The sequence below is a fragment of the Amblyomma mixtum genome, chromosome 4 (genome assembly GCF_055824585.1).
Source record: "Amblyomma mixtum isolate Tamu chromosome 4, ASM5582458v1, whole genome shotgun sequence".
Taxonomy (NCBI): Eukaryota; Metazoa; Arthropoda; class Arachnida; order Ixodida; family Ixodidae; genus Amblyomma; species Amblyomma mixtum.
Window position 1 is genome coordinate 12,579,918 of NC_143015.1, and position 72,089 is coordinate 12,652,006.

General features: G+C 46.6%; 1 protein-coding gene and 1 long non-coding RNA gene across 2 annotated transcripts; one reads left to right on the plus strand and one right to left on the minus strand.

The window, feature by feature from the left end:
• Window positions 1–3,223: 3,223 nt before the first annotated feature.
• On the minus strand, window positions 3,224–52,017 carry LOC149345724 (uncharacterized). Its single transcript, XM_089541187.1, has 3 exons — window positions 51,913–52,017; window positions 11,204–11,320; window positions 3,224–3,439 (listed from the first exon to the last, which is right to left on the minus strand). The coding sequence occupies exons 1-3, from the start codon at window positions 52,015–52,017 to the stop codon at window positions 3,224–3,226; spliced, it is 438 nt and encodes a 145-aa protein (XP_089397313.1).
• Window positions 31,718–32,638, plus strand: LOC149345725 (uncharacterized). Its single transcript, XR_016292026.1, has 3 exons — window positions 31,718–31,938; window positions 32,283–32,401; window positions 32,513–32,638. It is a non-coding gene; the product is annotated as an uncharacterized LOC149345725 (long non-coding RNA).
• Window positions 52,018–72,089: the final 20,072 nt, after the last annotated feature.

Below are 72,089 nucleotides of genomic sequence, written 5' to 3' on the forward strand. Positions count from 1 at the left end.
GTAAATTGCAGCGAGTGCGCTGCGCTTTGCAGTCGCGATAAAGACTGCCAAGCTCGAAGTTTTCAAATGAGAGGAGTTTTATTTGCCAGTTGCAAAGAAAATAAAAGTGGCGGTTTATGGCTTGGCTGTGCGGCGATGACAGCCGTGGCATGCGGTTGTCCTGACTCCATTTCATTTCGGTTTCTTACCAATTATAAAATGTGCTCGAATATGTCACCTTGTGCGACGATACAGCTATGGCATCTTGTAACCAAATCAGCCGTTGCATTTCGTATGACAGCCTCAGGCATGTTTAAACAGACTTCCGTTATTTTGTCTTTAAGGTCTTGCGGTGTGGAAGTTGGTGTGCTGTACACCTTGTCCTTGATATGACCCCACAAAAAGTAGTCCAGAGGTGTCATATCAGGAGACCTGGCTGGCCAGTTCACGGGACCTAGTCGTCCTATCCATTTCTGCGGGAACGCTGCGTCGAGCCAGGTCCGAGCCTTGGCGCTGCTGTGCGCGGGGGCGCCATCGTGTTGAAACCACACATTTGTGGCCCTGGCGAGCGGTAGATCCGAAAGGAAGTCGTCAACGGGTCCTCTGAGGATATCATTGGTGTAGCGATCTGCTGTCAGCGTCTGGTCGAAAAACACAGGCCCGATCAAACTACCGTCGAAAAGTCCACACCAAACACTAAATGACCACTGGTGCTGGTGCTGCGTCTGTAAAACCCAGTAGGGATTTGAATCGCTCCAGTAATGAGCATTGTGCAGGTTCACCTGTGAATTGCGCGAAAAACTAGCTTCGTCACTCCATATCACTTTGTTCAAAAAATCCGGGTCGTCCTGCATCTTTATCAGAATCCAATTAGCAAAATCGGTCCTGTTTTGGAAGTCCCGTGGCAACATATTTTGATGAAGCTGTACGTGGTACGGATGCAGGCGGTGTTTGCGCAGTATTCGCCAAACTGATGACCTGGAGACTCCGGTATCCTCGCTCACGCTGCGCACGCTTGCTTGGGGTTCCAGAGCGAACAGCGATAAAATATGCGTCTCGAAGTCCTCGTCAAAAACAGGTGCTCTGTGTCGTGTGGACGTAAAACTGCCCATCCGTCGCAGCGTCTCGAAGGCACGCAGGATCGTTACTGAACTTGGCCGCCTGCTTGGGTGCCATTGTTGCATAAGGTCTGCAGCGCGCCTTCTGTTCCCATGACATGCACCTAGAGCCAGAACCATGTCTGCTTTCTCTTCATTTGTAAACGGCATGTCTGCAGTGCTAGTAATCACTACACCAAAGATTCAGTCTCGCATGAGAGTGGCATAAGAAGAGCACACGACAAACTGTGCTTCACCGCTGCTTCCAGCTTTCAAAATCCTCATTAGGAAACTGCAACACACAGCCGCCAACACCTCGCGGCGAAACATTATTCCCTGTATTTCTCTTTTGCTTCTGAGTGACAAAGCAGACTCGCCATCTCAGTATCTTATCAGATTGGGACTAAGTCGTCGTCGCCGGGTGCCAACTAGCTGACGCGGACGAAAAACCCCCGCCAAGATATCGGCCTGCCGCTGCAACGGGGCCGTCGAATAAAGGCCGGAGCTGATTTCGTTCACTGAAAGCACGGTTGAGAGCAGCACGATCGCGACGCGCAAATGTGCTCGTCACGTGATTTTTTTTGTATTTCGCGGGCTTTCTTTCGAGCTCGGAAAAAGAGGTACACGTAAGGTTTTCTTTATGGCGAATAATGGAATGCGGGTTTCTGAAAGTGCTCTCCAACTTTGCGAATCACATTTAGTGTCTAAAGTCAATATTAAAAAATTTAAAAAAAATATCTTAATTACTAGTTAAGTAATTGCGATACAAAAAATTTCCCGTGGTGCGCCAAATGCCTATCACCAATATGCAGGTAGTTTCACTCTCCTGACTCCAATATTTCATTTTTAAACCCTTGGTTCAAGTTAGCTGGGACACCCGGTATATATATATATATGTTGCGAAAGCGTGAAGTACTAGACTGCTTATAAGAATATATAGCGAAGTATACGCTTCGTTAAAGGAAACATATTTTGCTCTCGCGGCCAGGAGAAGGAACAAGTTTTCGCATTTATCTAGGAAAGTTGTTGCATGGCCACGCACCTGTCGAGCACCTCCCAGCTGGACACGCCTGTCAATAAGCAAGCCTGTGGTGCTTAACAAAGCAGAGGCCGCATCTGGACGTTGTATTTTCTGACTGAGTACCTGTTGCTCGCACTATTTTTTTTGTGTGTGTGTGTGTGGGTCGCACTGCCTCTAATAATTTTGTATGCGTATTTTTCTGCTATGTGCTTTGTGTTTCCCACTTACCTGTTCTGTGCCCACCCCTATAAAAGGGGATGCATTAACAATGTAAAATCACTCCTGAAGAAGATCGGTCGTCCGATCGAAACGTCGAGTTGAATAAATATGTTTCCTTTAACGAAGCATATACTTCTCTCTCTCTCTCTCCATATATATATATATATATATATATATATATATATATATATATATATATATATATATATATATATATATATATATATATATAGAATAAATATGTAATCCCAGGAGTCGGATGACAGTTCAACACACAGTTATAAATAAATCCCAGTCTAGGGCAGCTTTTTGTGGCAGTGTCCCAATCTAAAATAACCAGCATAAAATTTGAGAATACGGCTGCGCATGAGCTCTTAGTAGTTCTTTCCCCTCTACGGCAACCAAATGACATAATCTTTCTCGTTTGCCAACTCTGGTCGGAGATACAGGTCACTACTTAGAATTATGAAGTCAAGCCAGCTAAGCGTAGCCCATTCAGGCGAGAATCACCCGAAGCACGAAAACTCTCATTTATTGATAAGCGTTTGCGTTAAGGTCTGCCTACATTGGTTTCTGGTTTTTCGAGATTTAAGAGTCAACCTTGAGGTAAAAGCAAGGAACACTTAAAACTGCGTATTAGTTAGTAGGCACAGGGGTGACTTTGAAATGTGGTTTTAAATAAATGAGCTTTCAACAAAGAATTCCCAGAATGACAACGTTGCTAGCATTTCTTAAATCAAGCAGAGAATTCACTGCGCCACTAATGATGTCCTTACACTGAGCACCACCATTGGAACACACAAATGGCTGGTGTAGGTATTAGCCATGCATTCTATGCTTGGAGTTTTATTCAAGTAATCTTTGTATTCGTCACGTTTGTGTCGCCGAGGGGTGCCCGCGCTGGCAGCTATGCGATGCTGTCGCAGTCCGCCAGATTGCTTTGGTTGTCAAAGTGAGCCCGAAAGAAGTCTCGAATTCTTCGAAGCAGTCTCACACGGCTGTAGTTTGCCCTGTATTCCACTGTGGGACATGCCAATGAGGCTGTCTGGTCGATATCCGCATCAATGTCGTAGGCCGCGATCCCAAAAGGCAGGTTCACGTGGGCTTTGTGTGTGGCGCACAACTGCATGAAAAGAAGGATAAATGACTGGCCGGATAGATCAAAGCAACATTGAAGCCAGGCTGTTCATATATTTTTGAAGAAGGGTTTATCAGCAAATCTCGCCTCTGTTGCTTTAAACAAACTGGACAAGCCTCTCAAGTAGGCTTGTCACAGGGCTTGGTACACAACTGGCTTGGTTCAAACGGTAAAAACTAAAGAATTGACCATGCATTATTAGTGATTATCCAGGTTATTTTATTCATCATGTCTACTATTGTAGGTAATTTAAGAAATACCGTACACTGAACAAACAGTCACATTCACATGCTAACAGTCCTCATAACGCACTTACCTTTTCTGATAAAGATCCACATATTTTAATATAATAAGCAACCCAGTAACCTCTTCAAATGTGTGAGCCAATTAGGTCACCTGTGTTTGCCTAAGTGTCTGTTTCAACCCTTTCTGCTGCATCACGCATTATTAGTTCGAAATGCCTTTAGCGGCCTTCTGCTTAGGGTATTGAACGGTAAGGTGACAACTAAATACAAAAACCAAATGCCTGCTTGCTGTGAGACCACTGAATTAGTGCTTATAACAGACATTAAATGTGTTTATTTGCGCCCACATCACAGTGCTACGATTTTTATAGTTCGCAGGTTATATAAACTATCACACATGTCATTCTAGGAGATATACGCCTGAGTCTTAGCCGACTTAACTGAGCACCTCAACTAATCTGGACAGAAAGAGTTTAGGTACAGGGTAAACAATGTAAACCTAAATGCTGCTCTAGAGGACTCAGTGAAAAAGCCACAATGTAAAACGCAACGATTAAGGTAGCACCGAGAGCAAAAAGAAGTACAACATAGGAAGAGCCTAGACGGAAACAAGTCTTCTTATCGAAGCGTTTTAAAGGCAGACTTCGGCTTTCTCCTCAACCCTTGTTCAAATTGTTTTGTGTTGTCAAGAATCCCATTCTCCTTCCTTCTTTCGATCATAGTAAAGACGTCATACAAAGACGCCAATGTGAGCGCGATGAGTGAGCATGCATTCCTGCCCCAACACGCATGTCTTCGTGGATAGTGGCAATATCTCGCAATATTTCACAGAGATACAAAAAACTACAACATCGAGGGCTCCGCAAGGGTATCTACAAATTTCAGTAGAGCAAAATAGTCTTTCTGGTCGGATTATTTTTCTTAATCATTATTGTTGTTTTACCTTTGGAATCTGAGGCCAATTTGAAAATAGCTTGCGTCTTACCGTATAGACTTGTGCAAAGGCAGCACACAAGTAATGGCCGCAGTCCTAAGTTAAAAAAATATATATATTTAAAAGTTACCCGCGCAAAAGCCGCACCAAGAATTTCAGGAAGTTGGGCAGTGCCATCTGCTGTGCGGTGCATGAAATCCGGAATGTTTTACGCTTGCTGCCGCCAGGTGGGGCGCAAAAATCAAGCGCTGCGCACGTCGGGAAGAAAAGCCAAGAATAGCCAAAGCCACTTCCAGCCACAGCCGTCTGTTCACGCTTCTCGCTTTACTACCATCACTAGGGCCCCTAGTATTTCTAGGGACCTTACCATCACCTCGCTCGCCCGGGGCCTATCACGTGCACTCTCGAAATCGGAACCCATGGCTGCCCTGATTTGGCCTGCGCTCAAGAGCAGAAGTTTCTTTTTTCTCGACGGGGAAGTACGTAAGCTACACACTCACTTAAGGTTGAAAGTGATTGAGTACGCAAAAGAAAAAGGAAAAAGAGCTTCGGGACGAAAGTTCGGTGTTGATGAGAAATGTGTACGACGATGGTTCTAATATGGACCTGGCCGTCATACCTGCAGGTACGACCGGCATGCTTCAGCCGCTGGACGTCTCCGTCAACCGCCCTTTAAAGTGCGGATTTCGCCGTGCATACAGCGAGTGGATGGCAACGGCCATCCACCAGTAGACTCCAACTGTCCGACTGAAAAAGACATCCCTTGTGGCCGTGTGCCACTGAACACTCGAAGCGAGGGCCGCGGTTTCATTCGAGACCGTGGAAGAAAGCTTCAAGGTGACAGGCATAATCAACAAGCTGGACGGCACGGAGAATGACTTCATACGGAGCAAGCACGAGCCTGAGGTCCCAACGAGTTCGGAGGAGGAGGACGAGGAATGACGTTTTGACTCGGACGAGCCCGAAATCCCGACGAGTTTTGGCGAAGGAAGACGGGAAGTGTTTTGGCAAAATTAAAGACAGGTACCACGGGAAATCATTATTTTGTGGTCTTTGTCAGCGTGTAATGACCGCAACCCCGATTTGCATCCCAGATCACGGAAAAAAAACGTGCGGCCATTACGTGAGTCTATACTGTAAGTGACCGCATTGCGATGAGAGAAAAGATAGTTTCACTGGGACCGAAGGTTATATAACCTATAGAATTATCGCCACCACCAGGCGTTTTCGCTTGCAATCTGATGTGTGGCAATGCATTTTTTAAGGCGGATGCTTGCGGCTAAGCTATACCATCATTCACATTTGGCTCTGCGCTCGTTTCCTTCTGATGTCACAAATTTCAATCAAGGGCCGGAAAAAGGTGTCACATTTTCCAATTGCCTTTTCTCAGCATTATAGACGTCCTCGTGCGTGACAAACATAAAGCGACCAGAGGCAGAGAGACGTAGGATCCAAGTTATTCAGGACAAAATATGATGCAGTTGGTCACAGTGTGTCTGCATGGTTATAGGCGCACACACTTATTCAGAAAGCGTTGTATAGCAAATATTGTAAATTAAAAAAAAAATGCGGTAATAAACGCGACTCATCATCATCAACAGCAGCAGCAGATTGCAGGACAAAGACTTCTTTCATATATCTACGGTTATACGCAGGTATACCTGTATTTTCAAGGCTTCCGAAAACAACATGGTATATGTGATTGCTATGGGTTAAAGGAGACTGCTGCCTCCTGCTATACTGTCTCTTTCAGCGTCCATCTCGTAGAAGAACTTGCTTTGGGGCTAGTTGGTTCATGATTGAAGTTCAGAATGGCGCAAAAGACACACGCAGAGGAAAAAAGGGGGATGACAGAAAGAGCGCCCTTTCTGTCATCCCCTTTTTCCCGTGTGTGTGTCTTTTGCACCATTTTGAACTTCAGTCCGTCTTGTCTTTTCCTTAACGAAAGCATTTTCCTCACATAATACGGATACTGTGACAACAAAGCTGCAGTAATCTGCAGAAATGGCTAAACACGAGATGGGCGCTGTCTGGAAGCAATAAATAGGTTGGTTGATGGGGTTTAACGTCCCAAAGCGACTAAGGCTATGAGAGACGCCGTAGTGGAGGGCTCCGGAAATTTCGACCACCTGGGGTTCTTTAACGTGCACTGACATCGCACAGTACACGGACCTCGAATTTCTCCTCCAAAGAAATTCAACCGCCGCGGCCGGGATCGAACCCGCGTCTTTCGGGCCAGCAGCCGAGCACCATAGCCACTGAGCCACCGCGGCGGCTAAGCAATAAATATTCAAATCGCCTTCCAGAAAAAATGGAGCCAATATCTATACTGGAATGAAGAAGATGGCTCATCACCGCCACCAACGACGACGAAGCGCTAGCGCCGCCCGTGAAAGGCTCGTGCTGGCTAACTGCCGCTTGTGTGCCGGGATCTCGCCTCGCTGCTTCCTAGACGACTTGCGTCCGGGTCTTCGTTGCCAGCGCTTCAACGTGCCAATAAACCACTCTACATTTGGTGGAGGTTGCTGCGTTCACCGTTCCCCATCACCGTGGACCTTCGCAGTCGCACCATCCCGATGTACGAGACCAGTCAACACGCGCAGATTCTTGCCCGGCTCAACCAATTTCGCTCATCGTTTGACCACCAGTCCTCTTCTTTAGGCCGTGCGACCACTGTCGAGCACCACATTGAAACCGGTACCCATACTACTCTCCGCCAGCGCCCCTACCGTGTGTCACTTCCCGAGCGCCGCCTCATCGCTCAGCAAGTGGACAACATGCTTCAACGCGGCATTATTCAGCCATCTTCCTTCAGACAACTTCCTTCACTGTCGAAACGAAGGAAGATCGCCAGGCTAAAATTTCTTCGTTTTGCGCAATAATCACTTCAACTTAAACACAAGCCTCTATTTGCAACAGCGTTCGTCTCGCCCTGTAAGAAGCTCCCACAGTTACCAGGTTACACCCATGATGGCCCGTATTAACTGTTTTAAATACTCCTTTTTCCCCAGAACAATAACAGAATGGAATTCCCTGCCTCAGGCCTTTCTGCAAATAGACAATCTCCCCAAATTTGAAAATTGCTTGTACCGTCACTTACCTGAATAGGCATCCCTGTAATTTTGTTTTTCTTTTCATACGTTTTGTTTCCCTACTGCTATTTTATCGTAGTAAACCAAAATATTTACCCACTAGCGTTTGTACTTCAGGCCTGTATCTGCAGTGCAGGACAGCTGTGTTGCGAAGATTGTCGTTTTCAATTTGACTGTTTTGAATTGTGCACTGTTCATACTTGTGGCTGTGTGACTTAAGTTACATATGTATCTGTTTCCACCCTGTAGCGGCCTACGGCTGACAGTATCAATAAATAAATAAATAAATAAATAAATAAATAAATAAATAAATAAATAAATAAATAAATAAATAAATAAATAAATAAATAAATAAATAAATAAATAAATAAATAAATAAATAAATAAATAAATAAATAAATAAATAAATAAATAAATCTGCCAGTCCTTGTTCATCCCCAGTTGTCCTGGTGAAGAAAAAGGATTGCTCGATACGATTTTGCGTGGATTATCGCCGGCTCAACAAAATTACGAGCAAAGACGTCTACCCGCTACCCCGTATTGACGACGCCCTTGACTGCTTGCAAGGCGCGGTATTCTTCTCCTCTTTGGATCTCCGTTCCGGCTGTTGGCAAGTCCCGATGTCTGAGTCCGACCGTCCTAAAACGGCATTCGTTACCACTGACGGCCTATATGAATTCACCGTAATGCCATTCGGTCTCTGTAACGCTCCCGCCACGTTCGAACGAATGATGGACAACATATTGCGCGGCCTCAAGTGGAACATTTGTCTCTGCTACTTGGATGATGATGTTGTGTTTTCGCCCGATTTTCCGACGCATCTCCAGCGCTTGCGCCAGATATTGAGCTGCCTCACCAGTGCCGGCCTTCAACTTAACCTCAAGAAATGTCACTTTGGCGCCCGGCAACTGACAATACTCGGCCACCTCATAACCAAAGATGGCGTCCTACCTGATCCTGACAAACTCCGAGCTGGGGCTGATTTCCCTAAACCAACCTCTACGATACAGGTGCGCCGACTTGTGGGCCTCTGCTCCTATTTTCGGCGCTTTGTCCCTAATTTCGCCTTTATCGTCGCGCCCCTTACGAAACTCCTCAATGGTCCGGCCGACCTGTCTACGTGGGACTTTGCCTGCGATGAAGCTTTTGCTGCGCTCCGTCGCCTTCTTACTTCACCCCCTATTCTTCGGCACTATGACCCCAGTGATCCTACTGAGGTGCACACCGACGCAGCCGGAATTGGCCTCGGTGCTGTCCTGGCCCAGCGCAAGCCCGGTTTTTGTGAATAGGCAGTTGCGTACGCCAGCCGTGCTCTCACCAAAGCAGAGTCGAACTACACAGTGACTGAAAAGGAGTGTCTGGCCGTAGTGCCGGCTCTCACGAAATTCCGCCCTTACTTATATGGCCGCCCGTTCACCGCCGTTACTGATCACCACGCCTTGTGTCGGTTGGCCTCCCTCAAAGATCCCTCCGGACGCCTTGGCCGCTGGGAACTTCGTCTTCAGGAATTCGATGTTACCGTAGTCTACCGGTCGGGCCGCAAGCACTCCGACTTTGACGCCTTGTCACGCTCGCCGCTGCCCTCTCCTGCGCCCTCTTCCCTCGTATCTGATTCCCTACTCGCAGCGTTCACTACTATCGACATGCCCAATCAACAACGCCAGGATCCATGGATTTCTTCCTCGCTCGATGCCCTTCGTGCACACTCTACGTCCTCCTTCCCTCGGGCCCTTCGTCACCAAGCTTCCCATTTCGCCATCCGCGACGATCTCCTGTACCGCCGCAACTATCGTCCGGACGGCCGAAAGTGGCTCCTCGTGATTCCCCGCCATCTTCGGTCTGAGATCTGTGCGCACTCCCACGCCGACCCTCAAAGCGCTCACGCTGGATCGCTAAAAACCTATCAGCGGCTACGCCAGAGGTACTACTGGCGGGGCATGTACAACTTTGTTTGTCGCTACCTTCCCTCCTGCACAGCCTGTCAGCAGCGGAAGTCGTCACCTCGACCATCGACTGCCCCGTTACAGCCATTACCGTGCCCGGCTCGCCCTTTCGATCGTGTGGGCATCGACCTATATGGGCCGCTCCCTTTCACGACCGCCGGGAATCGATGGATTATAGTCGCCGTGGACCACCTCACTTGGTATGCTGAGACCGCTGCCCTACCTGCGGCTACTGCTCCCGACGTCGCCTTTTTCCTTCTTCATCACTTCGTCCTGCGTCACTGCGCTCCGCGAGAACTTCTCAGTGACCGCGGCCGTGTTTTCTTGTCTAGAGTTGTTCGCGAGCTTCTCGATGCGTGCCACTCAGTCCACCGTACCACTACCGCTTACCACCCCCAAACCAACGGCCTCACCGAACGATTCAACCGTCCTCTGGGGTCATGATCGCCATGTACATTAGCTCCGACAGCTCTAATTGGGATCAAGTCCTTCCGTTCGTGACCTATGCGTATAACACCGCATCTCAAGCAACCACCGGCTTTTCCCCATTCTTTCTTTTATTTGTTTGCTGGACACAATCCTTCCCTACAACCCCGACAGCTCAGAATTTACTTCCCTTTCTGAAATTACCCGCTATGCTGAGCAGTGCCGCCAGTTGGCTCGCTCCTTCACCGCCGAACGTCAAGGGCACCGGTACATGAGTCGGACCAAGACACGCCCGCTACACACTTCTACACTGGATCATTGGTCTGGCTCTCTGTTCCGGCTGCGTCCAAATTTTCGGCCAAGCACATTGGTCCTTACCGCATCTTAGAGCGTACGTCACCAGTGAACTATATCATCGAGCCGGTGACGCCTTCTTTGGACCATCGCCGCCGTGGTCGCGACGTCGTTCATGTCAGCCGCTTGAAGCCTTATTACAGCCATCTCGTCGTCTCCTCGCCTTGAGTCGCCAGGATGGCTCCCTCTTTCCGCCGTGGCAGTTGGAATGAAGAAGATGGCTCATCACCGCCACCAACGACGACGAAGCGCTAGCGCTGCCCGTGAAAGGCTCGTGCTGGCGAACTGCCGCTTGTGTGCCGGGATCTCGGCTCACTGGTTCCTAGACCACTTGCGCCCGGGTCTTCGTTGCCAGCGCTTCAACGTGCCAATAAACCACTCTACAATACCTTTATATAAGGCCAAAGATAATGTCTTGTTGCTTCGAAACCAGTATATGAGGCTTCGAGGTGGTGATCAGAAACAGCGGCGCGTCATTGTCTGTTTTGCATTGCGAACACTATGGGAGAGAGGTACAACACGCTCCGTGGTGCACGCCGATTCGAAATGAAGGTGAAAGTTTGTAACGCGAAAGAAAGTCGCGGTTTGGCCAGGTGGAAATGTGGGGAGACGGTTCAACTAACAATAAATGTCATTCACTCAAATGCCGAAATTCCCTCAGTCATATATCTCTTAGGGGTAGATATGTCGCCGAATGTGACCAAGGAAGCAGGCTAGACACAGAGCAAGGAGACGTAAAGTTCAGGAGAACTTACCTTAGCTTTGAGGGCTTCCTCAGTGTCAAACGTTAGAACATGAGTCGCGTTGCTGAATGAACCAGATTTAATATCACTGCGGTACTGGTATTGACCGGCGGTGTAATTTTCGCAGACCTGTTGAGGATACCGGAGGAAAACGAAGTCATCCTGACAAGTATAAGCACGTTCCTGAACGATGTCGTGCAACATCATCTGAGCGTAGTATATAAACTCGCCCAGTCGCTAAACTCTGTTGTCATTGATATCTGAATAACACATTTAACTTATGCTCAGGGCACTAAACCCACACTCAAGCTACAAAGTTGGCGAGCCTTATTGGCAAATATTCCGAACTCTAAGCGTCCTGCCTGTCACTTGTTTTCGCTTTTCGGATAAAGAAGTTTATTGCATGGTTTCTTTCAGACATCACGCAGTAAACCGCGGCCGCAGACAGTAAGCAGCGCCTGCCGGCCGAGTCAGGAAGCACCGCGACAAGGGAATGCCCACGAGTTTCGGCCGCTCATTGTTGCCGCCGAGCGAGTGTGGCCAAGGAAGGAGAACGGAATTTTTTCTATAAAACAGGATGCAAAAGTCTTGATGTAGGATTTTAGGGAAGCGGTGTGCTTAACATCTCATGCATGCCGAAAATTTACTCAATAGTGAATTTAGGCTAGTAGTAATAGTAAAGCATCGGCACGAACATTACACACTTCCAACCCTTATGCTTCAGAGTAGTGCGGCACAATTGGTAAAACGAGGAATAAGAAGAAACAAATAGACAGTCGCGGACGAAGCTGCTTATATTTTATGGGTGCAAAATCTTGTCCCGATAGCCTTTGTCTGGAAGTTTTCACATGCTCAAATGCTCTATTCACGTTGTGCCTTACGGCACCGCACTACTCAATCACATTTCCTTCCTTGGATCATTTCTGGGCGCCAGAAAACGTTTTGATGGCAGAAGTTATGCCCGCATAGTGCTAGTTGCATCTGTTAGGGACACAATGATCATATATTCAGTCCCCAGTATCTTGATATTAACATAAATGATGTTTACTTTACGTCAAAAAGATGGAGGGGGCCGTTTGTAAAAGCTGCAAAACAGCTTGGCAAGAGTCCGTGTCCCCTCCACAAGGCGATACAAAGGCACACGTGAAACACACACACTGCAAATGTATTGTTTGTGGCTGGACAAAGCGGTGACAAAAAAAGCGATTGATATTCATGCCAAAGAAAGTGGTGTAGCTCGCAAACCGCAGTAGAACGTAAATCAAGTCCATTATCGTTTAGCTAGTAAAATAAAATAGGCAGGATCTGGGACAGTTTTTGCGTGCAATAACTGGCACGAGGAGTGACCACCTTCCTTTGTTCAGGGTGACGCGTATTATAGGAAGAATTTTTTTATTTGCAGTTTGGATAGGTTTTTGAAAAAGAAAAGGTTTTACTTTAATTGACGCTTAAATGCGACACTTAGCCTATAACGGTATAATTTCCAGACACGTATCATAAACATTAACTAAACATTAACTCGCGTAGTTTAGTTAATAAGACAGACTTGCTTGAAATAGCGCTATTACACCATGATCCGCACGTTGCAGTGATTACTGAGACATGGCTTCACAGTGATGTAAATGATGAGGACGTTTTCCCTCCTTCTTACACTGTATTTCGAAAAGACAGGGAATCTAGGGGTGGTGGAGTGGCTATCCTAATAAGAAACAAATTGAAGGTGTTTTGCAAGATGACGTACATGATATCGAATGCCTATGCGTGAAACTCTCCTGTTGGGGACAAAACTTTGTTTTATATGCTCTTTATAGACCCCCTAGTTCTGGAACCGACTTCTTACTAAACTAGAAAATCATCTCTTACAGTACCAAAACAGCAAACTTTTATTGATCGGCGACTTCAACTTGCCAGGTGTTGATTGAGAACTTCTTGAGTGTCTCGGTGCTTCCACAAAGCAAGCCAATATATTGTTTAAAGTAATGCTTACCCACAACCTGACGCAAATAGTTCTGGAACCAACCCGTAAAGTCGGTTCCACGAATTCGTTGTTAGATTTACTCTTCGTACCTCGCGACATTGTGAATTTCACTGTTTCTGTGGAACAAGGCCTGTCTGACCACCACTTGGTTAGTGCTTCATTTCCCCTAGCACGGCAAACAAAAAAGAAACCCTTATCTTCACGTTACTTTAAAGATTATTCGCGTGCCAATGACGCGTCTGTCATTGAACATCTGGAAACTTGCCTTGTTGATTTCGATGACGCCGATGTCTGCGTACTCTGGGACAGTTTTAAAAAAATCTGTTCGTATTGCATCAATACTTTTGTACCAAACAGGCACGAAAAAGAAAGAAATGAGACACCATGGATGACACGCTATATAATTCAAATGAGGCGAAGGGTAAAACGACGCAAAAAGAAACGCGCAGATCCTGATGTGCTCAAGGAATTACTGGACAACCTAGCACGTGCGTTACGTGATTCAAAAGATTATTTCTTCAACACATCCCTTCAAAATTTTATAAAAACAGAGCCAAGTAAGTTTTGGAATTATATTAGTGAAAAAAAGAAAGCAGTCACACAAATTTTGGTGGACAACACTACGGTATACGATGCCAACATAGGGACACACTTCCGTCTCGAGTAAAGGTCCTCATTTATCAAGCATTCTTTCTCCCATCACTGACTTACTGTCTCACAGTTTGGGGAACGACGACCCAGCACAACATATCCAAACTAATAACAGTACAAAAGCGGGCAATTAGATTCATAGCAAACGTATCGAGGCAGACCCACACACATCCATACTTCATTAAATTTGGCATTCTAAAGTTCACTTCTTTGTTTCCTTTCAGATTGCTATCAATGTACAAAACTGCGGTTTTTACTAACAATGAAACCATTCTCTCACTTCTAAAAATGTCTCGCTATTCAACCGTCTACGATACCCGCTCTCATTTTCCTTGGTCACTGCCTCTTTGTCGGACCAAATACGGTATGCAATCTTTATCTTTTATTCTGTCGAAATACCTAAACATTTTAGAAAATAACAACATATCGCTAAAATGCATCACGGTAAAGAGCCTAAAAACCATTTTGTATCTTTTTGAAGACATTTAATTACAACTTGTTCCGAACTGTGATTAAAGCTGTAACACGTGTGAATTCTGCTGTTGTACACCTGGTTGATGTGATGCTTTTGGTTTTTTGAGTATTTATGACGCTTTTTGTTGTGATTGTGATACTAATGTTTAAGTGCCACTGTAGATATTATATTCATGTTGATACTTTATTTATTGTTTTCGAGTGCCTCACCTGTAGCTGTCTTGTAAACTAACAACTGAGGCAATATGTTGCCTCAGCAGTGTGGGCGCAGGGTGCCTCTCAAGCTGCATTCAAGCAGCTTTTTCCCTGCGTCCTCTCTCTCCCAGTAATACTTGTACTTGTACCACTGTAATACTTGTAATACTGTAATACTGTAAGTAATACTTGTACCACTGAGAGCGAGAAATAAACTTCAACTTCAACTTCAACTTCAAAGGCTTATTGCTCAGCATTTTAATAGTTATTTTCAAAGTGTATTTTCTGCCCCGAGCACATGTACCGACAATAGCCGAGTGTATTATCCCGCCGAAGTGAATTTTATTACTTACCCTGGTGTCTTTTCCATGTTGCTGAACCTAAAAACCAAAACATCATGTGGCCCTGACAACATTCCAAACGCATTTCTGCGACGCTATGCCGAAACTCTGGCTAAATTTCTTGTCATAATTTTTCGCGCTTCAGTGTCAATAGGTAAAATACCCGATGACTGGAGAACAGCCCGGATTGTTCCCGTTTATAAAAAAGGAGACCGTCTTCTCTTGCAGAACTACCGTCCCATATCATTGACGTCCCCTTGCTGTAAGCTATTAGAACATATAATTGCACACTGTATGAATGAATTTTTAGAAAAAAATCGTGTACTAACAAGCTTCCAGCACGGGTTCAAAAAAGGATTCTCGACGGTAACACAGCTAATTACAGTAATAAATTCATTTGCTTCCTGTATAGATAATAAAGGCCAAATCGATGCAATATTTCTGGATTTTAGCAAGGCATTTGATAAAGTTCCTCATGATAAACTAATTTTTAAAATGAAAGAAATTGGCATTCCTGATATTTTAGTGACATGGATTACTGCATACTTAAAAGACCGCAAGCAGTTTGTTGAAGTGGGTGGACGACGTTCGGGCTCTCTTCCAGTTTCATCCGGTGTTCCCCAAGGAAGTGTTTGGGCCCTCTGCTTTTTCTTTTGTATGTGAATGATATTGTTCCAGTTGTTAACCCAACAATGCATATTCGATTGTTCGCTGATGATTGCGTTCTATACCGAGAAGTTACAAATAAGGAAGATCAATGTGACCTGGACAGAGCTTTGAACAATGTTTTCGAATGGTGCGACCGATGGGGCATGATTTTGAATGCTGATAAATGTGTTTATATGCCGATAACCCGAAAAACCGTACGTCATAGCCACACATATAAATTAGGCTCTCTCCCTCTTAAACAAGTATCCAACTACAAATACCTAGGAGTAACCATAAGTAGCAACCCATCGTGGAACTTGCACATAAACAATATCTGCTCAGCTGCATTTCGAAAACTGTGTTGCTTAAGGCATAAACTAAAAAATGCTCCTTCTAACATTAAGCTACTTTGTTATTCTTCAATAATTACACCTAAACTGGAATATGCATGCATAGTGTGGGACCCGTATACTAAATTTAACGTAAAAAATCTGGAAAGAATACAGAGAAGAGCCGTCACGTTTATTTTTAATAAATATGAAAGGACTGACTCCCTAACCACTTTAATGGAGATTAATAAAATTGAACTACTTGAACATCGGCGAAGAAAGCTTAGGTTAGAATTTATTTCTCGCTAATTACATGACAAACTTGGTTTGGATCCCTCATCATACTTAACGCCGGCACCAACCAGACAAACTCGTCAACACCATCCCACTTCTCTAACCCCTATATTCGCTAGAACAGACACTTACAAGTTTTCGTTCTTTCCACGGACAATAACAGATTGGAATCAGATAGTTAAATCATTGTCTCATGAGTTTTAACCAATTATTGCTGTATTGTGTTGTTCTTTTTTTTTGAACTGTTGCGTTTTTTGCCGTTTGATTGACTTGTTCGCCCACCCTGCTTGGACTCAGTGTCCGCAGTATTTTGTAAATAAATAAATAAAATATCTGCTTGCAGGAACATGTCATTAGTATGAGCATGATGTGGGACACCAAAAGTAAGCCTTGGTATTTTTTTTTGGAGGAAGAACACCTTTTCTAGGTTTCTTGCAGTGGTAGAACCCCACACCAAAAAGAAATAACAGAGGTGGGAGAAAAAAAGAGAATCATAGAGAAGTTTTTTTACGCCGCATGGCAGTATTGTTCTCCATCTTGACTGCACCTCTGCAACACTTGACAGTTTAGGGCAAACGGAATCGACATAGATATCACATAGCAAGTTTTGCGAAAAAGTAACCCCAACAACTTTAGTACTGGTTACTATTTCAATTTTTCTGCCCCTCTACATAAGATCTGCGCTTACATCAACGCGTTTTGATTTCAGTTTGAAAAGTATGGCTTTAGATTTATTAGTATTTACTCCTAACTGGTTCGCACCAGACCATTGCCGAATGATTTCAAGAGCAGTGTTTGCTATATTATTAAGGCACACACAGTACGAGGCTGAAAAAAATATGCTAGCATCAACCGTGTATAGTATGTATTTGACTTCAGTGCACGTATTTACAAGAACATTTATATATATAATGAAAAGAAAAGGTCAGAGACTGCTTCCTTGGGAGACTCTTTTTCCATTCGGGTTTAGATCGGAGCAGTGATCACTAATTTAAACATACGGTCAACTGCTCCTCTGGTATGACTTACATTCAAGCAATGACCACGTACTGCATACATTTGTAGTTTCTCAAGTAAAGTTTTATGGCTAATACAGTCAAATGCTTTTGTGAAGTAGACAAACAGGCCGAGTACGAGCATCTTTCTTCAAAACTGTAATAAAATAAACTCTTTTTGTTCCAGTAATGCTAGTTCAGTAGACCTGCACGTTCTGAAACCAAATTGAGCTCCAGTAAGCACATGTGGCTGTTGGCTTCTGTCAAAAACTTCAAAGGTATTCATTAATTTTTTTTTCTAAAGCATTGGAAAACAAGGGTAGCACTGAAATAGGACGATAGTTCCTGATATCTTTCACAACCCCTTCTTTGAATAGTACTGTTACCGTAGGTACTTGCATTCTTTCTGGAAAAGTAGCACATTAAAAACAAAGGTTGAAAATATTGCGTAATAACGGGAGAAATGATGTCAAAGTACATTTAAGAGTTCGAAACAACATGTAAACAACACGTTTAAAGCCGCCTACGCCGTCACAGGCAGTACTGCAGCAGTGTTTTGTGAAACTGCGTTCTTTATCTTTTGTCAGTGATTTCCTCCGCCATTGTCAAGGCTATCGGTAAGCGACGACCAATTACAGAGGGACGACCCCGAATAAAAGTTACAAAATACGCCTGCAAGTCAGTATAGAATGAAAATTTTATGACTAAATTGCAGTAGAAAATAGACTAGAAACTAGGCTGGGCCTTAGTTCAAATATTAAGGGAGAGAAGGTTTGTGTGCCCACTTTGCCTACTTCCTCTTTGTTCTCTCTGGTTCTTATTTGCCTTCTTCTTTTTAAGTGTTTTCCCTCGTTTCCTTTCGTTTTCTTTCCTCTCTTTATTTTTTCCCCTTCTCTCTCTCGGCTCGGCATCAGACGACTTTTTCTCAGCTTCCTCTTCTCTTCCTTCTGTTTTCTACCTTCTCTTTCTTTTGTTCTCTGTCTTGGCTGTGCTATGCTGCTTCCTCTTCACATCATGAAGCATGTCACATACCCACGCGGGGGATTGGTCAAGGTACGGTGGTGTATGCCAATGAAGTAGTTGTGAGAGAAAAGAAAAAACAAAAAGTAGAATAGTAGAATGACTGCAACTAGAAAAAATGTATTAATTGTTGAAAATTTTATTTAAATTCAACAAATTAGAAGCACCAGAACTAAAATGAAATACACTTTTTGGACATGTGGTGTAATTTTATATGCGGTTAACAGGGTAACAGACCAGTTGCAATAATGTAATCATGAAGCTAGCCGCAAACAGTGCTTAACGACAACCCCGTGGCGCTCGTACCAAGCGAGAGAAAAAATCGTAGAGACAAACGGAGTCCTAACCCCGAAAGAAGGACCGTCAAATACTCCGAATCCAGTGATTGTACAAGGGTATCGAATTGCCGCCCCATATCCTTAAGTTCAGTTAGTTCGAAGCTATTGAAACGCATAATTTGTAGAGAACTAGTTCAATATTTGGAGGAAAACGGCTTATTGTCAGATGCCCAGCATGGGTTTCGGCGCGGCCTCTCCAAATTCGCACAGTTTATTACCTGCCATTACTTTTTTGTTGCAATTAATGACAGAGGCCAAATCGATGCAGTGTTCTTTGACTTTGCCAAGGCTTTTGGTAAGGTGCCACACAATAAACTCATACAAAAGCTTTATAACTTTGGAATAAACTGAATACTTATTGACTTTATAAAAGCCTATCTTGACAACCGTGCACAGTATGTTAACGTTAATAATAGTTCTTCAGGTAGCCTTCCAGTGACATCAGGTGTACCCCAGGGGTCTGTCCTTGGCCCGGTCTTGTTTCTTATTTATAACAATGATATTGTCACGAATATTACACAGCACACAGAGACACAAGAACTGCTCCAGTCTGCCGAGCGGTCACCAGCCAGAAGACGAACCACTTCTTCTTCCTCGTCACAAGCGAGATGGCGAAACACTTCTTCTTCGTCCACTTCTGAGCTGTATCATTGCAGCGAGATGGCGAAGCACTTCTTCTTCGTCCACTTCTGAGCTGTATCATTGCTCCCTCCCCTGCAGCATCGCCTCGATGCGGGCCACTTTCACAGAGGGGAAAAATGGGTTAGACACAGAAAGTGAGACACAGCTATCACGACACACAACCGGCGGCACTCAGCGTCAAGTACAATCAGCAGGACGGTCGTGGTACGGCTTCATACGAACGACGTGCACAACATCCGGATGCGGTGGTCTGCGCGAAGGGCGGTCTGGGGTTGCCGGTGTAACTTCGTACGTCACGTCGCTAATGCGGCGGAGAACTCGGTAAGGTCCGAAGTATCGGCGCAGTAATTTTTCGGACAACCCACGGCGACGAACTGGTGTCCAAACCCACACATGATCGCCTGGTTCGTACGTAACAAATCGCCGTCCGAGATTGTAGCGGTCAGCGTCGGCGTGCTGTTGACGGTGTATTCGCTGCCTGGCCAGTTGACGTGCTTCTTCAGCCCGCTGAACGAAAGTGGCGACGTCAAGATCTGGCTCTAGGTCACACTGAGGGTCGACGGGCAACATGGCATCCAAAGAAGTAACAACTGAACGACCGAAGACAAGCTGGAAGGGCGTAAGCCGCGTTGTCTCTTGCAGGGCCGCATTGTAAGCGAACGTTACGTATGGGAGAATTTGGTCCCATGTTTTATGCTCCACATCCACATACATGGAGAGCATGTCGGCCAGGGTTCTGTTAAGGCGCTCTACCAAACCATTTGTCTGTGGGTGGTACGCTGTTGTACGCCTATGGCTGGTGTGGGTCAGATCTAGGACTGCCTGAGTCAAGCGGGCTGTGAAAGCAGCTCCACGGTCAGTAATGATAACCGCAGGAGCGCCATGACGCAGCACGATGTTGTGTACAAAAAACGTAGCTACTTCGACAGCAGTTCCGTTTGCAAGCGCCGTTGTCTCAGCGTACCGCGTCAAATAATCCGTCGCGACAGCAATCCAACGTTTTCCAGTGGATGATTTCGGAAAAGGGCCGAGTAGGTCCATTCCCACTTGTTGGAAAGGCGTCTTCGGAGGCGCTATGGGATGAAGAAATCCTGCGGGTTTGAAGGGAGGAGACTTACGGCGCTGGCAGTCGCGACACGTTTTGACGTATGTCCGCACTGATAAAAGTAATCTTGGCCAGTAGTACCTCTGCCGAATCCTCGCTAAGGTACGACTGACCCCCAGGTGGCCGGCAGATGGTTCGTCGTGGCAAGCGCTCAAGATATCAGGTCGCAACTCGGACGGGACTACGAGCAGAAATGTTGCAGTGTTGCTCTCAAAGTTGCGCTTGTAGAGGACGCCGTTCTGCAGAGTGAAGGATTTGAGTCCACGAAGAAAAATACGAGGAATGCGGGGACCGTCGCAGCCTTCCAGGTACGCGATGAGCGGCGCTAACTCTGGGTCTTCCCTTTGAAGCTGTGCCATATCGGTTGCGCTAACAGCACCAAGGAAAGAGAAGTCTTCAGTGATTTCCGGGGAAGCAAGGTCCACTGGCGCGCGTGATAAACAATCCGCATCTTGGTGCTTCCGCCCCGACTTGTACACGACCGTTACGTCGTACTCCTGCAAACGGAGGCTCCATCTCGCCAACCGCCCAGATGGATCTTTGAGGCTGGCCAGCCAGCATAACGAGTGGTGATCACTGACAACGCGAAATGGTCTTCCGTATAGGTATGGGCGGAACTTACTGATGGCCCAGACTACCGCAAGACATTCTTTCTCAGTCGTTGAATAGTTGCATTCCGAGCGCGAAAGTGTACGGCTTGCGTATGCGATGACTCGTTCGGCGCCATCCTGCCACTGTACCAGGACCGCCCCAAGGCCTACGTTGCTAGCATCAGTGTATATGTCAGTTGCTGCGGCGTCATCGAAATGGGCGAGTATCGGTGGACGTTGCAGGCGGTGGCGGAGCTCCACGAAAGCATCCTCTTGGTCGCTTCCCCACAAGAAGCGTGTGTCGTCTCTGGTCAGCGCTGTTAAGGGTTCAGCTATTTTGGAAAAATCTTGGACGAATCGTCGATAGTAAGAGCACAGTCCCAAAAAACGTCGAAGGGTCTTTTTGTCAGTGGGACGCGGGAAACTGGAGACAGCAGCGGTCTTGTCGGGATCTGGGAGAACACCGCGCGCGCTGACAACATGGCCGAGGAAACGAAGCTCCTCAAAACCGAAATAGCATTTCTCGGGCTTGATCGTAAGTTGCGCACATTGGAGCGCCCGGAGGCGTGTTCGCCAAATGCACCCGGTACAGCCAGCGATGACAGCGCCGCCCACCGGCAGGTAGCAGCCACATTAAGGCTGGATATAAATATTCATTCAGAACGACGGGGTGACATCGCCGCGATGGCGCAGTGGAGTAGAGGCTCGTGTTGCGTATGGAAGGTCGGCCGTTCGACTCCGCTCTCTGTACTGTAATTTTATTGTTTTTTTTATTTCATTTTTTTACAATTTTTTTCCTTTTAGGTCGCAAATCGGGATGCTTAGTGGCATATAACGCCGTTTAAGAGGATTTATTATCCCTTTTAGGTAAGCCGTTGTGACAATCTTCAGTTACCGTGATCAATTCACCGTGGTTTCAAGCCTTGTGGCTGTACAGGCTGCAGTTGGCGAATACGCCGCCCGGAGCACTGTGCGCAGCCGCTCCAAGTGTTGCTCGAAGGTGGGCGAGAAAATGACGACATCGTCCAGGTATACGAGGCATGTCTGCCACTTGAGCCCAGACAAGACAGTGTTCATCATGCGTTGGAAAGTGGCCGGCGCTGAGCATAGTCCAAACGGGAGCACCTTAAATTCGTATAGACCATCAGGCGTCACAAAAGCAGTTTTCTCGCGGTCTCGCTCGTCCACCTCTATCTGCCAGTAGCCACTATTGAGATCCAAGGAGGAAAAGAACCTGGCATCACGTAGTCTGTCGAGTGCATCATCAATCCTGGGGAGCGGGTAAACGTCCTTTTTCGTCACGTTGTTCAGTTTGCGGTAATCGACACAAAATCTCAGGGTGTTGTCTTTCTTTTTCACGAGCACTACCGGTGACGCCCATGGACTTGTCGACGGTTGAATGACATCGTCGGCGAGCATTTCGTCCACTTGCCTTTTAATGGCTTCGCGTTCCGTCGAAGAAACGCGGTATGGGCGCTGGCATACGGGTGGTGTAGTCTCGTCGGTGATGATGCGATGCTTTGCGACAGGCGTACGACCGACCCTGGAGCTTGTGGCAAAACAACCCGCGAAGTCGGTTAGAAGCGCCGAGAGAAGAGCCTTCTGCTCAGGTGCCAAATCGGGATTGATTCTGACGGACGGAAGGACAGGGCATGGTGGGGCCTGGTCTTCAGGGCTTGTCTCCAGGGCGCACACTTGAGGCACCACAGCGAAGTCATGCAGGAAGGCGACAGCCGTGCCCTTGGCGAGGTGCTGCAACTCGTTGGCAAAATTTGTAAGGAGCACACTAGCACAACCGTCTTGTAGTTGGACGAGCCCGCGAGCGATGGCTACTCCCTTCTCGAGCAGCAGGGGTACGTGGCTATCAGCGATACCTTCGTAGTCGTGGAATAAATCATTCCTCACAAGAACTAGCACACTGGACCGGGGTGGCACCATTACGTCGTCGTCAACAAGTCGCAGAGCAGTGAAGCGTGAATCGCCTGTGTCAGTGCGTGCCACAGCCCGTTTCGTCGAGAACGTGACCCGTGATTCGTGGAGGTCAATGACAGCACCGTTCGTGTGGAGAAAGTCATGACCGAGGATCAAGTCCCTCGAACACTCACGGAGGACTACAAACTCGCCGACGTACACAAAACCACGGATATCGACACGAGCTGTGCACCTGCCGGCAGGGATAATCAGGTGACCCCCAGCAGTGCGAATGCTAGGCCCCGGCCACCCCGTCAATACTTTCTTCAGTTGTACGGCAAGGGCCAGGCACATGACAGAATAGTCGGCACCAGTATCCAGCAAAGCGGTCACGTCGATTCCGTCAATTTTGACGCACAAATCGGAGGTAGCGCGTCGGATGCTGTCGCTACTCGCTCCCGGAGAAACATCGTCGCGTGGTAGTGGCGCAGGAGGATCTTCACAAGTCCCGGCATTAGCGGCCTTGCCTCCAGAGGCCGCTGGAATCAGTTTTCCCGGCGTGGACTGGGAGAACGGCGTCCGGAGTAGCCTGCGGCTTGACGGGGGCTTGGAGAACGGTAGCGCCGCGGCGACGGTGATCGAGCCTCCTGGTGGCCTGACGTGATGTGGTTCTGGCGCGACGACAGATGGAATGCTATCTCCTGCGGTCGTTCCCCGTTCTGAGGGCACGGGTCGTTCGGCGCGAAACCACGTAGGCCCACGCGGCGGTATGGGCACGCCCTGTATAGGTGACCCGCCTCGCCACAGTGATAGCAGAGGGGCCGACGATCCGGGGCACGCCACACTTCACTCTTTCGCGGTCGCTGATAGGCTGGCGGAGCGTCACCACGAGGGGAGCTCGACGAGAGCACTGCTGGAGTCGCGGCAGTGACGTCGTACCCAGGGGCCTGGCGCAGGACGGACGCATACGTGGGCCTTGCATGAGGCTGGCGAGGAACCTCGGAAATCTGGTGCTGTTGTGCTGCCAGGCGCACCTCGTCCCGGATGACTTCGCTCAGTGGCGTGAAAGATGGCGTCTCGGACGGCGTACGGAAGGCCTGCAGTTCCTCTCTGACGACAGATCGGACCAGCTCGCGTAGAAAGGCCGCGTCGATACCGGGAGGCGTGGAGATGGGATCAGGCCCGAAGGTGTTGACGTCGCGATTGTACTGGCGGGCTAGCTGTTCCAGCGTCTTCTCCATAGTTGCCGCCTCGGTGAGGAACTCTGCCACAGTGCTTGGTGGGCTGCGCACGAGTCCTGCGAAGAGCTCTTGCTTGACACCCCGCATGAGGTGGCGAAGCTTCTTGTCTTCTGTCATGCTAGGATCCGCGCGCTTAAAAAGGCGAGTCATGTCCTCGTAGTACATGCGTACACTCTCGTTGTGGCGCTGGTTGCGCGAGTGTAACGCAGCTTCTGCTCGCTCTCGACGGTCTGCATTCGGAAAAGTGGCTTTAAGATTGCGGCAGAAAGCTTCCCAGGACGTAAACGAAGCTTCATGGTTTTCGAACCATGTCCGAGCCGACTCTTCAAGTGCAAAATAGACATTGTGGAGCTTACGGTTGTCACTCCAGCCGTTGTAACGGGCAACAGTGGCAGCAGTGGCAGCATACCAACACCCTGTGCACAACGTAACCAGCATACTCTGCCCTTTTTGCAGTTGTGAATCGGCTCAAGATATCCTGCGATACCCACCTTCGTCACTAAAAAGAAAAAGAAACAAGGGGGCGTCGCCGACTGCCCGAAAGCCTACCTGCGCATGCGAATTCGACAAGTGACAGCGCCGTAGCCAGCATCGCACTACAAGAAGGGACGCACGGACATCGTGGGACCTTTTGGCAGCAGTGGCAGCATACCAACACCCTGTGCACAACGTAATCAGCATACTCTGCCCTTTTTGCAGTTGTGAATCGGCTCAAGATATCCTGCGATACCCACCTTCGTCACTAAAAAGAAAAAGAAACAAGGGGGCGTCGCCGACTGCCCGAAAGCCTACCTGCGCATGCGAATTCGACAAGTGACAGCGCCGTAGCCAGCATCGCACTACAAGAAGGGACGCACGGACATCGTGGGACCTTTTGGCAGCAGTGGCAGCATACCAACACCCTGTGCACAACGTAACCAGCATACTCTGCCCTTTTTGCAGTTGTGAATCGGCTCAAGATATCCTGCGATACCCACCTTCGTCACTAAAAAGAAAAAGAAACAAGGGGGCGTCGCCGACTGCCCGAAAGCCTACCTGCGCATGCGAATTCGACAAGTGACAGCGCCGTAGCCAGCATCGCACTACAAGAAGGGACGCACGGACATCGTGGGACCTTTTGGCAGCAGTGGCAGCATACCAACACCCTGTGCACAACGTAACCAGCATACTCTGCCCTTTTTGCAGGTTGGTCTCAAATTTGTCATTTTTTGCATAACAGATCGTACTTAGAGCCGCTGCCACTGCTGCCCACTATGCCTCCTTCTGAAAGTGTTACATGCTTGTGTTGTGATGAGGAATGTACGGAGAGTGAAGGGATACTTTGCTCGGAATGTAGTTACCGATATCACTTCGGAAACTGTTCGAATGTGTCTGAAAACACATTTAAGTCAAAGGGCGAGTCTTGGAGAAACGCATGGCGTTGTCCCACTTGTAGAACTAGTCGGTCGAGGGGTGCGCAAGAAAGCAAGCCCAAGACCGAACCCGACTTTTCAGCTCTTTTGGTTGCCCTGCATGAAAAGGTGGACGGACTCGTAACACTCAAGCATACTGTTGAAAGTATCGAACAATCAGTTCAGTTAATGTCCAGTCAGTATGACGAGATACTGGCACACATCCGTCGTCAGGACAAAGAAATAGGCGAGCTGAAGAAACGTGTTGACAAAATCGAAAACAGCGAAACAACAAGTGATAAAGCTGATATCATGAAGGAAGTTGATCAGCTAGAATGGCAGACCAGGAAACTTAACCTTGAGTTTCATGGCATCCCCGTAACTGACAGAGAAAACCTGCTGTCAAAGGTAAATGAAGTAGCAAGAAAGATTAAGGTCCCGGAATTAACCGATAACGACATTGCTGCCATCCACAGGCTACCCGCGGCAAAGGGTAAGGTGCCAGGGATCATCGTCCGTTTTGTTAGGCAGTCGGTAAAGGAAGCAATTCTAAACCAAAGAAAGGAACTGAACACTCCAAATGAGCCACGCCACATCCTTGAGAACCGAACGAAAAGAAACAGAACATTGCTGTCCAACGTGAAAAGCTGGGCACTGATACATGGCTTCAAGTATGCGTGGCATCGAAATGGGAACGTCTACGTTCGTCAGACAGACGGTCAAAACGCTATCATCATTCGCCATCAAAGTGATTTAGATAAGCTTGCTTAGGTCCCTCGATCCCCGATTTTAACCATGGCTCCAAAGTTCACCATGGCTGACGCAAATTACGTTTTGCCATCAGATGTTTTGACGTTATCTGCCAAGGAATACTCTAATTTTCTTAAGTTTTTTCATCTCAATGTGCAATCCGCGAAAAATAAAGTCGCTGAACTTGAAACATTGTTCGCCGAATTCCAGTCCCAATTTGACTTTGTGATGTTAACGGAAACTTGGTATGTTGACAATTCAAACACCTTGAATTTGAATTTGTACAGTAATTTTCATCTGAACAGAACTGTCGGTCGAGGCGGTGGAGTTTCAATAATGGTAAAAAGGGAACTTTCGTGTGAACTTTTGTCGGCCTCTTCATGCATCCATCCAGATTATGAAATTCTGTCATTAAGATACGACAAAACCATTGTTTCTGTTGTTTACCGCCCCCCATCTGGAGACCTTCGCAATTTCTTTGCCTTGTTGGAATCTTTCCTGGCCTTCGTTGGTGATAACATGTACGGTGTTGTACTTGGCGGTGACTTTAATATCAACATGCTAGCTGATACAGCAGCTAAGCGAGAAATGGAACAACTCATTCAGTCCTTCGGATGCACAAATGTTATCAGCTCTCCTACCCGCGTTACCACCACGTCTGTGACGCTTCTTGACTTATTCATAACAAATAGATACACATCATCATGCAAAGCCGGTGTAATATGCACAGATATTAGTGACCATAATGCCATATACTTCTGCGTTGAGAACAACAACGCACGTCCCAAGAGCGCACCTGTTTTTTACCAAGAAATAACACCTAAAACTTTAGAACTTTTTAGACACGTAATAAACAGCTTCGACTGGAGGAATGTCCTCCGAGAAACAGAACCGGATTCTGCATATAACTTATTCTTGAGTAATTTTGTGAGATTATATAAATCTACGTTCCCTCAGAAGCATCTAAGGCAGTCAAAAAAGATCCGTAAGCCATGGATAACACCTTGTTTGCTCACCAGAATCCTAGCAAAAGATAGGATGTACAAGAAGTTCCTAAAAACACGTGATCCCAATTTCTTTAAAGCATACAAAACTGTGCGTAACAAATTAAATAAAGACATCAGAGCTGCTAGAGATGAATATTGTCGCAATTCCTTCTCTAATCCAACATCAAGGACCGACATAACTTGGAAAAAGCTAAACATGTTACTAAAGCCTAGCAATCCAACTCAAGTTAAAACACTTATTCACCAAAATGAAGAACGGTCTGGCAAGAAGTTAGCAGATGGATTTAATGACTTTTTTGTGGAACTGAAAAGAAATGAATATGATGAAATGGCTTTGAATTACATAAAGTGCACCGTGGATCACACCTGTTTCTTAAGTCCTGTTACAGAGGCTGAGGTAGTGTCAGTATTTCTGGCATTAAATAACAGCGGAAGTAGCGATGCTGACGGTATTAAGATTAAACCTGTGAAACATGTCCTCGACATAATTGCACCCTATATCACACATATATTTAACCTTTGTCTAGTCAATGGCGTGTTTCCACAGAAGATGCAGACTGCGAAGGTAACAGTTGTATACAAAAAGGGAGATAAAAATGACTTTGCAAACTATAGGCCATTGTCAATATTGCCTGTTTTCTCCAAAGGGTTTGAAAAAATAATTTTGTCCCGGATGAATAACTTCTGTAATAAGCATAATATAATGACACCTTCACAATTTGGATTTCGGAAAAATCTGTCAACGGAACTCGCTTTGTTAGAACAAAAAGAATTCATTTTAAACTCTTTCGATGACAAATGCTTAGCTTTAGGAATATATGTAGATTTTTCGAAGGCCTTTGATCATCTTAACCACATATTACTGCTTAAAAAGCTTCAGGTATATGGTTTCCGTGGACAATCCTTGTTACTTTTGAGCAGTTATCTAAGACATCGACAGCAGTATGTAGAATTAAACGGTCACCGATCAGATGTCAAAGCTATCTTATCTGGTGTGCCCCAAGGCAGCATCTTGGGCCCATTCCTTTTTAATATATATGTGAATGACATAACACAAATAGACAAAGAAACAAAAATTGTAATATATGCAGACGACACCACCTTGCTTTTTTCCGGGTCATGCGCCTCATCTATGATTGCAAAAGCAAACACAACGCTTACTCAACTTGAAAAGTGGACAAGATTTAATGCCCTCAAGATTAATACCTCAAAAACTAAAGCTATTATTTTCCGCCCCAAGAACAAGAACATCCAAAATAATGATGGTATATTTCTTGATAATTTTAAAATAGATGTTGTTAGCTCTTTCAAAATACTAGGTGTATTTTTCAATGAGAAAATGACTTGGGACGAGCACATAAATTACATAGCATCTAAACTATCCCGTGTCATAGGAACAATTTACGCTCACAAAAACATTCTCCCTGTAAATGTGAAAATGCTTTTGTATAAGTCATTGTTCTGCTCGCATCTTAATTACTGTCACTTGGTATGGGGAAATACATCTTTCACAAACCTCCGAAAATTACTTACCCAACAAAAAAGAATTCTTAGAATAGTATATAATGTAGCATATGACCACCCATCCAAACCACTTTTCGAGAAAGGGGACATAATGCCAATTAATGATTTATATGCATACTACTTACTCTTTAAATACAAAACCGAAAATAAAAACAATACTCCTTTCATTGCCACACTGGCTTCATTATGCAAAAAACACGCATCGTACAAAACAAGAAACAACGAAATATGGCACATTTATGCATACAGAACAGGGTATGGCAAACAGATGCTTAGGTATAGTCTACCGCACTATCTCAACCTCTGCCATAGTCACAACATGACTGTTGAGCACTCGAAAAAAAAAGAGTTGCAAAACTTTGTTTCAAGTATATGTAACCGGGTGTAACTTTGAATTGTAATTTCTGTAATTTTGTATAATTTTTGTGGTTGTTATTTTGTAACTTCTAAATTGTAATTCCTGTAATTGTGTTTAAATTTATGTTATTACAATTTTGCAATTTGTAATTTTTGTGTAATTTTGCCTTTACGTTTGATTTTTACGCGTTACAAAGTGTTACAGTTGTGTCAGAAAATAGGTTCTGTTCATGCTTCCTTTATTTCGTTAGTATTCCTGCCACGTTTTTCTTTTTTTCTTTTTTTTTCTTTCTTTTTTTTAAGTTTTGCCGGTATGCTGTTATGTTGTCTGCATATTTTCCCTGTACAAGTTATATCTATTTTTGGGGAGGCGAGAGCTCGTCAAGCTACACCCCTAGCTTTTTCTCTCTGCCTCCCTCATCCTTGTGATGAAAAATAAAGGCATTATTATTATTATTATTATTATAACCCGTTCGAATATCTCGAGCCAATCCTCGGCGTCCTCGAACACGTCGCCATGAAACGACGGGGGTGTTCGTGGCTGATGACAGAGGATGTGCGCCGGGAGCGTGGTCTCAGTTGCCATGGCAGCTGGTGCCTCCGAAGGCCGGGGTTGCGTCGCCCTGGTTGCAGCCGGAAGGAGTCCAAATTCAGGGGACGCTCCACGGAGGCGGCGGCCGCGGCGCTGGTGAACTGGGGTGAGATCCGTATTGGTCGGTAGCCTACGCGGGTCTGGAAGCGTACCCCGCACATCCACCAGATTTGTCACGAATATTACACAGCACACACAGACACAAGAACTGCTCCAGTCTGCCGAGCGGTCACCAGCCAGAAGACGAACCACTTCTTCTTCCTCGTCACAAGCGAGATGGCGAAACACTTCTTCTTCGTCCACTTCTGAGCTGTATCATTGCAGCGAGATGGCGAAGCACTTCTTCTTCGTCCACCTCTGAGCTGTATCAATATTGTTACCGAGATAGACCCTGGAATAGTAGTTAATTTTTTTACAGACGATTGTGTTGTGTACACAATGGTCAGGTCACCACAGTATCAAGAACTCCTTAACGCGAAACTTGGCAATATTCACAGCTGGTGCGAAAAGTGGGAATTGGCTCTGCACATAAAGGAATGCTGTGTTCTTCCTGTCTCAAACAAGAAGCAATCATTACATCACACATAGAATATTTGCCGGAATGTAATTAACGAAGTATCAGCTGTAAAATATCTAGGAGTCAAAATAACATCAACTTCAACCTGGAACAAACATATTGATAGCATATGTTGTACCGCACGTAAGGCTTTAAGGGGGATTCGAAGAAAATTCGCGACAGCCCAACTGAGGTGAAGCTCACTGCATACAAATCCCCGGTTAGACCGATTTGGGAATATGCGTCATGCATATGGGACCCCTGCAACAAAACAAATATAGACAAGTTGGGAAAGGTTGGTTGGTTAGTTTGTGGGGTTTAACCTCCCAAAACGACTAAGGCTATGAGAGACGGCGCAGTGGAGGGCTTCGAAAATTTCCACCATGTATGGTTCTATAACGTGCACTGACATCGCAGAGTACACGGGCCTCTAGAATTTCTCCTCCAAAGGAATTCAACCGCCGCGGCCGGGATCGAACCCGCGTCTTTCGGGTCAACCGCCGAGCACCATCACCGCTGAGCCACCGCGGCGGCAGTTGGAAACGGTGCACAGGATGGCCGTCAGTTTTATCTGCAACCGTTACAGACGAACAGATAGCGTAACACGCATGGTTAATCTCTTGGACCTTCAGACTCGCCAATCCAGACGCACAGAATACAGGCTTAAGTTCTTCTACCTCCTATCTACAAGAATACCGGGCTTGCATCGATTTATTTAAGTATTCCTAATTCCCTAAGACTGTGTCCGACTGAAATAGGCTGCCTCAGAATGTTGTTGATTACCCTGATGAAGTGTAGTTTATTGCCGCTTTGAAAAGTATGAGTTCCTAACTTTTTATTTGCTTTGTTTTGTATTTTTGGTATCATTCATGTGTATCTCCCACTCCTGCATGGACTCCAGAAGAAGTCTGCAGTATTCCTAAATAAATAAAAAATAAATAATTCATGTGGCTTTGTCAACCAATCAGAAAGCGCGGGTTACATCAGATTAGGCTGGTCCACTAAGCTAGTCCCTATATCAGGATGAACCAGCTCAGTGACCCGAACTGTCGAATTGCGCGCCCTGCCGCCAATGGTCAACGTCGCGCACAAACTGAAATCAAGGGCTTTGCCTCATGGAAGCCCTGCCAATCTTGTGACAATGCCTGACTCGCCCAGAGGGCTTCGCCTGCTGATGGGGAAAGTATTACAAACATGACGGCGACGAAGGCTTCGGAAGCTGGAACAGAGAAGAGGACAGATAAGCGCGTGTTGGTTTTTGAAGCGAAAAGTTTCACTACCCGCACCACAGCCGCGCTTCGCGTGAACCGTCGCAGCCAAGATTTGCCACAGCTGCGCATGCGCGAAACCGAGTGACGTCCCGCGTGGCGCAGGTGGCCGCAGCCGCCGCCGCGCCGACTCCGCCGCCTGACCTTTCGGCGCAGTCGCGCGCTACTGCGCATGTGCGGCGCCTCCTCACCGCCGCTACCATAAAGTAACATAAAAGTAAAGAGCGGACACTCGGGCCCTTTCGCGGCCGAGTTCGGCGCTTCCCCGTTTCCGCCAGATGGCACTGAACGTGCAAATAAAAAAAGAAGAAAAAGAGTATGGTCTTGGCATGTCTTGGCTTGCAGTGACGTGCGCTGCGCGCCTACGGCCGCAGTTACGTCAGCAACAGCGGCGTTTTTTAAGTGCGTCAAGCCAACGGGCAAGCACGTCCAGGCGGCAGTGAGCGACGGACCGACGGTGTGAGCGGCTGTATTTTTTTTGCGGCGTCTGCAAGCTTCGTGGGCACGTCCGTTTTGTGTACTGCTGTGGTGCTGCGACCGTTGTTTCTTGGTAAGACCGCAGTTCGCTATTCTTGCTGTACTGTCTGCACGTAAATATTCCGCTATGTGTCTCGCTGGGGGGCATAGCCCTAAATACGCATATTTCGAACAAGAAATAGCGCATAACTGTAGCATTCGGCGCGAGGGCCGTTTGTTTTATTTACTAAAGCTGCACACGGCGGCTTCAGGACATGTGAATTCAACTATGATATCGCCTTTGTGTGAATTTGGTTAGCTACGCGTAGCATGCGTTGTGAGAAATTGTGTATTTTGTGTTTTTGTTAGTCTTCATTAGGTTTATCTCAACGCAGGAATTTGCCGATATGCAACATTGTGGCTTTTCTATGTTCTCAGGCCATGCCACCGGGAAGTGGGGGCTACGGCAGGTACTGCTGTGCCACGTGGTGCGGCAACAATGAAAAAACTCGAAGGAAGCCAGGCACAAAATTCTTCTGTTTGCCACGAGACAGCAGGTATACATTTTAATTGCCTAATGTTGCCACTTGTTTCCAACGTAAGCTGAATTTCTGTGGAGACGTCAGTCTGTGCACACATGTGTTATATTTCTTTTCATTTACTTTCAGTTCTACTCGTCGAAAGCATCCACATTCAGTTTAAAATACCGTTGTAAACTTCAAGCGTAGCCGTATTTATTTTTGACGCTGCACATCTTGCAAGTGCACCCATCACGTCTGATAGCTGAAACATCGTCTTGGGACAACTAGTGCCTGCTGATATTTTCTACCGATCCAGTGCTGTTTTGGTTAAAATCACCCTTGGTGTCACCTTCTGCCATGTGTTGTGCGTAAATCTAGGCATTCTGATCTGTACTTGCACTTCACCACCACTTACGCCAAATTTGCGGAGATATGTTCAACAAGCATCAAGCCCGACACCATTGCTAAAGAATAATCTCTCTCCCCAGGGCAAAAGCATGGGTTCAGTACGCCTGGCGTGACGAGCTTCTTGCGAGGCTAGCTTCTGCACTCAGCAGGTGGTATTACATGTGCAGCGAGCACTTTTCTGCTCACTGCTTTATGAACCCTGCTCGAACAAAGCTCACAAAAAGTGCAGTTCCCACTGCGCCTCCACTGACGTGCTCTGAAGTTATGCTAGCTCGGGGTAACTTTCATTTTTTAGAATGTGACATATATGTGCATTTGTTTCAATAGGAAAAAGTGCTGTTTGTGCTACTTTTAAACATTAATAACTGCAGCGGCGACCCAGTGGTTGAGCATCCGCCTCGCATGCGGTGAATGCGGGGTTCGAACCCCAGTGGCGCCGGGTGCTCACTGGTGATACAGTGGGTACAAGCTGTCCCCTGGCCTGGTGCTCGGCTTCTTTGGGTTTGATACGCTTGAGAAATGGGTCTTTGACCCCACCTTGAGTAGACTGAAAGTACTTTGTGCCATGGCTCCGTTCAGCCGCAGAAGTCCTTGCGCCGTAAAAATGCATGATCACTATTTCTTTCAAACATTAATGACAATAAGCAAGTAATATTCCTTGGTGTCGACTAATTACAACCTAACAGCATGTGTCCCTCCGTGGTGGCTCAGTGGTTATGGTACTCGGCTGCTGACCCAAAAGACGTGGGTTCGAACCCGGCCGCGGTGGCTTTATTTCGATGGAGGTGAAATATTGAGACCCGAGTACAGTGTGATGTCAGTGCACGTTAAAGAACTCCAGGTGGTCGAAATTATCAGGAGCCCTCTACTATGGCGTCTCTCATAGCCTGAGTCGCTTTGGGACGGTAAGCCCCACAATCGACCACCGCCACGTAAACATCTACTTTTTGCCCCTGTTGTGGCTGTTGTATTTGGAACATTCCTGTTTCGGGGCACAAGGTCATCATACTGTCCCAGTGGCTTGCACTCTTTACTGAGCAATCCATCTCTTTGTCCATATGGTGCCTTACCATGACCAGTGTTATTATTCTTCTCATTGAATGTTGTGTGCTTCCTTCTACACTGAAAATGTCTTTTGTCTTGTCCAGTTCCATCTTCAGACTCATGTGGGATGTGTCTCCAGTGTAACGTATAAGAGCATGACAAATGTAAGGTTCTCAACATCCGGAGTTGCTGACTGCAGTATGCTGCTCCCACTCATCGATACAGTGGTGGATCGTGACAACTGCAGGTAACATATTTGTTGTGTTTAGAGTATTACGCACCGATTCTTGCGCGACAACATAAGGAACACGTGTCGCAGGAAAGCCGGGGTCGGTGCTGTTTTCCAGTATTGCGATGCGAAATCCAGATTGGTCGCCAGTTTGCGACGTCACAATAACATTTCCGTCTGCAGGCAATTCAGACATCCCTAGATGTGATGGAGTTCCCAACGCATGCGCCTCTTACATTATCTAGTGGTAACGTCTTACACGAACCAAGTGACCCTGTCATGACGTCGCATGTCAAGTCTAAACATCGTTGCAGGAGTTACCTGACATAATCTTGTCATGAAATCAAAACAAACACTCAAGCTACAACCTGGTTCCGTGATGCCGCAGTAGAACCTGACTCGTATAATGAGATGTCATGAGTTGCTGACGTGGTGTGTTTAAAGTGACAAAGCACCTGAGTGGGCCATGGCAACGAATGCGTTTCTTGTGCATAATACTGCATATAAAATGGAAGGACGCAACCACTGTCGCTCTCTCAGGAGGGCAGCCGAGCCATGAACACGCTTTTTGATCCTCACCTTTTTAGGGGCAGAAAAAGACTATTCTCTTTAGGAAGGCACTCGAGCAGGGCCGTTAGAAGGGAATGAAATGGATAAAAAAAACTCTCTCGCGTTTCACTTTCAAAAGACGTAGCTGTTAGGATCCAAATGTGTGTGTTTGTGTTAAAGGGTGGGCTCTTCGTACGTCCTGTTTCAAAGTTCTTTTTTGCCCTTGTTAAGTGCACCACATTGTTCCTGTCTCTTCAAGCACCAAACACTTTTGTTCGTAATAAACATTCTGTCCTTGTGCGAATTGAAAACGCGTGAGTAGACTCTCTGAGTTAGATCATTGTATTAACTGTTGCATGCTTGTTGAAAAATACTGCCTGCGTATTTATTGTGGGTATGACATATGGTCATTGCTGCAGAAGCATGCTTGTGTGTGCCTTTAAGTTCCGGCACCCATTCAATCTAGTTTATTCTGTGCCTGGAGGATCCATCATTATTTCTGTTCATTCAAGAAAACTTTCTTTTCTGTGTGAAAGCTCATAGGACCTTGTTTTCCTCCCACTCTGAATTTTTGTTATCTTCATGATGTCTGCTATGAACTGGCATCCTTAGTGTTTTTGCGTGTTGATCTCGGCAGCTTTGGCATACCTAACCCTACAAGCGCATATAGGTTTTTGCAGGAAAAATTTACCGAAGTACACGGTGTGTTTCCTTTCCTTCGATAGCAGAGCCCACAAGTGCCAACTATGAGAGGCAGCCTATTTTGGAAAGTGCAGGGAAAACAAGCACTGTGCTTGAAGGTGAGGAGTTTTTATTTTGCACCACTTGCTTATAGCATAATTACTTTGGTATGGAGTAAGTAGTTCACACTGTTTTGTGGTGGTGCCCATTGTTGCTGTTGCCGGTCTAAATGTCTTTCCTGCATGCAGCACCCATTGCAAGTGCCAACTGCACGGCACCTCAGGGCACCAGTGAGCAACTGGAGGGCACAAGCATGCCACTTGAAGGTGAGAGGAATTTGTTTTCCACCTCATGCTTCTTGTGTAATGTTTTTTTTTTTGCGGAGGTACTTGGGGTGAATCAGCTTTTTAAGTTTCCTGTCTAAATTTCTTCCCTGCATGCAGAACCCGTGGCAAGTGGCAGCTGCACGGCATTTCAAAGCAGTAGTGAACCACTGGAGGACAGAGGCATGCCACTTGAAGGTAAGAGGCATTTGTTTACCACCTCATGCTACTTGTGTAATGTTTTTTCCTGTTGTGGTGGTATTGGAGAGCCAGCTTTAAGTTACCCCCATGAAAGTCCTGTTCCCTGTGAGCTGCCACTTGAAGGTAAGAGGCATTTGTTTACCACCTCATGCTACTTGTGTAATGTTTTTTCCTGTTGTGGTGGTATTGGAGAGCCAGCTTTAAGTTACCCCCATGAAAGTCCTGTTCCCTGTGAGCTATCCAGCAGATGAAATGTTCTTATTGTGATCATTAAAAGGTTGGTCTCGTACAGCACCTTCAAAACTGCACGAAAAAGACAGGGACAGATTACAGAATACACAAACAGCGGAGACTTCCAGATGTTGTTTCGAAAGATTGCAGCAGACTTTTCGTATTCTGCAGTCAGCAGGTAACAGCGAAACAAAAGTAAAAACCCAATGCCTTTATCTGATTAGTATGGTCGCTTTGACTACATCATATCAGGAAGGAACTGGTACAGTAAACATCTTGCGAACATATGATGTCATCAGTCAAAGTGCTCGAAGGTTACGAGCCCACGCGGCACTGAATACTAGAACATATCACATCAAGAAGCCAAGGAAGAGAGCGAAAGTGGAAAGCAACAATGTTCATTGTGACCACTACAGAAAGGCAGGTGTCAGAAATGGGGAAAATGGGGCAAAAAGTAAAATGCGCATACGCTCATAAACACTGATTATTATGGTAATGAAGGTGACTACTTCTAAATCTAGATGGAACCAACCTGCGCCAAAAGAACCTGAAAAGCGCATCTGCAAAAGCCATGTCTAAAAGGTGAAAACCGGAACAGCAGAGATTAATCTAGGCGTGAAAGATGGAATCAACAAGGAAGAATGCTTAATGTGAGCCCAAGATAGACGCTATGTGAAAACAGTCGTAGAAGGTGCAAACCATATCGACGGAACTATAACCTAAATAAAGACATGTGGCATCAACAAGAAGCAAGAGCTGGGGGATTGAAAGAAAGAAAACCCAAATGAAAAAAAGGAAAAGTGCTAAACTCGTCAGTATGCATTTCGACCTCCTAGATAATAAATTTATTTCTCTGGCGGGAGTAGATGGCCTACGGATAAGCAGATAAAGGCACCCATTATTATGTTTCTTCCTATTACCTAGTGGGTGTATAGTATGAAACGTCTGCTGTAGTCTTTCGAAACACAAGAAGTCTGTGCTGTGTACGCGCTTTGTGTTCTTTGTTCTGTTTCTGTATCTTATGCGCAGTTATGAAGATAAACGAATTTCTCCGGGTATCCCACCAGAAAGCTCTTTTCTACAGCACCCTTTCCTGTGTGTGTCAGTAGAAGTTCTGAAATTCCTCTTTGGGCAGGTGTCCACTTAGAGATCACTACCTCTAACACTCATTCTCTTCATTTCTATCATTGTGTGCCTTGCATTTCATGGCAAACATCCATAAACTATTTGTGTTCCATGTAATGTCTGCAAAGTGTGCTTGAAAGCTGTACTTCATAACTTGTATAAAAGCAGGTACAGAAAGTGCAAATGGAGTTTAGTGATAGATATGCTTGGACTCTGACTATCGCTGATAATTTCTTGAATGCAGTCGGCACTAAACCTTCTTGACCTCTTCATCGTTATGTCATGCACACACACAGGCACACACGCACAGAGACACACAGACACACACACAGGCGCAAAAAATGACTGCATAGCAGAAAAACGCAGAAACTGCACCAGTTTGGTCTGCATTTGCAGCTGTAATTTAGCATGTCAAGGATGGCATTGTAGTTTATTCATTAAAAAGTTATTCAATCAAAATGATTTACATGATTCTTACCAACCCAATTAACTGATTGCAGAGGGTACATGCAACTGCATAGTGTATCTCATACAAATGGCATTTTCTTCTCTTGAGATTACATCTATGCACTTTTAAGGCAAACCTTTTTTTCCCAGCCATTCCTGTTATACCGTACGTAATTTTTTCACAAGAGAAACGAAAGCTGTAAGGATTTAAGCAACTTTCATCCAGTACTGAATTATGAGGCTATTCGTTATTTTCTTTCTCTGACTACAGGTTCTGCAAGCATCTCTGCTGCACTTCCTGCAAAATGCAGGCCTCGGCAGGAAAACGTTATCAGGCGCCTTCAAGGACAGATCTCAAAATACAGGAAGACCATTGCGAGACTGCGGAAACAAAAGGTTAAAGCCGTGCACACGATTTCCGAACTGCTTGACTCCATTCGTCCCCATGTGTCAGACGAAGTGTTTGAGCTTCTGCAAGGCCATGTTGGTATGCGAGGAAAAGACAAGGGAAGGCGCTTTACTCAGCGGTTGAAGAAAATTGCATTGCACTTGCATTTGCGTGGCCCAAAAGCATACCGATATTTGTCCTCTTTTCTCACCTTGCCCACAGAACGTTCCATCAGGAGGTGGCTGTCTGACATAAGAATGTCACCTGGTATAATTCCAGGCATATTGACATCTATTTCGTCATCAACTAGATCATGGTGTGAGCTTGACCGTGTGTGTTCGCTGATATTCGATGAAATGATGCTTAAAAAAAAACCTGTCCTATGAAGCAAACCAAGACCTTGTACAGGGGTTTACTGACAATGGTGTTGAACGAACATCAACCATTGCAGACAGAGCCTTGGTAGTCCTGTTGTCTAGCATATCTAAACGATGGGTTCTGCCAATCGCCTATACACTTGGCCATGCATCAACACCGTCATCAGAATTGTGTTCCTTATTATTGTCTCTCATCAAAAAGCTGATTGAGATTGGCATCATGGTGAAATGCATTATATGTGACCAGGGAGCCTCCAATGTGAGCTTAGCCAGGCAGCTGGGTGTATCATCATCATCATTTATTTACCCTTAAGGGCCCCAGGGGGCATTACATAAGGGGGGGAGGGAGGGCGAACAGTAATGCGGTTGTGCGGGTGGTTGTGCAGCCTTTTTCCACTCTCGATGATAATCGAATGTTCTTCATTTTCGATGTTCCGCACCTTGTGAAAACTACGCGAAACAACCTGCAAATGCACAAGCTGCATATTGGAAGCGAGGTCGTCGACTGGGTACATATCACTAAATTGTACCATTCAACACACGAGCTCCGGCTTAGAATGGCACCAAAGTTGACGGAAAGGCATATTTTTCAAAAACCATTCAGCAATATGAAGGTTAAACCAGCAACCCAAGTCTTTAGCGCATCTGTTTCCATTGCTATTACGGTACTTGTCTATGTCAAGGAGTTGCCAGACGCTGCGCTTAGCACAGCAATCTTTTGCGACCGGATGGATAAGTTGTTCGATGCTCTGAACAGTTCCAGCCCCAGGAAAAATGCTCAAAAAATGCGGTATGCAATTCAAGAAGGACATTCTGAGGTAACAGACTTCCTCGAGGCTGCCATACCTTGGGTTGCTGCGTGGAGGTTTGAAGGCAGGCGCCAGCCACATACGGTTACTGGGTGGCAAGTGACAATAAGGGCAATTCTTTTGATGTGGGATGAGCTTTCAAATAAGTATGGCTTTACCTTCCTCCTTACAAGGCGCCTACAGCAGGATCCATTGGAAAATATGTTCGGCTGCATTATACAAAGGCAGGGATGTAACTCAAACCCCACTGTCCCCCATTTCATATGTGGCCTAAAACACATCATGCTTAACAAGATCATGAAACTTTCAGACAGGAAATGTTGAGGAAGATCACACCGTGCTTCTTCGTGAACTGTCTTCAATTTCATTGCAAAGGCCATCTCTTTGTGATCATGTTGAGCAGTCTTGTTCGGATAACTTTCCAGCACTTCAGGATATACAGACACTTTCTTCACTGAAGGAATCTCATATTGTTGATGACTCAGTATCGTATTATGTTGCTGGGTATCTCATCAAAATGTTTCTCGATAAGTACTCCAAGGGCTGTAGATGTTCGGATACTCTCAGAGAAGAGCATGTCACGGTACAGGCACAAAAGTACTTTATGCTACTCAAAGCCTATCATGTTCCTGGAAAGTTGTACGGCAGTTTGACTCCCCCATCTGACAAAGCCTTCGAAATGTTCCAGGAAATGGAGTCCATCTTTCTTTCCATCGTTGAAACCATCTCCCACAAACGTATGTTTGCTTAGCCCTGTATAAAAAACTGTCTGGAATAATTTTTCCATTCTGTTCAATGGTGTGCAGAGAACAATTTTTAAAGATGTACTGTCGTATACGCTTGTGCTGGCATACTCGTTTCGTTAATCACAACCTGGACAAAGTTCGATTTCAGACGTCTGTTTCTGGTTTGCAGCTTGACAAGTTTAAGGCCTAATTCTTTATTTGAGGCATTTCTTGAAAGAGCGCAAGCACTTTGTGTTACTAAAAGCAACTTATGCTCTTGGTAAATTGTATGGCGATTCGACTGTCCCACCCGACAGAGCCTTCAAAACGTTCCAGGAGATAGTCCTCCTTTCTGTCCAGTGTTTAAAGCGTCTCACACCTGCGCAATGTTTCCTCGGTTCGATATGGCAAACTGTCTGGCATACATTTCCAGTTCTGCTTGGCACTTCGCAGGGAACATTTTTCAAACATGTAAACACATACTATCACATACTGTTGTGCTGGCATATACCCGTTTTGTTGATTGCAGCTTGAACCAAGTTCGATTTCTGTCCTTTGTTTCTGCTTTGCAGCCTGAGAGGTTTAAGGCATAACTGTTCAAATAGGAAAATCGTTTGAAAGAGCACAGTTACACAGGTTTTTTTTACATTAGTCAAATCTTATTTCAATCCTAGTTAATTGTTTGCCACCTTGTCTGTCCTATCGGACAGGATTGAAATGCTCCAGCAGATAGTCCATCTTATTTTTAAATTCAGATGCGGTACGAGGCTCAAGTAGGTTATTTTTCTATCTGAGGACCAGTCATATTTGCCAGGTACAGTACAGAATTGTTGCGTTCGCTATCCATAATGTCCACTGTGCATGATTTCCGGGCACCATTTCTGCCTGAAATAAAAGTGCAGACACTATATTTCCTTTGAAGTTCCTTTTTGTAAAATGATACATAAATTGTTACTATGCATGGTTTTTCATGCTATTTTAACCACACCCACAAAATAATTTAGAATAGCATATTTTTCCTCACTTGACCTCGTTTCACAGTTCACCAGTGACTAATGTCAAAACTCACTTTAGGGTTATGTAGTCGACTGAAAAAACTGGGATATAACTGGTGCTTTTTCCCTCACGTCAAAGCATGAGGACGTCTAACTCCACAGACAGGATAGAACTAGCAGAGCTATCTAAGTTAATAAATAAGCGCAAGGTAGCCGACATAACAAAGTTTAACATGGAGAAAATCGAGCATGCTCTAAGGAATGGAGGTAGCCTAAAATCAGTGAGGAGAAAACTGGGCATAGGTAAAAACCAGATGTATGCGCTAAAAGACAAACAGGGCAATGTCATCAGCAATATGGATAAGATAGTTGAATTAACCGAAGAGTTCTACACAAATCTATTCAGTAGCGAATGTAATCATCAAGTTACTGAGGGAGGCAGTCGAGCACAGCAATGGGACATCCCGCCAGTAACGAAGAAGGAACTAAAGAAAGCCTTAGGAGCAATGCAAAGAGGTAAAGCAGCTGGTGGGGATCAGGTAACAGCAGATTTGCTGAAGGACGGAGGAGAGATTGTGCTACAAAAACTAGCCACCCTGTATACGCAATGCCTTGTGACCTCGAGAGTACCAGAAGCTTGGAAGAACGCTAACATTATCTTAATTCATAAGAAAGGAGACGTCAAGGACTTGAAGAATTACAGACATATCAGCTTATTGTCCGTTGCCTACAAGGTATTTACTAAGGTAATCGCTAATAGAATCAGGACAACCTTGGACTTTAGTCAACCAAATGATCAGGCAGGCTTTCGTAAAGGATACTCGAATATAGACCACATTCACAGTATCAATCAGGTGATAGAGAAATGCGCAGAATATAACCAACCCCTATATATCGCCTTCATTGATTACGAGAAAGCATTCGACTCAGTGGAAACCTCAGCTGTCATGCAGGCATTGCGGAATCAGGGTGTGGAAGAGTGCTATGTGAAAATATTGGAAGATATTTATAACGATTGCACAACTACTATAGTTCTCCATAAAGTCAGCAATAAAATTACAATAAGGAAAGGTGTCAGGCAGGGAGACACGATCTCGCCAATGCTCTTCACTGCCTGCTTAAAGGAGGTATTCCGGGGACTGGAATGGGAAGAGTTGGGGATAAGAGTTAATGGAGAATACCTGAGTAATTTGCGATTCGCTGATGACATTGCCTTGCTAAGCCACTCAGGACAAGAACTGCAAAGCCTGATCAATCAGCTAGACAGGCAGTGTTGAACGGTGGGGCTAAGAATTAACATGCAGAAAACCAAAGTAATGTTCAATAGCCTTGCAAGGGAACAGCAGTTCGCAATTGGTAGCGAGGTGCTGGAAGTAGTAAGAGAATATGTCTACTTAGGGCAGGTAGTGACCGCAGATCCGGATCATGAGCGGGAAATAACTAGAAGAATAAGAATGGGGTGGAGCGCGTATGGCAGGTTCTCTCAGGTCATGATTGGTAGCTTACCAATATCCCTGAAGAGAAAACTATAACAGCTGTACCCTACCGGTACTCACCTATGGGGCAGAAACGTGGAGGCTAACAAAGAGGGTTCAGCTTAAGTTAAGAACAACGCAGCGAGCTATGGAGAGGAAAATGATAGGTGTAACGTTAAGAGATCGGAAGAGGGCGGAGTGGGTGAGGGAACAAACGCAGGTTAATGACATCCTAGTTGAAATCAAGAGGAAGAAGTGGGCTTGGGCAGAGCATAATGCGAAGGCAAGATAACCGCTGGTCCTTAAGGGTAACGGAGTGGATTCCTAGAGAAAGCAAACGTAGCAGGGGACGGCAGAAAGTTAGGTGGGCGGATGAGATTAAGAAGTTTGCGGGGATACAGTGGCGGCAACTAGCAAAGGACAGGGTTAATTGGAGAGACATGGGAGAGGCCTTTGCCCTGCAGTGGGTGTAGTCAGGCTGATGATGATGATGATTTCTGCCAAGGAATGCTCACTTAGCGTTGCAATAATTAACAACTGAGTAGCGACTCTCTTCCTGTGTATTGCGTTCTTCACGTGACCTACGCTGAACTTTGATGTTGTAGTCCTCGGTCGGCTGTTCAACACAAAACAGGGGAGAGAAGATAATCGGCATTGAATTATTTAGCTGTCTTATGTAAATGTTCTTCCCCACTGTCGTTGGTAAAGCTGATAAGGCTGAATTCCAAGCAGTTGCTTTAAATAACCTGCTAATTACATGACATAACCTCATGAGGGTGTTGCCTGCCATGGCTTTGTTTCATTTTTTACTGCAGGGACATTTTTTAATGCGTGCTCTCTGTTTATATCTTTGCCTCGACTGTCGGTTTTCTGCTGCATTTGTTTGGAATAGTTACTTATGCCTACCTGCTTTTTTGCTTGCTTGTTCTGTGAGACATTTTTTGTTACCTATCCTTAGTGCATTTATGCAACCTGTTTCCCAGACATCAACAATTTCATTTGTTTATGTACATATATTCACTACACTGTCTTTTTTGTCCCAACTTTTTCTAATGCACCCGCACTCTTTTCTGCTATGCCCGCTGGCCTTCAGAGTAATTAAATGAAAAAAAAATGTCTCCTGCTCATCCATGTGTAACATTCTGATAAGCATCATTACAAGCTATAAATCACAGATCAAAGAACGGTGTGTCTTTTCCTTTAAGCACGTGAAAACTTGTAGATTAATTTATCAAGGTGGTGTTCCTCAATTTTCGTAATGGTCATAACTGAACATTTTTGGCAGATATATATATATATATATATATATATATATATATATATATATATATATTGTCACGTGCTTCCACAGAATCTCGACGGAAGAAGCAGAAGATGAAGGACTGACCGGCAGAGAGAAAGGAAGAAAAAGAGCTGAGGGACGCTGGTAGGCTGCCTGCTTCCATCCTGCTCCGACCGATCCCCTCTGTGAATAAACCCCCGTGCGTGCTAAGCACGTAACAGTTTGGTGAGAGGTGCCGGGTATCGACCACGGAGCATTCCATCTACCGAAGGAGCCGTAGACTCGCAGGCTTCCCACCACTGCCATCGGACATGCCTGGAGACGACAATGCCGAGCAACCGGGGATATCCACAGCGAACAACTGGCCACATTATCGAGAGCCCCGCACATTTTTTGGTAAACCTGAAGAGGACGTTGACGAGTGGCTGAAACACTACGAGCGGGTGAGCAAATACAATCGCTGGAACGCTGCTACTAAACTGGCTAACGTAGTGTTTTTCCTTGCCGCCACGGCCCTTGACTGGTTCGACAATCATGAGGATACACTGAGTTCATGGGCTACATTTACGACCGAGGTCAAGAAAAATTTTGGGGATGAATCGGCTAAGAAGAAGCGTGCGGAACAGACATTGCTTCACCGCGCGCAAGTACCCGGAGAGACTTGCACGGCATACATCGAAGCCATCTTAAAGTTATGCAAGCTAGTTAACTCCAGTATGCTTGAAGAAGATAAAGTCGGCCACCTTCTAAAAGGAATTGCGGAAGATGTTTACAATTTCCTGATTAGTAAAGAGAGCCTGAGCACCACCGCTGACGTTATCAAACATTGCAGAACATTTGAAGCTCTTAAGCTGCGTCGAATCACCCCTAAATTCGGAAGATTGGCCAATGTCACCTCTATAGCCAGTGTTGAAGCCTGTCCTCCAAATTCTATGGCTGATATGATTCGAGAGATTGTGCGCGAGGAATTGTCAAGATCCCGGGACACCTTCTGCCGCACAGAATATCCGCGGCACAGTTCTGCACCGGAGGACGATGTTGCCGCCCTGTCGACTCCGTGGGCTCAACCTAACAGCACTTTGCCCATGGAAGATCGGAACATTGCCCAACGTTATGGCCACCAGCCGACGGAAAGGAGGCCCACTTACCCAGAAGACGTGGTTCGTCAGCAGCGAGATCCTGGCTCCAGCCAACGTCGCGACTTTGTTCGCCAGGACTTTTATGGCGGTCGCTGGCGCTCTCAACCTTTGTGCTACCGGTGTGGTATTGCAGGGCATATCGCTAGATATTGCCGCCGTCGTTTCCCGACTTCTCAAGACTGCCAACCCCCGGCGCCTACTTACGGACAACGGCACACCGCGCAGCAGGGACCCCCAACGTCCGCTTGGGACCCGTACCGTCCGAGCACTTTGCGGAGTTCATCACCTGCATCTGACCGCAGTGTGACGCCGCCACCTCAGCGCCAACGGCGGTCACCTTCTCCTCGACGTCGTGCATCCCCTCCGCCTCCGGGAAACTAGGAGGCGCGGCCGATGGAGGTGAGGCCGCCGGCGAGTCGATGACGTCCAATATACCTCTGCCCGTGTTTATGTTGAAGAACAAACTGGAAGTGTTTATTGATGGTGTGAAAACAATGGCTCTTGTGGACACTGGTGCTACCGTATCCGTTATGAGTTTGAGGTTTAAGAACCGTTTAGGTAGGAAAGTGATGTTTAGTGGTGACCGTGCAGCGTTATTCCGTGGTGTCGGTGGTGAACCTTTGGTTCCACTTGGTGTGTGTGCTTCGGATGTTGTTATTGGTGGTCTAACGTTTAGAACAGAATTCGCAGTGCTACCACGGTCAACGCATGATGTGATTCTTGGAATTGATTTTCTGCAAGAGTGTGGTGCAACTTTAGACTGTCGTACGGGAGAAATTGCTTTGAATTCTTCACTACTTTCAGCTCTTGTGGATAACTCGACACCGGATTTTGGAGCATTTGCGGTGGAAGAAGACACTATTGTACCAGCTTTCTCCGCAGCATTCGTGCGGGTTTCCTCTGTTCACAATCAGTGCGAAACTTTTGAAGCTGTGGCAGAGCCTACGACACTCGCCTGCTCTAAGAAGAGTATCGTCGTGCCTCGTTGCGTCGTTCCCGTGGTGGGAGGCCGTACCGAGCTGTGGACAGTGAACCACTCTGAAGAGCCAGCTGTGTTGCCCCGGGGCCTCAAACTCGCCCGTTTCGAGGAAGGTGTGTCAGGTTCCGTCGCGACGTTAACCAACTCTGTCAGTGAGCAGCACGTGAAAAGAGATATGGAGACCCAAGTTAAGACTATGATTAATCAGGCTCTTCCCACAACCGAGCGTCGCACTCTAGTGGAACTCCTTCTGAAGCACGTGTTCGTGTTCGACTTTGCCAAAGACGATTCTACACCACCGCCTACCAGTCGTATTCATCACACGATCAACACCGGCTCCGCACCTCCTATACGCCAGAAACCCTATCGAGTCTCAGCCACTGAACGTAAGTTAATAGATGACCAAGTTCAAGAGATGCTGAAGCGAGGCATAATTCGAGAGTCTTCCAGTCCTTGGGCAGCTCCAGTTATCCTTGTTAAGAAAAAAGATGGCACATGGAGGTTCTGTGTTGACTACCGTCGCTTAAATACGGCCACGAAGAAGGACGTCTACCCGCTTCCACGTATAGATGACGCAATTGATTGTCTGCACTCCGCTTCGTACTTTTCTTCTATTGATTTGAGATCCGGCTACTGGCAAATCCCCATGCACGCTGCAGATAGGGAAAAAACGGCATTCATAACACCAGACGGACTTTACGAGTTTAACGTCATGCCTTTCGGATTATGTAATGCACCTGCAACATTCGAGCGGTTCATGGATACAATCCTGCGTGGCCTCAAGTGGCAAATTTGTTTATGTTATTTGGACGACGTTGTAATTTTTGGCAAAACGTTTAGTGAGCACAACAGCCGCCTGGATATTGTGCTTGATTGCATGGAACGAGCTGGCCTTATCCTCAATTCCAAGAAATGTCATTTTGGGAACCGAGAAACAATTGTTCTTGGTCATTTAGTTGATAAAGAAGGTGTTCGACCAGATCCAAAGAAAATTGAAGCTGTCAAAAGTTTTACGGTGCCTCAATCAGTGAAAGAGCTGCAGAGTTTTTTAGGGCTCTGCTCGTACTTTCGACGCTTTATAGCTAGGTTTGCGGACATTGCTTACCCACTCACGTGTTTGCTGCATAAAGATGCACCGTTCCATTGGACCAGCGAATGTGACGCAGCTTTCCGACATCTGAAATTTCTTTTGACCTCGGGCCCCATCCTACGCCACTTCTGCCCATCTGCACCAATTGAAGTGCACACTGATGCAAGTGGTATCGGTATCGGCGCTGTACTTATACAACGCCATGGTCACGATCAGCACGTGGTAGCATATGCCAGCCGTTCATTGAGTAAGAGCGAAAGAAATTACACGGTTACTGAGCAAGAATGTCTCGCCGTTGTTTTCGCTGTCCAGCGCTTCCGCTCCTATCTGTACGGGAATGCTTTCACCGTCGTGACCGACCACCACTCGCTTTGCTGGCTAGTGAGTCTTCGTGACCCCTGTGGCCGGCTTGCTCGATGGGCTTTGCGCCTACAAGAATTTAATTTCACTGTGGTGCATAAAAGCGGCCGTAAACACTCAGATGCCGATTGTCTTTCCCGCTTGCCGCTTCAAACGACTGATGACGACGCAGACAACTTTGATGAATACTTGGCGTCACTTTCACAAGCCTTCCCCGATCTTGAAGTTTTCCGAACTGAGCAACGCAAAGACCAAACATTAACCTCTTTGTTTGATGCCGCTCAAGATTCTGTAAAGAATACTTTTTGCATTCGCGACGGTTTGCTTTATAAGAAGAATTTCTATTCTGGAGGAGCACGCATGCTTCTTGTCGTACCCGAAAACCTACGCATCACAGTTCTTGAAATGATGCACGACGACGCCACGTCTGGGCACTTGGGAGTGACACGCACACTCCACCGCACACAACAACGATTTTACTGGCCTAACATGCGTTCAACCATCCAGCACTATGTAGCCAGCTGTGTGCAATGCCAGCGCTTTAAGCTGCCGACTTCAAGTCCACCGGGCAAACTGCGGCCAATCACACCTCCAACAGCCCCGTTTGAGCAAGTTGGCATTGACCTCCTTGGACCTTTCCCACGGTCCTCGAAAGGAAATCGATGGATTCTTGTGTGCGTAGACCACTTAACCCGTTATTGTGAGACAGCCGCGATACCAGCTGCTACTGCGTCTGAAGTATCTAACTTCTTACTTCGATTCGTCATTCTTCGGCACGGCCCTCCTGCAGTTCTCATTAGCGACCGTGGACGCCAATTTACAGCGGACGTTGTTGAAGAACTTCTCCGCCTCAGCAGCTGCAGTTTTCGCCACTCCACGCCATATCATCCCCAAACGAACGGGGTGGTAGAACGCACTAATCGGACGCTCACCACCATGCTCGCTATGTACGTCGCTGCAGATCATAAGGACTGGGATGGCGTCCTCCCGTTCATTACTCATGCATACAACACAGCGCAACATGAGACAACAGGCTACAGCCCCTTTTACCTGCTCTATGCTCGCTCACCTCGCTGCGGCCTTGACACCATTCTACCATTTTTCATCCACGACGAACCTTCTCTTGCGACCACACTCTGCAGAGCTGAAGAAGCTCGCCAGCTTGCCCGCGTTCGAATTTTATCTTCTCAAGAGCGTTCCAAGAACCGCTACGACGTCCAACACCAAGAAGTTTCTTATGTTCCTGGTGACATTGTGTGGTTGTGGACCCCTCTACGCAAGCGTGGTCTGTGTCAGAAACTGCTGTCCCACTACACTGGACCGTTTGTTGTGTTGGAGTGCATAAGTGACGTTAATTACGTTATATCACGACTAACTGCTAGTGGTCGACGGTCACGCCAGTCTCAGGTGGTGCATGTAGCCCGTCTCAAGCGATTCCATCCCAGACGGTCTACGTAACTCGCCCGACGGCCTCCGTCTGCGAGGAGGGAAATGTCACGTGCTTCCACAGAATCTCGACGGAAGAAGCAGAAGATGAAGGACTGACCGGCAGAGAGAAAGGAAGAAAAAGAGCTGAGGGACGCTGGTAGGCTGCCTGCTTCCATCCTGCTCCGACCGATCCCCTCTGTGAATAAACCCCCGTGCGTGCTAAGCACGTAACAATATATATATATATATGTGTGTGTGTGTGTGTGTGTGTGTGTGTGTGTGTGTGTGTGTGTGTGTGTGTGTGTGTGTGTATGTGTGCCTCTTTTCATGAACTGTAAAATATGGCTTGGCTATGCCATCCTGCGTGAGCAAAAGCTTCATGCCAATAAGTTTTCTCAAGTATGTTTTTCAAGCATATTTTGCATAATAAAAACACACCTCAGTCAAGATCATTTTGTGTGATTGTGTCGTTGCATTTACGTTCTTTTGCGTGACTCCAAGCGGTAGGGTAATAGCATGTAATAGCAATGCAAAGTTCCGTGCACTTGACACCTGGGCAAACCTGCACGAACCGACGCTATGCATGCGAGAATGAAACCGAAAATGAAAGTAGAGCCTCCAAGATTTCTGTTGGGCCTGTCATCTCTGAGGCCAGTGCGTTTCCCCGGGTCCGCTAGGTGCGCTGTGCACAAAAGTCGGCCGCTGGGGCCTACGGGAGTGTCCGCTCTTTACTTCTATATTACTCTATGCCGCTACTACTGCGCGCTCGTATCCTCGCCACCGTTTGACCCTTCGTTGCAGCCGCGTGTTTACCACAGTTACTACGCGTGCGCAAGGAGGGCTTTGTGACGTGCTTGCCTACACCGTTATCGTGGTGTTCCCAGTGTATTGTGCGCGAACTGCGACAGCCTTGACTTGAAACAAAGCATAACTGCAGCTTTTCGCTTGTATATCCAGGCTTAACCAGAGCTAAGCCACTGCCATTTTTTTTTGAGCTCGCGTCTTCTAGCTAGCGGCTGCCTGTCTCTGTGTGACTGTGTCTATAGTTGTAACGTTGCGGACGTTAGAAAAATTCGAGATAACTGCGATACCCGCATTGTAATATGTTATTTCTACTTTTATTTTGGAGATACTGCCCTTTCGGAAGACCAAGCAGGTGGGAGCATACCGATACAAAGTTTTCCATAGCAGTGCTTTTAGAACAACACTTCAAATGCGAGTTTGGTTTTAAAAAATTGGTATGCACAACGTCTTATCAAGAGCTCGAAAAAGTACACACACGCATCAAGAGAACAAAATTATGATAAGATTATAGATTAGGAACAAAGGCTTACGTGCAAAAACGATGAAGAGAGTAAAAAAGTTGAATACGGAACTGCGCTTGCGCGAAAGGAATCACAGTTATATCACAAATAAGCCTGAAGCGTGCATCAAGACTGAAAAACAGTGGTTCAAGCACACTCAAAATTTTCCGAACAAAAACCTGTTAGAGGCAGATCATTTCACTCTGTTATACTTCGTGAAAAGAATGAAGACTTGAAGAAATTTGTGCGCTCGGCATATAGGAGCATATTGCGTACATCACGATGCCTGGATGAACGCAATGGAAACGACATAATATCAGCGTTTGAATGAAAATTTTGGCGCTCTGTGTCATTTGAATACAGGAACTGAAGTCGCGCAATTTTCCTTCTGATACGAAAAACAAACTACGAAAGCAATACGAAAGCAAGCAATGATACCTCCTCATTTCAAGTAGCTTTTTCGTTTTAAATTCACAAATAATTCGTTTTATATTTTCTTAATGCACTATAAATTGCAATTAATTCACAGTTAATAAACTTTAATTCACTAATAATTCACATTTATGTACCATTATTTCACATTTAAATCAACTATTCACGTTACTGATAAATAATTTTAGCATATCTTAGTGAAGCAGCGCAACGGCACAAGGCCAAGGGAAGAAGAGGACAAACACCGCGCTGAACTGACAACAAATGTTTATTCCGGATGCTAACAGCATATATATACTCTTTTGCACCTTAGAAAAAACAAAGAAACAGAGAGCAGCAGAAAGTATCAATCCCAGTCATTATGCGCATGCAGCTGTATCGCGTGTACATCGATCACTTGAAATCAGGAAGTTGTGCTCTTTCACCGAGATGGCAACGGAAGGAGTGCTGACACAATTCGCACCCAGCTTCATGATCTCAGATGCCTATATAATCTCTCGTGTAAGCTTATCCTTGTGTTTAGTAACAACTTGGCTGTTTTTGAATTCTGGGTAACATGAACAGTCACGACAGTGAATACCTATGTGGCGGGCCGCGTTCTTGACATTGTTTGCGTGCTCTTTAAGTCTTTCATTTAGACACCGGCCAGTTTGGCCGATGTATGACCCACCACACTTCAACGGGACGGAGTACACCACGTTGTCTTGGCATAGCACGTACTTCATTTTGTGGTTTTTCTTGCAATTATGACCAGATCCCGATCTTTTATCCGGGCGATTAACTCTCGCACACAAGCCACTCAGTCTGACAGGAGCCGTTGTGCCGTGACGTGTGCCGTTGCGCTGCTTCACTAAGATATGTCAGACCAACTCGCCCACCAGTTCATGTTGATAAATAAATAACCTTTATTGACAAATAATGCCCATTAACTTATCTTAATTCACTCGTGGCACTTTATCTATTAATTATTCATTGGATTTCGATTAACTGCACATTTTTCCTCCTTTTATCCTAGTATTCATTCCGGACTTTAAAATTTGGTGCCACACGTTTGCTCCGCCTACGCTTCCGGTCATGTGGTCCCCCACTTTCGGCATATTCAAATTCGGCAAACCTTTTGCTCTGGCCCCGCCAACTTTTTGAACGTTTTTGGCTATAATTAATAAATATTCATCAGATTTAGAAATTTCTTTTTGCGCACCATCCTCACATCAATCTCTTTCGATTACAACCGCTAAAATTGAGCACAACGTTATAAGCACATTATAACGTTATAATCAACGCAGTATTCGTTTTAGAATTCTCTTTCCGCTTACGAGTCCGACAGGCTAGGACAACAGGTGCAATGCGGAACAATAGCGTCGTCCCGCTTGTTAGATGCCGCAGTCAGTCACCTTTTTTCTAGCAATTACTGGGACGACATAATACGTCTAATTACTTTTCGGAAACATTGCTCTCAATAGTAATCCTTTACAGCTCCATAGAATGGCGAACATTTTTGGTTGCCGATCGTAAAAGGATCTTACAGTAAAAGGTGGAACATCAACGAGTGTGCTGTCGTTTTGGCACGGCTTGAAGAACTCCAAACCCTGAAGACCCGGGTATGTAGGCAAGAACCATCGGCCTTTCATAGTTACAGATATAGCCCATGCTATAGCAGGTGTTGAGAAGTTTTGTTCCAAATATTCCAATATGTCAACAGCGTCCTCCTGTTAAAGAAGAATAGAGGTGAATACAGGTGGAAGGAGAAGCAAAAATATATATTTGCATTCTCAGCGTTGTTTACCTGGGAACAATAGTCTACTTGTAGCAGTGAGGTGGCTAGTTTAGAACAAAGAGCTCCTCATAATAAAAGGAGTTTATGGTCTGTACGAGCGAATGTAGAATTACACAAATGAGTAAGGCACGTTTGCCCGTTATCACCGCTGCTGTTCATGCTTTATATGTTAAATATATTGCGAAGGCTGCGAGAAAGTAGTCTGGCTATAATATGTCAAAATATATATATGGCCATAATATATCAGGGAGCATGCGCTAAATGGGAGGAATTAAATTGACAAAGGTGCACATCTTGTGTCGCACATTAATGACTACGGCAATTGTACCCCGCGATTAGAAGAGACAATGATTCTGAGCAAAAGCGGAAATGAACACCGGCGGCTTCGTCTGGAAGCATTTTATATTTTAAAAAAAGCTGAAGGATGCATCAGCGATACTTTGCATATCGCTATACCCTGTTTTGTGCGTCCGTCGTATGTATATATATATATATATATACTTGTTAGCGTTGCATTTGTCCGTGTTTCGTTCGTGTACGTGGATTGTCTAATGTTTTGCGCTCTTCGGCCTTCTGTAGTAAAAACGAAGTTATAAGCACTAAGGCAATTCAATGGATCGTAAGTAATGTTAAAGTGATATACAAATCGTAAAAGTAAATACAGAAAACAACCTTTCTGTGATAACTCCAGTGGCAGTGCCTTATTCTTTGATACTAGACATGTTGTCTTGGCAGGCAAAGATTTTAAAAGTGCTAGGCTTATAACCAAGTTGGCGTGCGAAAGCATGTGTTTAGCCTGTTGATAACCCATTGCTTGTTCTTTGCACACATACGTCCAGGAAGGGAACGGCGCCATTCTTGTCTTCTTCTTCGGTGAATTGTGTTGTCGACTGAAAGGAGTTCAGGTGTTCAAGCAAATGGCTTGCATCCTTTCGGCGAATCACACAGAAGCAGTCATTAACGTACTGGAGAAACAGTTTAGGGGCTGGAATAAACGAACCAAGTGCTGCTTCTTGAAAGCGGTCAAAAGTAGTGTTTGCGCATACGACAGAGACGGAAGCACCCATGGTTCTACCAAAGAGTTGTTTGTAGCGTTGTTTCCTGAAGACAAATTAAGTGTTGCGCAAGCAGAATTCGAGCAGATGACTAAAGTCTAGAATCTCAAAAGGCGTACGTGAAGGGATCGAGGGGTCGTTTTCTGCGAAGTCTCCTGGACTCACGTAAACATTGACTTCACGTCGAAAGAGACTAGGGCATCCTCGTCGTCTACATTGACGTCCTTAACCTTCTTGACGAATTGGGAGGAGTCCGTTACAAACGTCGTTGTTCTTCCAACCACAGGACGAAGCACTTCATGAGAGTAGCCGGATAGACCGTGCAATGTAGAGTGCGCAAAGTCGGCGATAGGGCGCAATGGTACGTACAATTTCTGCAGCTTAGGAAGGCCGCAGATAGCAGGCGCCGAGCAGTTGTGGAACAGCAGCCGAAAATAGATGAGCTTGAGCTACAGCGGCACAAACTTGAAGATGTCGGAAACTAGTCTCCGAAGATCTCTTTCTACCTCCTTTGTGGGGTTACGGTTCAATTTCTCGTACGTCGCCTCGTCCTGGTGAAGCGTCCTCGTTTTTGGATGTAGACCGATTCGTTGTAAACGATGGTTGAATTCCCCTTGTCAGCAGGCATAATGGCGATGTCTTCGTTCTTTGGAGTATTTTCAAGGCATGCATTTTAGGGGAAGTCAATGTTTCTGTTTTCCTCCCGCAACGCTTTGAAAGGACCCTGATGGCACGGCAACGAGCTTCTCGCTTACCAGGGTCAACCTTACGGACTGCCTGCTACACAGCTCCCTTGTAAACAAGAGACCCGTATGGGCCCCTCAGCGGCCATTGTTTTCCTTTTTTTCTTTTTTGGCAAAGAACAAGCAATCGGTTCGCAACGTGCGTGTACCACAAGCCCACGCACACTGGTCAGTACCTGAGTTTTCATTCGGCACACTGTGTCGCGAATAAATGCTCCGTTGCGGCCGCACTATTCGGCCGCACTTTCCCACTTGGTGCAAGCCCGGACAAACTCAGATCCGAACTAAAATCGTGAGGAAGCACCTTGGGAACAACGGGTACCCGCAAAATATTATAATGACCGCAGAACGCTGCTGTTCGTGTCAAAGCGTAGAAAAAACGCTTACAGAAAAAAGCATGCGGGCAAGCGTCCCCTACGTCCCCGGAGTCCACGAGGCCTTAGCCATGGTCTTCAAGGTCTACAAAGTCCATATCACCCACGTGCCACCAAGTACACTGAAGCAAAAACTTTTGAGAAGAAAAGATCTGGTTGAACGAAGCAGATTTCCCGGAGTAGTGTACAAAATTTCCTCTAAGGACTGCGAAGCTGCATACATCGGCGAATCAGGCAATTTTATTAGGCGCTTGGAACAGCACGAAAATGATGTCGCCAACGGCCGCACGAAAGAAAATGGCTATCAAACTGCATCACATGCCATCGATTCGGACAACGCCTCAGTTATCGCGACGGAGAAGTATTTATCGTCCCGCCTGCTTTTAGAATGACTTCACATCCAAACGACACTACATGTTTTGAACCGAACGCGGAGATGTAACCTTCCTTTGATTTATGCATGCTCATTGCGCCACCTGCACTGTACATAAAGTCACAAGCTTCGTCTATCCGCTGCCATTGCGAACAAGAGACTCGTAGGGGCCCCGAAACGTCAATTGTTTTGCCATTTTTCTTTTTTGGCGAGTGCTCATCTTTTCTGCTATTATGTTCTCTCCTTATTAGACGGGATTCCGTCAAACACTACACTACGTAAATCCAGATGTATGAGTTATGAGACAAAGAGGGCAATGTCATAAGCAATGTGAATAGACGAAGATTTCTACAGAAATCTATACAGTAGGCAATGCAATCATATTTTCTCAGAGAGACAGTAGCGCAGAGCAATGAGACGGTAAGTCTACACGATTATTTTTTTATTCATTTGGTCCCCTCACTGCTCCAAGCAGAACTGTGTGTGCAAAACAGGGTATGTATACGTAGGGGAAAACTTCGTATCCTCGTTTGTAAGCGGCGTTATATGCAGCGGAAGCCATCGGGTTCTCGACTAATGCCGCTTATGACTGTGGTGATATGCATTTCTTAACGCGCAGAAAGGCAGTCGGTGCGAAACCCGCGATGGTAAGCCGCTGTTCGCGAGCTGTCTACTGGATTTTTCGCGTTGCAAGGTAGATGTGCGGCCAGAAATATTGCGTAGCTCTTGAATGATGGCCGAAATGGAACTTTGCGTTGGTTAGCGCCGTGTGAGCTCAATTTACTTGGCGCCTCCAAAAGCGCACACTCACGTTCTGAGTTTAATTACATTTATTTTTTAGTCTTTATGTTATCGCCTGTCCGGACCATGGAGTGCTGTTCACAGAGAGGTGTGCATTGCTTGTTTCGTGTGGACACTCGCTCGGTGCTTGTTGTGGACAGCGACGTTTCGCCAAAGATGTTTTGTAACGCTGTAGACTGGAGCACGGGACGTTTGTTAAAGTTGTAACCAAACGGCTGTGGAGGAATGCTTATAGTGTGATGGATCAATAAAAGTCGTTGCCGCCGCGAATCGCGAGCGTGCACAAGCACCACGGAGAACCTACAAACGCATCCCGTCTCCCCTTTCATCGCGCACCTACGGATTCGTCCATTCCTGTTATCCAAGCCATTGCCCGCCGTCGCCGGCCTGAGGGCAATTCATTTCGCCAGCTGAGTAAAGGTCGCCTCGACAAGAGGTGACTTACATTTCGTTCCAAGAGGCTCGTTCATGAAAGTCGCTCACGCGTGCACAAATTTCTCCATTAGCATCTGTGGCAGAGGCACAGTATGCGTTTCTGATCTCGGACTGCTACATTACGAAAGCGCCAATATAACTAGGCGATTATTTGCAACACAAATGCAATTCAGCGCGCGCTGTGTTAATATAGCTGCGCCTGTTTATGGAGACGTTGTTTGCAAAGTATTTTCTACTTTGACTGGGATCGTTGCTTTCGTTCATTTTTCTAGCATCGCTAGGTTTAGGCCTCTGCATGAAAGAACCGCCTCGTTATTACGCCGTTCGGGCTGCACTTGAAGGAAGCACTAAGTGAACTTGAGACGGTATTTTTTCGTGACAGTAATGCGTATGTTGCCTCAAGATACAACTGCTAATCATTCTGTGCTTGATTTTTTTCTGTATACCTCTAGCCTCTGGTTGATCATTTAAGTACTTGGATCGTCTGTTTCGCCTTTCTGCTCGCCGCCGGTGAGCGCGTAGGCATTCTAGTTCAACATGAAAGCCACTGCGTAGTGTTGCGACGTGCACCATTCACAGCTTTAGCTATACTGTCGTCCAGCCTGACGGTGATGACTTCTTTGCACGTCTCCTCCATATGTTTTCAAAAACCGTCCAGTAGATTTGCGTGAGTTTAGCTGAGGCAGACGCACCAATTCAATTTATTTTAAGGTAAGTAGGAATGCGGTCACTCCCATGTGTCTTCGCATAAGAAAGAAAGCGAACACTCCAAAGAAAAGACCTTGAAAATGTCAGGTCCAGGCAACTGCTGCAAGAATAGCCGCGCAGGTACGTCGGACTGCCATCATTGACATGCCGAAAATGACATAGAGGTCATTGTCGGAAGCAAATAACGCCAGATTCCTCCGTTTGGCGTTATTCGTGTACTTCTCGAAAGTAAATCGTGGCCATTGAAATCGCCACTAATCATCCAAATAGCACCGGTTGCCTCGATGATGGACTTTAGCCTTTCGCAGTCGAATTCAGAAAAGGGCGACACATATGCTGCAATCAGTGTGTATTCTAGAGTTCTTGTCTTGGCTACGGAACGTGCGTATTGATTGCCACCGTGAGCTGTAACTGGTCAGCAAAAGTACGTCACGTCAGCGTGGATGTATACCTAGACTTGGCTGCGCTGCTTAGTACGCAGACTAGTACACGGAAATCTTGATTGCTTGAGATAAGTTGGGCTCGCAGATTATCAATGTCGGGAAGTAGTTAGTGAAGACGTAAGGACGCAAACTTGAGATTCGCGACCTCAGGCCTCTTTCGTTCCACTGGACGTTCGCGGCGCCTCTGACTTCCTCACGAAAGTTGGAAAAACCATTGTGGTTTAAAGTGCCTCAAGTGCTGCACACAGGAAGTCCAGCACTGGTGAGTTGTTTCGAGCAGTTGAGGATTACAGAGCCTGCAGGAGAGGCCGAATGGCGTTGGCGACCGTCCTTAAGATCACGTAGGTTTGGCGGTCTTGCTGCGGGAGCCCATCCTAAGTGGCCGATGTGCTCATTGATGGGAGCTTACGTTGAGGGCGCTCAGGAGGACTTAACAGCGGTAGCGGTGGCCAAGAAACCGAACCTGATGATATCTGGGCGCCCTTGTCCACACTGTGGACGGAGCACACTGGGACGAGGTGGCAGTGGGTGGCATGCGGGGAGGTGGTTCGGTAATTTCTGTAAACGGGGCGGCTCGACTACGCACAGGACATGGCTACAAGAGAGTAATATAGAGAACTTTGTCACACATTGGCCGCAGCTGGAGTTGTAATAGCAATCGTGATGACGATTATGTAGCCTCGCAATAATTATTTCTCTCTCTACTCGCTTTGTTCTTTGTGTTTGCAACAGCTGATACGTTTAGTGGAATGGACAGAAATATTTTTCTCTTGACGACAGGTGCAGGTGGACCGAAACTCTCATCATCATCATCAGCCTGACTACGCCCACTGCAGGGCAAAGGCCTCTCCCCTGTCTCTCCAATTAACCCTGTCCTTCGCCAGCCGCGGCCACCATATTCCCGCAAATTTCTTAATCTCATCCGCCCACCTAATTTTTTACCGCCCCCTGCTACGTTTGCCTTCTCTTGGAATCCACTCCGTTACCCTTAAGGACCAGCGGTTATCTTGCCTTCGCATTATATGCCCTGCCCAAGCCCACTTCTTCCACTTTATTTTAACTAGGATATCATTAACGCGCGTTTGTTCTATCACCCACACCGCACGCTTCCGATCTCTTTACGATACACCTATCATTTTTCTTTCCGTAGCTCGCTGCGTTGTACTTAACTTAAGCTGAATCCTCTTTGTTAGCCTCCACGTTTCTGCCCCATATGTGAGTACCGGTAAGATACACCTGTTGTATACTTTTCTATTGAGGGATATTGGTAAACTGCCATTCATGATCTGAGATAACCTGCCATATGCGCTCCACCCCATTCTTATTCTTCTGGTTATTTCCCTCTCATGATCTGGATCAGCTGTCACTACCTGCCCTAAATGGACATATTCTCTTACTACTTCCAGCACCTGGCTACCAACTGCGAACTGCTGTTCCCTTGCTAGTCTGTTGAACATTACTTTGGTTTTCTGCATGTTAATTTTTTACCCCACCGTTCTGCTCTTCCTGTCTAATTCATTATTCATGCTTTGCAGTTCATATCCCGAGTGACTTAACAAGGCAAGGTCATCAGCGAATCGCAAATTACTTAGGTATTCTCCATTAACTCTTATCCCGACTGTTCCCATCTTAGGCCCCGGAATACCTCCTGTAAACAGGCAGTGAATAGCATAGGCGAGATTGTGTCTCCCTGCCTGACACCTTTCCTTACTGGAATTTTATTGCTGACTTTATGGAGATCTATAGTAGCTGTGCAAACGTTATGAATATCTTTCAATATTTTCACATAACACTCCTCTACACCCAGATTCCGCAATGCCTGCATGACTGCTGATGTTTCCACATGAGTCAAATGCTGTATGGTAATCAATGAAAGCTATACATAGGGGCTGCTTATATTCTGCTAATTTCTCTATCACCTGGTTGATAGCGTGAATATGGGCCATTGTCGAGTATCCATTACGAAAGCCTGCCTGGTCATTTGGTTGATTGAAGTCTAAGGTTGTCCTGACCCTATTAGCGATTACCTTAGTAAATACCTTGTAGGCAACAGACAGTAAGCTGATCGGTCTGTAATTGTTGAAGTCCTTGGCGTCTCCTTTTTATGAATTAAGATAATGTTAGCGTTTTTCCAAGCTCTAGGGACGCTCGAGGTCACAAGGCATTGCGTATGCACGGTTGCCAATTTTTCCAGCACAAACTCTCAAGGATATATGAATGGAGGGATAATTAAAACCCAATTTTGTAGGAAAATATATTGTTACGTTTTAGTGACAGCAGTCCAGCAGTCAGGAAGACACCAACCAGTCTTGGAAACGAAGCTCTTTATTTGGGCTGACTTGCGCCCGCAAAAGAACTGAATCACTCGGCGGCGCCGTACGCAACAAGCGTGCTCGTCGGTCGTCGAACTACGAATGCCCGCTGCTCGCGGCATCGTTCAATTTAAAGCCGGCAAGGAAACTTCGAGATAACAGGCCGAGATCATCTAGAGTAATCTAGAAACAAGTAGATGCAGCTGTTCATAGCTGTGAACAATCGAGATTAGTCCGGTCGCTTCTCGCGTCACGAACAAAAGTGATAACAACCCTTTCCTGCAGCCTTGACAGCGAACGAACAAACACTGCTATGATACGTGGCATTACCCCCCTTCCAAAGAAGCGTCGCCTCGACGCTTAAAAAAATTAAAAATAAATACGGACAATGTAAACATCGAGTCCATTAGCGTTCATAGTAAAGTTTAAGGCGTACGACATGTACGACTTCCGGGCGTGTGCGTCGTCGTTGAGATGCTGTAGTGCCGTCGGGGATGACTTCATAGTCGAGGTCACCGATGCGACGGAGAACCCTGTGCGGGCCAAAGTAGCGTCGAAGCAACTTTTCACTCAATCCACGGCGGCGAATTGGCGTCCATATCCAAACACGATCACCTGGCTTGTAATTCGTGTCTCGTCTGCGCAGATTGTAGCGTCGGGCGTCGGCGTGCTGCTGGTCTTTAATGCGAAGCCGCGCAAGTCTTCGGGCTTCCTCGGCGCGATCAAGGTAGGCGGCGACGTCGTGGTTGTCTTCGTCTGAAACTTGCGGGAGCATTGCGTCGAGTGTTGTCGTGGGCTTCCTGCCGTAGACAAGCTGGAATGGGGTAAACCTGGTAGTCTCCTGGACGGCAGTGTTATAAGCAAAGATGACGTACGGCAGAATGGTGTCCCATGTCTTGTGTTCGGCGTCGATGTACATAGAGAGCATGTCTGCGATAGTCTTGTTGAGACGCTCTGTGAGTCCGTTGGTTTGCGGATGATAGGTAGTTGCCCTCCGATGGCTTGTCTGGCTGTAGTTTAAAATGGCTTGCGTCAGCTCCGCTGTAAACGCCGTTCCTCTGTCTGTGATGAGCACTTCCGGGGCGCCGTGTCGCAGGAGAATTTGTTCGACAAAAAATTTTGCGACTTCTGTTGCGGTACCACTAGGCAACGCTTTTGCTTCGGCGTAGCGGGTCATGTAGTCGGTGGCCACGATGATCCACTTCTTTCCTGACGATGAAGTCGGAAAGGGGCCGAGGAGGTCCATCCCGATTTGCTGAAAGGGCTTAGTTGGCGGTGGTATGGGGTTCAGGAGTCCGGCTGGTCTAGTCGGAGGCGTTTTGCGTCGCTGACACTCACGGCACGTTTTCACGTAATGGGAAACGTCGGTAGCTAGCCGCGGCCAATAGTACTTCTCCTGGATGCGGTGCAACGTGCGAGCAATTCCGAGATGCCCTGCAGTCGGCTCATCATGACATGCCTGCATAATTTCTTGCCTGAGATTTTTGGGCACGACAAGAAGATTCACTGTCCTGTTGGGCACGAAGTTCTTCTTCAGAAGGACATTATTGTGAAGGACGAAGGACGACAGTTGGCGTTTGAACCCCCGGGGAGGCGATGTGGTCTTGCCTTTCAAATAATCAACCAGGTTTTGCAACTCAGGATCCGAGCGCTGCTGCTGCGCGAAACTGCTGGCGCTGACCGGTCCTAAGAAAGCGTCGTCGTTTTCCTCTTCCGGTGCTGCGTCTACGGTGGCTCGCGATAGGCAGTCTGCATCGGAATGCTTGCGGCCAGATTTGTAGACTATAGGTATGTCGAATTCTTGAAGACGCAGGCTCCAACGAGCAAGGCGGCCGGAGGGATCTTTCAAATTGGCCAACCAGCACAGAGCATGGTGATCGCTCACAACCTTGAATGGTCGTCCGTATAAGTAGGGGCGAAATTTGGACGTGGCCCAAATAATGGCGAGACATTCTTTCTCTGTCGTCGAATAGTTGGCTTCGGCTCTCAACAGTGAACGGCTAGCGTACGCGATAACTCTCTCCTGTCTGCCATTTTTCTGAACGAGGACTGCTCCTAAGCCCACACTGCTTGCATCGGTATGAACTTCGGTTTCGGCGTTTTCATCAAAGTGCCCCAGCACAGGAGGGGACTGTAAGCGGCGCTTCAGTTCGTTGAAAGCTTCCTCTTGCGGCCTTTCCCATTTAAAAGGCACGTCTGCCTTGGTAAGTTGGGTCAAAGGTTCAGCGATGCGCGAAAAGTTCTTGACGAATCGCCGGTAATAAGCGCACAATCCAAGGAATCTGCGTATAGCCTTCTTGTCATTAGGCTGTCGAAACTCTGCGATCGCAGCTGTCTTCTTGGGGTCTGGGCGAACTCCATCCTTGCTTACGACGTGACCAAGGAACAGCAGCTCTTCGTAGGCGAAGTGGCACTTCTCCGGTTTCAGTGTCAGGCCTGAAGACTTGATCGTTTCCAGCACTATCCGAAGCCTTCTGAGGTGGTCTTCAAAGCTTGAGGAGAAGACAACAACGTCATCTAAGTAGACTAGGCAAATCTGCCACTTCAAGCCTGCGAGCACCGTATCCATTACTCGCTGGAACGTCGCTGGGGCAGAGCAGAGGCCGAATGGCATCACCTTGAACTCGAAGAGTCCGTCTGGCGTGATGAACGCAGTCTTCTCGCGATCTCTTTCGTCGACTTCGATTTGCCAGTAGCCGCTCTTCACGTCCATCGATGAGAAGTACTTAGAGTTGCACAGCCGGTCCACTGTATCGTCGATGCGGGGGAGGGGGTAGACATCCTTCTTCGTAATGTTGTTCAGGCGGCGGTAATCGACGCAAAAGCGAAGGGTGCCGTCTTTCTTTTTCACTAGGACGACCGGTGCTGCCCAGGGGCTCCTTGATGGCTGGATGACGTCGTCACGAAGCATTTGCTCAACTTGCTTGCGGATAGCTTGGCGTTCTAGCGGCGATACGCGTTAGGGGCTCTGTTGCAGTGGTCGTGCGTGTTCGTCTGTTACAATGCGGTGCTTGGCAAGCCGGGTTCGTCGCACATTCGATGCTGATGAGAAGCAATCGGTGTACCTGTGAAGAAGACTGCGTATTTGGTCTTGTCTGCTCCGGGGTAATGCCGGGTTGATGTCGAACGTCGGTTGATGGCCTTGTTCAGATAGTTCTGCGGGTTGGTCGGGTAGGGCAAATACGTCTCTGATGTCTGCCAGCTCGTCGAGGAAAGCGATCGTCGTACCTTTGTTTAGATGGCGGTATTCTTCGGTGAAGTTGGTTAGCAACACCTGGGCTTGGCCATTTCGGATTCCGGCGACTCCCCTCGCGACGCCCAATCCTCGATCCAGGAGTAACTGGGTGTTCCCCTCGATAACGCCTTCGGCATTTTCGATGTCTCCAGTACCTATACCGACGAGAACACTTTATCGGGGCGGCACGCTCAATGCTTCATCGAGGACGTTTAAGGCAACGTGATGAGTCGCGCTCGTCGCAGCAGGTATGGCTTTTTCCGTGGAAAGCTTGATCGACTTAGATCGAAGATCAATGATCGCCCGATGTTCGTTCAGGAAGTCCATTCCCAAAATCACGTCTCTCGAGCATTGCTGTAGGATCAGGAAGGTTGTCGCATAGGTTCTCCCATTTACAGTAACTCTCGCGGTGCAGCGTCCTGACGGCGTAATCAGGTTGCCACCTGCGGTGCGGATCAGCGGGCCATCCCAGGCTGTTGTTACCTTCTTGAATCGGACAGCGAGTGGGCCACTCATGACAGAGTAGTCAGCTCCCGTGTCCACCGAGGCAGTAACCGCGTGACCATCGACCGTAACTTCAAGGTCACTTGTTCGCGTTCTCGTATTGTACGTTGTCTTCGGTGTCCGATCTCGGCTTCGTCGAGTAGTGAGTCTGCGGTGGGCGTACTGCGACGTTTCTTCACTGGGCAGCGGTAAAAGCTTCAAGTCTGGCCGCGTCGTCGTCGTCGGTGTCGTCGTCGTCGGTGTTGTCGTCGTAGTTGAGGCATGGTCTTGAGTACTCGTCGATGGAGGATCTTTGTCATTGCGCTTAGAAGCAACCTCACCTCCAGAGGCTGCTTTATTTAGTTTAACCTTCGGGGGCTGGGGGAGCGTCCACGCACGGCGTAACCTCGGCTAGGAGATACAAAGCGCGGGGACGATGGCGACGGGGAACGTGATAGGCGGCTCGGCGATGAGTATTCTTCCCGGCGTAAAAACTCCTCGATTTCGGCTGGTCGCTGGCCGGGTTGTGGTCGTGAAGCATCGTAAGAGAACCCTCGTATGCCCAGTCTTCTGTATGGGCAGTGCCGGAGGACGTGACCGGCTTCGCCACAGTGGAAGCACCGTGGGCGGCGCTGGTCGGGAGTTCTCCACTCGTCGCATTTCCTCGGCTGCGCGCGTCGCTCGTAGGACGGGCGGGTTGGGGCGAGTGGGCGGCGGTCCAACGCAGCTGGCTGATGGCGATAGGGGCTTGGGTCCCGTCGTCGAGGTGCAAGACGGCGCACAGCTGCGGCGTAAGTCATAGCTGGGGGCTGCATAGGCTGCGTGGGTGTCGGCGTCACACCCAAGGCCTGTTGAACCTCGTCCCAAATGACGTCAGTGAGCGATGAAAGTTGCGGCCGCGTTCCCGTTGGCAGCAGTCGTCGGAGCTCCTCTCGCACAACTTCACGTATACCTCCCGCAGGTTATCGTTGTTAGCGGTGTCCATGCAGCTTGCTGACAAAAATCGCTGCTGGCGGTCATACTGGCGGGCTCGGGCGTCAAGTGTTTTCTCCATTGTGAATGCCTCTTCTACGAATTCCGCGACGGTTTTCGGTGGGTTGCGAACGAGGCCGGCAAATAGTTGCTCCTTAACTCCTCGCATAAGCAACTTCACCTTCTCTTCTTCCTTCATGCTCGCGTCGGCACGCCGGAAGAGACGCTTCATTTCCTCAGTGTACACAGCAACGGTCTCGTTTGGGCGTTGTATGCGTGACTGTAGCAGCTGCTGGGCTCTCTCCTTTCGCACGACGTTCGTGAAGGTCTTTAGAAGCTGCTCCTTGAAGGTTTCCCAGTTGGTGAGGTTAGCTTCCTCATTCTCAAACCAGACTTTTGCTGGTCCCTCCAAGGCGAAGAAGACGTACCCTAAGTTTCGTGGCATCGTCCCAGTTGTTGAAGATAGCCACACGGTCGAACTGCTCCAGCCATTCTTCGGGGTCGGCGCCAGGCGAAGCGTCGAAGGTTGGTGGCACCCGGGGCTGGTGAAGAATGATTGGAGTCGTCGTCTGGGGCAAGCTCATGATGAACGTTGCTACTGGCTTTCGCGTCTGAGTAGGGTCCGGCAGAGTCTCGAACTCTGGTGCGTCCCCTTGCAGGCGTCGGCTAGCGCGGTGGACTGGACTCAGGTCCTGCGGTTGATGACTCAGAGGGCTGGCGTCACGGCTTGTAGGGGGTGTCCGGTACATGGAAGGCTACCCCGCACCTCCACCAGATGTCACGTTTTAGTGACAGCAGTCCAGCAGTCAGGAAGACACCAACCAGTATTGGAAACGAAGCTCTTTATTAAGGCGAAAGCCTTTAATGTCTCATCGTTGTAAGCAGCAGTTGTCGACAGAGAATGTCACGCTTTTCAGTTGGTCGAAACGGTCGTGACGTCACAGTGCGCCAATTTCAAACGGGGCCAATTGTACTTTGGCTAGTAACCATGCAACCAATTGAAGGGACCATATAGTGATGCTCCAAGTAAGTGGGACTGAGCTTAGTTAATTGCTTAATTACCCAATTAGCCTAATTAACTTCTCTAGTCAGGCCATATTAATAAGTAAAACCTAGTAAGAAATTGGTCGAGCTCGGGAATCGAACCCCGGTCTTCGGAGTGCGAGACGAGCATGCTATCCACTCGGCCATGCCAGCCCGATGGTTTGGAATGAACAAAGGCACGTCTAGTGAATACGTTGTCTTCGCTCACTGCCATCCTCCTCCCTTCCCTTCCGGCGAGGTTTAGGTGTCCACCGAGATATGAGAGAGAAATACATTTCCTTTCCTCAAAAACCAATTTACCGACGAGCGATGCGTAGAACCGAATGGGCGATTGGCGTTCTATGGACTCCCTGGCAGCGTTGCAAGACGCTCTCGCGTTCCACTCTTAGAGGCGAAGCTTAACATCTTAACCACACATCAGTGACCACACTTTAGGTAAAAAAAAAAGTGCACCCGCCCCCCCCCCTCCCTGAATTTTGACGGGTGTCCACCGAGATATGTCAGACAGTTACTGCGTAATTTTCTTTCCTCAAATACAATTTTCATTTTCTTCATTACGGGCCATCTTCGTCTTTCTTCTTTCACTCCCACTTCCTCCGTTCCTCTACGGTGCGGTTCAGGTGTCCACCGAGATGACAGAGATTTACTGCGCCATTTCCTTTCCTCAAAAACCGTTGCGTTGAAACGGCAAGGCATCGCACCGAACGGGTGGTGGCGTTCCGTGGACTCCCTGGCAGCGCTACAACACGCTGTCGCGTTCCATTCCTAAAGGCGAAGCTTAAGCTTAAGCTTAATTAGCAGTTAATTAGTATTCAGGCAGTAATCAGTAATTAACCATTAATTAGTGATTTGTCATCACTTAGTAATTAGTGCTCAATTACGTGTGACGCCACCAGTGCCACAGAAGCACTGAAAGTGGTGCGGAAAACGCTTTCGCCTCTACGCACTTTAGACAGTCAAAGTGCCCCCTGAATTTTTTTGGGCTGACTTGCGCCCGCAAAAGAACTGAATCACTCGGCGGCGGCGTAAGCAACAAGTGTGCTCGTCGGTCGTCGAACTACGAATGCCCGCTGCTCGCGGCATCGTTCAATTTAAAGCCGGCAAGGAAACTTCGAGATAACAGGCCGAGATCATCTAGAGTAATCTAGAAACAAGTAGATGCAGCTGTTCATGGGTGTGAACAATCGAGATTAGTCCGGTCGCTTCTCGCGTCACGAACAAAAGTGATAACAACCCTTTCCTGCAGCCTTGACAGTGAACGAACAAACACTACTATGATACGTGGCAATATATATATATATATATATATATATTGCCACGTATCATAGTAGTGTTTGTTCGTTCACTGTCAAGGCTGCTACTTGGTTTCTGTGGCTGCTGGCTTCTTTCATATATATATATATATATATATATATATATATGAAAGAAGCCAGCAGCCACAGAAACCAAGTAGCACAGGGGATTTTTAATTTATTTATTTATTTTGCCGGTGGGATCCGAATCCCATCGGATCCCACCGGCGGCATGTGGTTGTTTTTTCTTCTGCTTTTCTAATCAATTAGCTTTAAGCGATAACATATTCAGTAATATTCTAAATGGATCAACATCACAAAATAAATAAATAAATTAAAAATCCCCTGTGCTACTTGGTTTTTGTGGCTGTTGGCTTCTTTCATATTTATAACGAGCCCCTCATTTCCCTTCCCTTGTTTGCTTAATTGCTTAGCGAGGGCCTCGATTCTGGCAGCCTTGACGCCATAGGAAGCATAAGAGAGTTCTCACGCAGCTTCCACCCTCTCCGTTCGATGACGTTCTACGTCACACCTGCGGTAACTCAGGACGTTCTACGTCCGCTGCTTATGAACGTGGGTGGCGCTGATGAAGACTCTCAAGGTTAGGTTACTTGTAAACATAAATACCCCCGAAAGCAGAAGGTTTGACAGCCGTCGCCGTAGCTCAGAGGTAGAGCACCGGACGCGTAATTCGGAGGTCGTGGGTTCGGATCCCACCGGCGGCATGTGGTTGTTTTTTCTTATGCTTTTCTAATCAATTAGCTTTAAGCGATAACATATTCAGTAATATTCTAAATTGATCAACACCACAAAATAAATAAATTAATTAAAAATCTCCTGTGCTACTTGGTTTTTGTGGCTGTTGGCTTCTTTCATATTTATAACGAGCCCATCATGCCCCTTCCCTTGTTTGCCTAACCTTTAGAGTGTTCATCAGCGCCACCCACGATCTTAAGCGGCGGACGTAGCCCGTCCTCAGTTACCGCTGATGTGACGTAGAACGTCATCGAACGGCGAGGGTGGAAGCTGTGTGAGAACCCTATTATGCTTCCTTTGGCGTCAAGGCTGCCAGAACCGAGGCCCTCGCTAAGCAGTTAAGCAAACAAGGGATGGGGAATAAGGCGCTCGTTATACATATGAGAAAAGCCAACAGCCACAGAAACCAAGGGACACAGGACATTTTTTAATATATTTATTTTGTAGTGTTGTACGATTTAGAATATTGCTGAATATGCTATCGCGTAAAGCTAATTGATCAGAAAAGCAGATGAAAAAACAACCACATGCCACCCGTGGGATCCGAACCCGCGACCTTCGAATTACGCGTACGGTGCTCTGGTGGGATCCGAACCCGCGGCCTCCGAATTACGCGTCCGGTGCTCTACCGCTGAGCTACGGCGACGGCTGTCAAATCTGCTTTCGGGGGTATTTATGGTTACATATAACCTAACCTTTAGAGTGTTCATCAGCGCCACCCATGTTTTAAGCGACGGACGTAGCACGTCCTGAGTTACCGCTGATGTGATGTAGAACGTCATCGAACGGCGAGGGTGCAAGCTGTGTGAGAACCCTATTATGCTTCCTATGGCGTCAAGCCCATCCAGCTTCCACCCTCACCGTTCGATGACGTTCTACGTCACATCAGCGGTAACTATGGACGTGCTACGTCCGCGGCTGCTCCATCCAATATGCATCTATATCCCCTGGCTCTGGTTCCCATCGCGCTACAAGTTTCATACCTTTCCACTGTAAATATTCCATTCAGGTTGATATTTTATGTATTGTTTTCAAGTGCCTCACCTGTAGCTGTCTTGTAAACTAGAAACTGAGGCAATGCATTGCCTCAGCAGTGTGGGCGCAGGGTTCCTCTCAAGCTGCATTCAAGCAGCTTTTTTCCCTCGTTTGCGCTGTTTCCTTTAATTGACTTCATGGACCAAAAAGCCCTCCAAACCCCCATTGGCGTGTTCGTTTTAGTGTAGTTATTAGGTCTGCACATTGAGATTAGCTTCGGGGATTTAAAGGCTAATTTTAACTAAGGATGTGATATTGACTGGTACCGAAGAGTTTTTCAGGTAATCTTATCTGGGTGCGTAGCCTCCCCGATGCCATTTACTCTACGCATCAGTACCGTATAAAGGCGAGCGTGCGCATGCAACCGGAAACTGACATGCGCGGCTTGTATAACGAAAGCGCCGCCGCATCGCTGCATCGCCTATCTTTCGTGCGTGTACAAGTCGCGCCATTGGACACCTTGCACGCTCTTTTCCCGAGCAAGGCCCTTTGACAGCCTCGGTACCGCACTGTCTTGTGTATGTTGCCTTTAACAGAGTACACTGTGGGGCCAATTGGTCATACGTAATCTTAACGAACAAACGTAGCGCTGAAACAGGACACAGAAAGATGAGGACAGGATGGGGCTACGGCTACAACTTACAACTGAATGAAATCGATCAACGAAAGACACATCCCTTCTCGAGCAATGACACGCATGCGCAAACTTGAAATAATGGCAAAACTGTGATAATCTAGGAAAATCCGGTGAAAGAAAAAGAGACGAAAAGGGGAGGAATAGTCACCGCTCATGAAGACTGTTGTACAAACATTAAGTGCGTCTTAGAAACTTTCTTTCTTCTTCCATTAGGTAAATAGATGGTGTGCCAATGCACGCGTCACTACTGCGTTGTGATATTTCATGAGCTTCCAAGATTTCTCTCGCCAATCGATCTTTACGCCTTCCAATGATCTTCGCGCGGTTCACAGAGGGAAAGCAACCTCTGCAGCTCTTGTAATGCTTCGGCAAGTGCTCATCATTTTGCTGACGAAGCGAAGATGCATGTTCACTCAGCCTCACGTTTAGGCATCTGCCGGTCTGCCCAATGTACGCACTTCCGCAGCGGAGAGGGATCTGATAAACAATATCTGTGGCGCATGAGACGTGCGGCTTCTTGTGTTTTGTGCTACACCCTGACTTCTTGACGCTCTCATGATCTGCCAGAGCGCAAAGCTTTGCAAGCTTGAGGGGAGCTGAAAATGCCGCATCAATACCAAATTTCGCTGCCACTCCCTTCAAGTTATGCGAGAGCCTGTGTAAATAGGCCATAACTTCAAACTTCCTTTCTGATGTCCCGGTACATTTATCTTAGGTAACTGGATGTGTTCTCTTTCTTTGTGTAACTTTTTCTTTAGAGTTTCTGCGACAGCCCCAAGAACATCGCCAGGAAAGCCTGCTTCTTTAAGTCTTTGAACCAGGTTGTCAAAACTACTACGAACTTTGTGCGGACATGACTCGAGGAGTGCGGACCTGAGACATGTGGCTGCTGTGCCTCGCTTAATGAGCTTCAAATGAGAAGAGTCTTAAGGTAGTAGCGCTTCTTGGACCGTAGCTCGTAAGCCCAGCAAAAATGACAAACAGGATCAAAATACAGGTGAATATATAAAAACTGAATGGAATCGTGAGCTTTGCGCTCTGGCAGATCATGACAGCGTCAAGAATTCAGGGTATAGCACGAAACACAAGAAGCCGCACGTCTCATGCGCCACAGATATTGTTTATCAGATCCCTCTCTGCTGCGGAAGTGTGTACATTGGGCAGACGGGCAGATGTGTAAACGTGCGGCTGAGTGAACATGCATCTTCGCTTCGTCAGCAAACTGATGAGCACTTGCCAAAGCATTGCAAGAGCTGCACAGGTTGCTTTCCCTCTTTGAACCGCGCGAAGATCTTAGGAAGGGGTAAAGATCAATTGGCGAGGGAAATCTTGGAAGCTCATCAATTATCACAATGCAGTAGTGAGACCTGCATTCGAACACCATCTATTTACCTAATGGAAAAAGAAAGTTTGTACGACGCACTTAATGTTTGTACAACAGTCTTCATGAGCGGTGACTATTCCTCCCTTTTCATCCCTTTTTCTCTTACCGGATTTTTCTAGATTATCACAGTTTTGCCATTCTTTCCAGTTTGCATACGCGCGTCTTTTCTCGAGAAGGGATGTGTCTTTCGTTCATCGATTTCATTCAGGTGTAAGTTGTAGCCCCGTCCTGTCCTCATCTTTGTGTGTCCTGTTTTAACGCTACGTATTTACGTTCAGAGTATGTTGCCTTACTGTCGGACCTATACACAACGCCTTAGTAAACACTTAATCGTTTATTTTCGCCTCTGCCGTTCGCCGCCCTCGGCCTTGCCTCACGTCTACCCAATGATATAATTATTTCAGTTCGATTACGTATAATCATGAACGAGAGGGACGAAAACATTATAAATGCGAGATCGTTACTTGTCCCATTTGCATAAAAGCCATCCGCCGCCGTCCATGGTACGAAGTTCCGATGACGCTATAACACCGGTGTACATTGTCACAACCCATGTAAACGAGTATGTAGTCATGAACATTGAAACGTAACGTAGGATGCTACGTAAGTCATGACTCGTCGTCCCAGTCATGACTCATGATTCTGGCTGTATGCAATGTATCAACACTCAGTTTTTACAAGTAAGATAACGTACGATGTGCAGTTTCTGCAAGGTATGCGCAGTCACGACTTAATCGTTCTGCAACGCAGCATGACTCAGCACTTTATATGTAGCGTAATCATGGCGTGTAGTCGATGTTTTGAGGCATTACTCAACAGTTTACATGCAAAAGTAATGTAACGTGCATTGGGTTTGTACAAAGTATGTATAAGCATGACTTGTAGTCAAAGTGATGACGCACAGTCATTCTACCATGCAGAATTACTCAAGCCTTTAAAAGTAAGGTAATGTAAGGTGTATAGAGGTTCTACAGAATATGCGTCACACGTGTACTTGAAGTGATGACGCATGATTCAGCGCAATTACATCTGCAACGTAGCATGACTAAGTACTGTAAAGCTTTATCATTATAACATGTAAACAGTCGTAAGTGTCTCTACGCAGTTCTTCAAATAACGCTGCTTACCGCGTTGTACATGCGGACAACGACACCATGTGAAATGATGTCTATTCGCACACACACAAAAAGCAGCTTCAGTAGGCATTTACGAGAACGCGAAAAATTTGAAAACAGTTAATTCCCAGAATGCTTAAAGCAATTTGTACCCGTACATACTAAGTCACACTCTCTGCATTCTACAATGACCGTTCCTTCGCATCACAACCTTCAGCCCTTTACAGGCAATACCTTGCGCTCGACCTTCTTAAGTTTTTGTTAAAATGTGTTTTTTCCCAACTCCCTCTATTTTATATGGAAAATAGGGAGAGTTTTTCGGAGTCTTATTTTCTAAAGGAAAATAAAAAAGTGACGGAACACTATTTTCGTTTATTCGTTTATTAATTTATAGCATAATCAGCAATTAATGCAATGTTTTAAAGCAAAATAATGGTTTGGCTCTTAACAACCAAAAACAATTTCAGGGTCCACTTACTCTCCGCCTTAAGGGCATGGTGCGACAGCGCAATGGATAATTCCTGTACATGCAGAAGATCATTGTGTAGTTTACATTAATACAACCGTGGGAGTCCGCATACTCCTCCTGGCGCAGTGGTGCTGTGTTTCAGCGATGCGTCACTGCCCTGCATTGGCAGGTGCTTCCAGACGGGGACCTTGCGGATCCAGGCGGCTCTTCCCGAGCGAACAATCATTAATTTTACTACCACCTGCCACGGTGGCCAGTTT

Bases quoted from the DNA above. Each gene is read 5' to 3' on its own strand.
- LOC149345724 (XM_089541187.1), bottom strand. From the start codon at position 52,017: ATGAAAGGCCGATGGTTCTTGCCTACATACCCGGGTCTTCAGGGTTTG. The intron at 11,321-51,912 runs GTAAGATCCTTT...TATCCTCAACAG, and splicing joins TTGATGTTCCACCTTTTACT to GTCTGCGAAAATTACACCGC. The intron at 3,440-11,203 runs GTAAGTTCTCCT...CTTTTCATGCAG, and splicing joins AGGAAGCCCTCAAAGCTAAG to TTGTGCGCCACACACAAAGC.